At 39.9% G+C, this 72089-nt stretch overlaps 3 protein-coding genes and 1 pseudogene across 3 annotated transcripts; 1 reads left to right on the forward strand and 3 right to left on the reverse strand.

Moving 5' to 3' along the window:
* Positions 1–25790: 25790 nt before the first annotated feature.
* On the forward strand, positions 25791–27727 carry LOC145138322 (uncharacterized). The gene is made up of 4 exons (XM_079072425.1): positions 25791–26585; positions 26691–26948; positions 27023–27233; positions 27371–27727. The coding sequence occupies exons 1-4, from the start codon at positions 25867–25869 to the stop codon at positions 27725–27727; spliced, it is 1545 nt and encodes a 514-aa protein (XP_078928551.1). The 5' UTR covers positions 25791–25866.
* Positions 27728–28042: 315 nt separating this feature from the next.
* Positions 28043–28710, reverse strand: LOC145141444 (3'-5' exonuclease-like; annotated as a pseudogene).
* Positions 28711–33429: 4719 nt separating this feature from the next.
* Positions 33430–34077, reverse strand: LOC145139668 (3'-5' exonuclease-like). The gene has a single exon (XM_079073410.1). It carries the CDS (start codon positions 34075–34077, stop codon positions 33430–33432), a length of 648 nt encoding a protein of 215 aa, XP_078929536.1.
* Positions 34078–67597: 33520 nt separating this feature from the next.
* Positions 67598–68548, reverse strand: LOC145140875 (3'-5' exonuclease-like). Its single transcript, XM_079074260.1, has one exon. The coding sequence runs from the start codon at positions 68484–68486 to the stop codon at positions 67839–67841; it is 648 nt and encodes a 215-aa protein (XP_078930386.1). The 5' UTR covers positions 68487–68548; the 3' UTR covers positions 67598–67838.
* Positions 68549–72089: the final 3541 nt, after the last annotated feature.

Consider the following 72089-nt stretch of genomic DNA (forward strand, 5'->3'; position numbering starts at 1 on the left):
CAGTGGTTGGTCTTATGAGCCATTAGAGGGGCATATTGGTCTTTTGCCCTTCTTAGAGAACTTATAGAGAGGGGTTGACCTAGCCTTTAGAAGTTGTATTAATTAGAGTAATTATTTATGTGATTAGGCGAAGGCTAGCGCAGTAATTCAGAGTTCGAGATTTACCGAGTCACCCAAGGTGAGTCTTCTCGCTATACTTTACCTTGAGTGGTAATAGAGATATGTGATAGAGTATCTTGTATGTTATGTATGTGAGGTGTTGCACTGTATTATTTCTATGTGATATATGCTGTGTGTATTCCAGAGTTACAGAGTTAGAACCGGAAGGTTCACAGAGTTAGGACCAGAGGGTCCACAGAGTTAGGACCGGAGGGTCCACAGCGTTATAGCCTCGAGTGGCTAATATGTGTTACATGTGGTATTTTGGGGAACTCACTAAGCATTTATGCTTACAGTGTTGTGTTATGTGTTTCAGGTACCAGTGAGGATCGCGGGAAGACGCCGGCATGATCAGTACACACATGAGGAGCTTTTTATACTTGTGATATGTTTTCTGGAGTGTTATGTGATACAATGAGATTTTTATAATATTGTGAATGAAATTATGTTTTTAAAATGTGAAAAATTGTTTGAAAAATTTGGGCGTTACAACTTTACATGATATATGAGCCCTGAGAGTATGGATCTGGAGTTTGGGAAGGACTCCTACCTTAAAGTCGTCTGAATGCAAGTTGAGTCTGAATGGACTCACCGAGTTGTTGAACCAACTCGGCGAGGAGATTAGGGTTTGTCCCGATGAAGCTTTACCATGCGACGGCCCGACGAGTCGTGGGTTAACTCAACGAGCTGGACCTTCCTGAGGTTACTGAGAAACGATGGGAATCGACGAGTCGCACGAGTGCACTCGGCGAGTCTGGTCAATTTTGGACTGTTGACTAGAGTTTGCCTTCTGTTGACTGTTAGGTCTGGTCAAATGAGTAGTAAAAGTCAGGGAGGGGTAAAATGGTCTTTTACCCATTTAAGGGGCTAAGAGTGTAAGAAAGATCAACGAATAGTGTAATTGAGTGTGAGGGGAGTATTGATTAGAAATATTATCCATGTGATAGGCGGAGGCTAGATCGAGGATTTCGAGCACGAGATTTTACTAGCTAGCTTACGAGGTGAGTCTTCTCACTATACCTTACCCCGAGTGGTAATTATGTGTGACCGGAAGGTCTTATGTGTTTATAAGTGTTATGTGATATATGTTCTATGTGATATGTATATGTTTGCATGGTTTGGACCGGAAGGTCAACAGGGTTTGGACCGGAAGGTCAACAGGGTTTGGACTGGAAGGTCATCATCGGTAGGACCGGAAGGTCTACCAGAGTTGAGGGACCGGAAGGCCCCACTGAGACACATTGACCGGAAGGTCTCTTATAGCTATAGCCTCGAGTGGCTAATTATATGTATGTGGTATTTTGGGGAACTCACTAAGCATGCGTGCTTACCGTGTTATGTGATATGTGTTTCAGGTACTTCAGAGGATCGCGGGAAGGCACCTGTATGATTATATACACACACACACACACTCAGTGGATATGGAGTTATGATTGAGGATCCTGGATTTTGACATAATGTTTTGAAAACTTTGTTGACTGATTTGGGAGTTTTGATAATGTGGCATGTGTTTTTATGAAATTCAAAATGAAAAGTTTGGTTTGAAATTTCGTGTCGTTACATGTTGGTATCAGAGCCTTGGTTTGAGGGATTCGGATGCACCTTCGGGTACGTCTGGACTCAAACTGAGGATTTGAGAAAACGTTTTCAAAAGGAAACGATTTTTCTAAAATAAGTAAGTGATTTTAAGAAAAAGCGGAGACGAGCAGCGTGTACAATCAGCCAGCGCCCGACCGGTGATTTCCCAAAATACCCTTATTTTATGTATTATGAGATGATATGAGATATGTTATGCATGCTAGGGATAGGCTAGGTATTTCATGATTTAGGACTAGAGTGGCCTGATTTGTGATGCCTTAGCCTAGGGGTTCTGCTATTTGTGGTTTGCTTGAGTGCGAGTATGTCGCATAAGAGAGCTTACGATAGATTTACTACGAGAGTAGTTGACGTTGTCGATGTATAGGGTACTTGCGAACTGGAATCCCATGAGGAAAACTTGGGGTGAACACAGATGCGGTGTGGAAGGTAGTATTGGGCCCGTACTACTGAAAACACCGGATCGGTGAGCAGTCCAAGTAAGAATCCTTAGGATGCTAAGGAGCAAGTAGGGGCGAGTGATCGAGTGTGAGTATACTCGAGCGAGTCTCTGATGATTTTATGTTGTGTTTCAGAGACATCATGGTGGGTACGCGCCACAACCCAGGAGGCAGTGGTACCAGTGGTACTAGTGACGAGGAGATTCGCAGGATGATCCACGAGGAGGTGGCCGCAGCCATTCGAGCAGAGATACCAGAGATGTTTGGGTCTATTAAGACCACCCTGATTGAGACGTTTGATGAGAGATATGCTGCTCTTACTGAGGCGGCTGTTGCTGCAACTCGACGAGTCCAATGTTGGCTCGACGAGTCGGTGTATCAGATGCTAGATTTTTCGGGTTTTTGACCTATTTTGCTGTGGGATAATTACCAAAAACGTTTTTTATTAATAGAATCTGATTTTTATTGATATTATGTGATTATCCTTGTCAAAATAGTATATAATTGCCAATCAATTAGATAATCATTGCCTTATATGATAAATTTGATTTATTTGAATTAATTGATTTGAATTATCTTGTAAGAAATTGAATTGTCAAAATTTAGATAATCACCAATTATTTGATTAATTAAGTTATTTTTAATTTGATCTAGTATGTTTTGAAATGTTTCAAAACTTGCCCTCAAGTTTTTGAATTTGAATATTTTGATTAAAAGTTTAATTTTGAAATATTAAATTCTAAAACCCTAGTTTTTTGAAAAGTTCAAATTACAACCTTATGGTTTTATTAAGTTAATTAAGTGTATAATTAAAAGAGAGTTAATAAATCCATAATGATTTGGTTTATATTTAATTGAATTAAAAGTATAATTTATTAAATTAGACTACCTAGTATTTTAAAAGTATAAAATACACCCATATACTATATATAACATTTAAAAGTTTAACATATTATATATGTATGAGTAAAAAGTCATTCTTACCGTTAGTAGGCCTCATTCACGAAGCTGGTCTCTAAGGGGTGTTTAAGGAAATTGCCTATAAAATGGCGATTGAATGGGTATCCACCCTTACCCACCGCACTCTTGACTAGTGGAGGGTCGTTAGCCGAACGGGTAGGATAGGACACAAACTTCCATTATAAGTATAATGAAATACGAAGTAACTAAACACGCTTTTATAAATTCCCAAATCTTAGTTACTTTAGGAAAAAGTGAATTTGATTCTATTCCATGGAATTACACTGTGTACCCTTGCCGAGACAATTAGTGGAGCGTGTGTGGCTAACCGGCACACTAAGTTAGGATTGACATTGGTAGAGAAGGGTGACTCGATGTTTGTCATAGATCAATAGAGTGTGTGTGGCTAACCGGCACATTGATTAGGTGATAATGACATTGAGTGCACCACGTATATTCGCATGGTTATTCACACCTTATTTGTGATCCTCAGCATCCTAGTCACAAATGAAGAGCATAATCGAGATTAAACATGTCATTGAAAAGTTCAATGAATCTCAAAAGATCTAGGAGTTTTAATTCATTTAAAACTTAAACCTTCAATTTTCGTTTTTCATGGTGGAAATTGGTAAATCGTCATTTACCTACCTTCAAATGTTCTGCAATTTGGATTACAGCATCCCTCTTCCAAGTTGTAGAATATTGTGTTGGGTCCTAGCCTTAATATCTCATTTAGGTGTTTTATTAAGGACTCAATCAACTAACTTGAATTTCTCCCGTTTTGTAGATGTCAAAATCTAACAACTATGGTCTTCCTGAATCCATTCAAAAAAGTTTTCCACTTGAAGATGGTGTTCCACGATTGGATTGTGGAAATGGAAATCATGCTTCACTTCCTCCACCTCCTCCAATAATTCTCCCTGACCCACGTGTTCGAAGACTTGAAAAGTTCAAGGTCACTCAAGCCCTATTGGCAAACAAACACGAAGATGGAAAGTCTGTATGTGCTCATATCTTGGATATGAAGTTGCATATTGACAGATTGGGAATGTTGGGTGTCGAAGTCTCTAGGAAGCTGGCTGTTGACTTGGTTCTTCAATCACTTCCTGACTCATATAGTGAGTTCATTATAGAGTACTATATGATGGACCACGACATGACCCTCATTGATTTGACTTGTTTGCTTGTTGATGCCGAATCAGAAATGATCTGGCGGACTGGTCAAGCAAATTTGTCTGGTAAATCAATGTCTCAACCTTCTATGGACAATGGCAACATTGGAAGTCCAGAAATTTTTTCTCTACGCAAGAGAAAGGCTAAGTCTGAGATAGTCCCTTGTACCATCCCCAAAGAATCTGTGTGTTTCTACTGCCAAGAGAAGGGGCATTGGTCATGAAGCTGCCCTGACTACCTGAGAGATCTAAGAGATAGGAGAGTCAAGATGTATGACTCTACTTCAGGTAAAATCCACTATCTAACTCTATTAAGTTCTTTTTTAGATTCTTAATGCATGATGTGATAAGATTACATTTGGTGTTTTGTAGGATCGAAGAAAAAGGAAGCTTAAAAGAAAGAAGTGAGCTGAATCTGGTCATGAAGAAATGGATTTCGATCGCATGATTCAAAGATCAGATTTTTAGTTGCTACTTTAGAGTTAGGATAGATTGCTAAATAATATTTACATAGTTTTCGTTTGTAATCGCATTGTAAGGACAAGATTTGTTCCGCAATAAGATAAATTTTGTTTTTGTCTTATTTATGTTTCCTTGCGATGGATTTTATGAAAATTGGTGTTTGAATGTTTCTATTGTTAGCAATATTGTGAATGGATTTGATTCTTAGTTATGTTATTTGTGGTAATGTCAGAAATTTACCAAATAAGGAAAGATTCTCATCGCCCAAGTTTCAATTGGACAGAAACTTGGAATCATGCAACTGGTATTATGTGATGAATGAGAACCTTCGTATTTGGGAAATTAAGACTAATTCCTTGTTCACATAAGTATGTGAGTCAAGTGAAGGACTAGGAGATCTGGTACGCAATGTTGTGCACTAGTCAAGTCCACCAAAAATAACAATAATATTATTCGTCATGATTTACTAAAAGTCATTGGAAAAGTTATGCTTACAAGATTAAGTGTGATTCTGAGTCATTGAAAAAGTTTCAATGAATAGCCGAACAAATAAGAAGATTCAATTAGGCAGAAAGATATAAGTTTCTCCAATCTGAAAAGATGGGAGAGGACTTAAATATCGTGTTTTATGATTAACTTAGTGATTATATAACCGTGTCACAATTGATCCTCTAAGGACACCTTAGTACACTAGTATGGCTAAGAAGAGGAATCAGAAATTGTTGAAATGGTTAAATCAAAAAATGAATCATACTTCGTTCCAAAATCAAGTCTTAGAGTCGTACTATAAGATTTTGACTTGAGTGACATCATCTTAAGAAAAAGGTTGAACACGCTCATCAAATGTGGAATAGGAAAATGTTTTTCTCTTGCACGTTTGAAATTGGTAAGTTGTGATGTCTTGGATAAGACAAAGACCAACTAAGACCAATTGTGTGTAGATTTTGTCTTGATAAGAATCCTCACTAACTCCTGAATATTTGTTTATCAAGAAATATTTCTTGATAAGGGAATCTTATATGTCAAGAGGTCAGTGGGAGTCTAAATGATCTTGAAAAGTTTCAAGAACTAATCAAGGGTAAACCTATTGCTGAACACTAGCACGTGACTTGAGGTTTGTAACCTATCGTGTTGACAGATTTTGTTTCTATGCTATTCCAGTAAAGTTACTTATGCATATGAGTTCTACGAGTTCTCAATTGACTGCATAAAGGCTAGCACCTTGTTTAATGAAAGTGCATTGACTAGTATAGGTGAGCTGCTAAATAACTTGGAAGCAATGGTAGGACCCTTGATGGCAAGAAATTAAGAATTAACAAGTTCTGTCCATAAGAGTTTAGATTTGTCACAAACATTATCTTATGATTATGGTTATGGCAAATTCACATGGATAGGAACACATACACCATAAAATCTAAGTGTGATAAGGTTTCTCTCCTTCATGAAAATGATTGTGAGGAAACGCTTTCACTAGAAAGATTTTAAGGAGATAGCAATTGTAAGAATTGCATTCTCAAATTCGATTATGATTACGGCATCCCTCTTCATAGTTCGAATTGTGAGATTTGGCAATTAGTTTGAACATTCGAGAATTATTGTTATAACTTCTAGAATTGCTTAGACACACATGTGAGTTATCTAAGGAAAGGTGTATGAGTTTGAGAAGCATATCGTATTAAAAGATATGAACTTTGGAAGTCAATAAGTATTAAATTCTAGAAGTTCAACTGTTTTCTAAATACGTGTCAAAGCTAGTGGGAGCATAAATGTTATGCTGGTATGGATATAATCATCATGTTAGTGGGAGCATGATCATTATTTTAAGTATTACAAGTTAGCAATATTAATTATAAAAAACAAAAGGTTCCACTTTGCAAAGTTGCAGGGGTTGAAAATTTATGTTTCTATAATTAAGGGAGAGAATATTACACTTCGTTTCAAAATCTAAAAGCTTGGATCGAGAAATTTTAGTCAAATTTAGTCAAATATATATGAATGTTATGTTGAAATGGTTCAACGTAAGGAAATTCTATATATGGAAAGGATAATTGTGTTCTCAAAATTTGGTTATGATTACGACATCCCTCTTCATAATCAAAATTATGAGAATAAAAATTATTATAGCAGGAGACTGGTAAAGTATCACGTCTTTATGTAAGACATTATGAATCGCGCTTTGGGTATAGGAACGATTGCATATGCTATAATATTCGACCGTTATGATTTTCCAAATGCTTAGGGAATTAAGAGGGAAAAGGATCAGAACCGGATTTGACTAAATTAATTAAACAACTGTCAAGGACAATCTGAGGTTCGCTAAGGATTGGTCGCTTGTGTGCAGTTGGAACTTGGAAGTAAAGTATTGAATGGAACATATTGACGTCATTGTGAATAGATAAGACTCTATTAAGAATGAGTTGTCATATGGCAAATATGGAAATGTTTACATATTGGGAGTTGGACGTTAAGAATTTATGTCTAGATTAGAAACTTGTATGCAAGAAGGATGTTCAAAGAAATGTACTTTGAATAAGAGACTTCATGTCTATGGAATTGCCTTATAACAATCTCCAATAGAACACTTTGTAATTACATTGGCAAAGTCTTGGTGACTTTTGTGCAATAAGATTACAATAGGATCATTGCATAAAATGTTAGAATCTAACATATTCTAGTAGTGGCGAGAATTATGTGTTCTTACACTAACGATAAGGATTAGGAGTTGTTAAATGAGCATCATTGGAAATGTTTTTAATTGATCTATTTCACAAAGTATGAACCATAGGTAAACAGAGTGTGCATGCTTGGTGCATGGGACAACTGCTGTTATAACTCATGTAATAAGTTGATTTTCCGAAACATTATACAATGAATAATGTGTAATCAATATGAAGACTAAATAAAAGGGGTTTTATTTATACTCAAAGGTTTGGGGCCATATTGGATTCAATTATCATTGTGTTTCACTTTGCATGTTTTGACTTCCCGAATAATAAGATTATTCAAACCATCCACAGTCGGTCATACTTTGGAAGTAGGTATGAAAGAAGACTGTCATGAATTGGCTTGTAGATTGTCTAAAGTGTATTAGACATAGCAAAAGTCTGCTGCAACGTTCATGAGTACTTATGAATTAAGATTTGAGTATTGGATTAAACCCACGCTCACTTGGATCGCTTCATGGATTTTATCACGAGTGATTGGTGAGACGATAATATCTTATATTTTTGAAACCGAGACGTGTGAGTTGTAACTTATAAGTTGGTTGCACATTGATAATATGTAAACGCACCAGTAACTTGGTGTTATAAAACATATTGTTGTGTGTGATTTTATGAGTAGGTACAAGCGAACATTTGAGTCTAAGTTTATCCGTTCCTTTTACCCAATGTGGGATAAAAGCGATATATGTGGGCCCCTCGATGATTTAGTGATGACACCCTAAGCGCTTGGCCAAGCCGGGACTAAGTTGATGTGTTCAATTGTAGTTTATTGTCAGTCGTCATAAATCGGAAATCGGGAAACAACACATGAATAGAGAGTATGATTAAAATCCATGTCTCAGTTCATACGATATCTAGAATGGAGGAATATATGATCCCTTATCTAAAGGACACGTTTCTGATAAGATCAGTGTTCGACAGCGGCTTTTGAAAGCTACGATTGCTGATCAGGTTCTGAAGTCATATGCATAATAGTTATTAGACTTATCCAAGTGGGAGACTGTTGGATTAGGTGTCTAAGTCCATAACTATTTTGGTATGTACTTGACCCGATTACGAGCATGGTCCTTTTGGGTTGCCTTCACCATAGCAACTGATAGGATGAACTAAGGAGAAACAGGATTAATTATGATTTATTAATATATTATATGAATAATATATTAAAAGAGAAATCATATTGTTTAATTAATATTAGTCAAGAATTAATTAAGAATTAATTTTGTGGCTAAAAGAGATTAATTAAACAAAGGGGACTGATATTGCAATTATATGATAGTTGCAATTGGGCTGTGGATTCCTAATGGAAAGGGGATTGGACGAAATCTATGGGAAGCCCATATGGATTTCGTCCAAGGGCTTTCTAAGGGAACTCCATGGGCTGCTTAGGATCTAAGCAGTCAGATTAGGGTTTCCTAGTTAAAAACCCTAATAGCCTAAGTATAAAAGGGACCCTTAGGCCTCCAAAAACGTGTCCAACACTTTGAGAGAACCCTAGAACATTTTTGTGCCTCCTCCTTCTCCTTCTTCTTCATCCTTATTGCTTATGGTGTTTGTGACTCCATTAGAGGTGCAACATCTGAGGCACTAAGCTTTCAGAAGTCAAGATTAAGAAGGATTGTGATTGTTATTGCTACATAACAATCAAGGTAAAAATCTAAACTCTTTTATTATGATAATATCGATTATTATATGCTAGATCTAGGGTTTATGAGCTTTGGATAATTATTACATGTTCATTAGACAAACTAGATCCAAAGCTTTAGGGTTTGCATGTACACCATAGGATTGATGTAGTGCTCAAAAATCCATCAGGAACTCACTAAGCTTTGTGCTTACAGTTTTCAGTTTTGGTTTCAGGTACTTCCTCTTCGAAGGGAAAGGAGCCGGCTTGGTAGCAGCGCATCACACCATTATTTTCCGCACCATGATGTTCTTAGGATTGTAATCTGACATTATTATTCCATGACATGTTTTATGACATTTGATTTATGGGTTTATGGGTTTGATATGATATTGATGATGTTTTCAGTAAACTGTTTTATAAATTGCTTAATTAAAAACAAAATTTTTGGTCTTGAAAATTGGGATCTTACAACTTGGTATCAGAGCCTTGGTTTGAGGGATTCGGAAACACCTTCGGGGGTGTCTAGACTCAAATCAAGGGTTTGAAAGATTTTCCCAAGAATATAGTTTTTCAAAAAAATAAAAAAAAAATAAAATAAGGAGTTTTGAGAAAGAACAAGGTGTGTGATGCGTGCAACCGGCCGAGCTCAAGTAAGTTTTCCCCAAGATACCCATACATGTTATGTTATGATATGATATGATTATGAGAACTACATGCTAGATTAGGGCTAAGGATCTAGGAAGATGCCTTATGTGCCTGCTATATGCGCTTATTGAGTCACATGCTAGAACTGATTAGTCAGTAATACGATGACCTGAATAGGATACGCTTGGTATGGTTACTCAATGCTCGAACGCTGCTTGCTTTGTGCTTTAGGAATTCTAGTTATCTTTAGCTAACTAGTAAACGAATATTTTAAGTTACATACTGCGAGGACTAAATAATTTCAAAAGGTTAGGTCTAGCCCTATTTCGCAGCTCTTGTTTGAGTCCAACCGTTGTAGGGTAGGACCTCTCATTCGAAGAAATATCTGGTCTTAGTGATATATAATGGTATTCACAAGCTAGTTAGGTAAAGGTAGCAGGGATTCCCTATGCAGCTGATGGCGGAGAGTAGGTCGGAGAGTTACCCTAGGGTAAGCCTAGGATGAGATTAGTGCAGTGAGAAGTAGTAGTAGAAGGGACTTGGTGAAGTCAAGGCAATCCTTGAGAAAAGTACGGATATATGTGGAAGGTAGTATGGGCCCGTACTACTGAAAGCAGAGGATTCGTACTCGAGTCAAGGAGGGATGAGATGGAACCAAGGAACTTATAGTATGTGAGACCTCTCGAGGTTATGCATGACCCTTACGATTATGAGTTTTGTTTCAGAATGATGGTGATTATGCGACACGGTGGGGGAGGTTCAGGGTCAGGATCAGGTTCAGGATCAGGTTCGGGATCGGGTGCCGAGCCAGTCGATGAGGGACTATGTGAGTTCATTGCTTCTGAGATCACGAGAGGCATCCTTGAGTCGACCCCGGTGATTTTCGGGTCGATCAAGGAAGGGATTATCGAGCTGATGGAGGATCGCCTCAGGGCGTTTCGGAATGACATAGCGGTCACTCAGTCAGGGACATGCACACTCTCCTTCAAGGACTTCAGGGGATGTGGTGCGCCCGACTTCCACGGGGTAAAGGACCCCACTGTTTCCAGGAGGTGGATTGCAGACATGGAGTCTGCTCAGTTGACGAGCTTATGCCCTGAGGGGTCGAAGGTCCAGTATGTTGCAGGTTGTTTGAGAGACCGAGCTCGAGATTGGTGGGAGGTGGTCAGTGATTCTTTGGGAGCCCCAGCCATTGAGGCTATGACTTGGTCGGATTTTGTGACCAGGTTTAGGGCTGAGTTTGCGTCGGCTGTGGAGCTTCAGCAGCTGGCCAGGGAGTTTATGAATACGATGTAGACGACTGAGTCGGTGGCGGGGATTACCGCCAAGTTCAGGGAGAGGGCCTTGTTTGTGCCTCAGTATGCAGGGGATGAGGAGATGAGGAAGACCCGCTATCACGGCATGCTGAGAGCTGATATTCGGAAACATGTCAGCTACTCGGCCTGTCCGACATTGGATGACATGATTGCGAGGGCGAGGGAGAGAGATATTGACATTGAGCAGATCCGAAAGAGGAAGACGGAGACTGAACAGGGTACTGGGGTTTCAGGGAAGAAACCCAAGGGATCCGAATCTAGGTCGAAGGGCCAGCAGGGCCGGAGCCGCTGTGGGAAATGCGGCAGGTCACATGAGGGAGTTTGCCGGACTGGGGGATCAAGCTGCTATAAGTGCGTCAAGACTGGGCACTTTGGCAGGGATTGTACTGCCCCTATCCCCACCTTTGAGACATCGGACCTGATTTGCTATCATTACAATCAGAAGGGCCATAAAAAGGCCAACCACCCGAGATTGACAGCAGCAGCAGCGCCAGTGGTGACGCCAACTCCAGCGACCCTGCGGATTACGGATGGCCGACAGGGCAAGACAGATGCTCCAGTGGTGAGGAGGCGCGTGCCGCACCTGATGTGGTGACGGGATCGTTCCATGTGAACGGCATCCCAGTTCAGGTGTTATTTGACTCGAGGGCTACTCGATCATTTGTCTCTCTTTCTCTTAGCAAGAGGTTTTCTGAGTCTTCAGGCATGTTAGACTATCATTTAGAGGTTGAGATTGCTGACGACCGATCTGTCCGAGCATCAGAGGTCTTCAGAGACTGCGTGTTGAGGTTATATGATGAGCGTTACCTCGTAGATTTGGTTCCCATTTCGTTACGTGGGAACAAGGTTATCATAGGCATGGACTGGTTGAGCCTGAATGGGGCAGTGATCGACTGTGCGCAACAGCTGGTGCGTATCAGGACCCCAAGTGGGGGAGATTTGGTGATTCAGGGCGAGAGGCTGCAGCGAGGACCAACTTTGTGCTCAGCAACGAGGGCTAGGCGCTACCTTCAGCAGGGTTACGCAGGGTACCTCGCCTACGTTATGGATACCTAGGAAGCGGGTAAGGCGACCGTGAGTGATGTGCCAGTGGTGCGAGAGTACCCGGACGTATTTCCAAAGGAGCTGCCTGGGATACCTCCGGAGAGGCAGGTGGAGTTCCGGATCGACCTAGTCCCCGGTGCGGCTCCGATATCCAAGGCACCATATCGGTTGGCTCCTCCCGAGATGCAAGAGTTGTCTACACAGCTACAGGAGCTGTTAGACAAGGGATTTATCAGGCTCATCAGTTCGCCTTGGGGAGCCCCGATCCTGTTTGTGAAGAAGAAGGACGGCTCGCATCGGATGTGTATAGATTACCGAGAGCTGAACAAGGTAACGGTGAAGAACCGTTACCCACTCCCGAGGATTGACGATCTCTTTGACCAGCTATAGGGGCCATCTTGGTTTTCCAAGATAGATTTGCGTTCAGGCTACCACCAGATGCGATTCATGGAGTAGGATGTGCAGAAGACTGCTTTTCGGACTCGCTATGGCCATTACGATTTCGTGGTGATGCCCTTTGGTCTCACCAATTATCCTGCCGCGTTCATGGACCTCATGAACCGCGTGTGCAGACCGATGATGGATCGGTATGTGATAATTTTCATTGACGATATTTTGGTTTACTCCAAGATGCAGGAGCAGCATGAGGAGCACTTGTGGGAGGTGTTGGATACCCTTAGGAAGGAGAGATTGTACGCCAAGTTCTCAAAGTGCGAGTTTTGGTTGCGCTAGGTGCAGGTTCTGGGGCACCTTGTCAACCAAAACGAGATTTTGGTTGACACGGCCAAGGTGGAGGCCGTGATGAGATGGGAGGTTCCGAAGTCTCCATCTGAGATTCGGAGTTTCCTAGGGTTAGCAGGCTATTACCAGAGGTTCATTCAGGACTTATCCAAAATAGCAATACCCTTGACCCGACTGACGAAGAAGGCCGCCGTATTTCGCTCGGGGCCTGAGCAACATGCATCGTTTGAGACGCTGAGGCAGAGGTTGTGTGAGGCGCTGATCTTAGCCCTGCCAGAGGGCGTGAAGGATTTTGTAGTATACTGCGATGCGTCCATTTCGGGTTTGGGCGCAGTATTGATGCAGAGAGGGCATGTCATCGCCTACGCCTCGAGGCAGCTGAAGCCTCACGAGGCGAACTACCCGACGCACGATCTGGAGTTGGGGGCGGTTGTTTTCGCCCTCAAGATTTGGATACATTACCTCTATCGGGTCCGTTGTACCATTTACACAGATCACAAGAGTCTAAGGTACCTCATGGATCAGCCGAATCTGAAAATGAGGCAGCGTTGGTGGCTAGACATGGTGAAGGATTACGACTATGAGATCCTCTACCACCCGAGGAAGGCCAATGTTTTGGCCGATGCTCTTAGCCGCAAGGCAGCCCCGATCAGAGATATTTGCTTACGGATGACAGTAGTGACTCCGCTTTTGGAGCAGATTTGAGAGGCCCAAAAGGAGGCTATGAAGGAGGAACATCGGAAGAGCGAGCGTATTGTGGGTCAGGTTTCCTCCTTCGACTATGATAGTCGTGGGTTGTTGACCCTACACCGTAGGGTGTGGGTTCCATATCATGGAGGCGTGCACTAGATTTTGATGGAGGAGGCGCACAAATCAAGGTTTTCTATTCATCCCGGGGCGACGAAGATGTACAGAGATCTTTGTCCTGACTACTGGTGGCCCTGCATGAAGCGGGATGTAGCCTGGTACATCGAGAGATGCCTGACCTGCAGGAAGGTCAAGGCCGAGCACCAGAGGACTCACGACAAGACACAAACGTTAGATATCCCTATGTGGAAGTGGGAAGATATTACTATGGATTTCATCACAAAGCTTCCCAGGACTGCACGAGGGGTAGATTCGATTTGGGTCATCGTGGATCGGTTGACCAAGAGTGCTCATTTCATACCGATCCAGGAGAGCATCTCGGCCGAGAATTTGGCCGATATCTACATCAGAGAGGTAGTAGCTCGACACGGAGTGCCAGTTTTCGTGATTTCTGACCGAGACGTACGATTCAATTCCAGATTCTGGAAGAAATTCCATGACGAGTTGGGTACTCATCTGCACTTTAGCGCAGCTTTTCACCCGCATACGGATGGTCAGAACGAGCGGACCATCTAGACCTTGGAGGACATGTTTCGAGCATGCGTATTAGACTTCGGTGGTAGCTGGGATACCTACCTTCCCTTGGCAGAGTTTTCCTACAATAACAGCTACCACGCGAGTATCGACCATCCTCCTTTCGAGATGTTATACGGGAGGAAGTGCAGAACCCCAATATGTTGGGGTGAGGTTGGATAGAAGGTCATGGGGAGTACCGAAGTGGTACTCAAGACGACATAGAGGATCCAACAGGTCCGGAGCAGACTTCAGACTTCTCAGAGTCGGCAGAAGAGCAATGCCGACAAGCGCCGATCGGAACTGGAGTGCTCATTTCATACCGATCCGGGAGAGATATTACTATGGATTTCATCACAAATCTTCCCAGGACCGCACGAGGGGTAAATTTGATTTGGGTCATCGTGGATCGGTTGACCAAGAGTGCTCATTTCATACCGATCCAGTAGAGCATCTCGACCGAGAAGTTGGCCGATATCTACATCAGAGAGGTAGTAGCTCGACACAGAGTGCCAGTTTCCGTGATTTCTGACCGAGACGTGCGATTTACTTCCAGATTCTGGAAGAAATTCCATGACGAGTTGGGTACTCATCTGCACTTTAGCGCGGTTTTTCACCTGCAGACGGATGGTCAGAGCGAGCAGACCATCCAGACCTTGGAGGACATGCTTCGAGCATGCGTATTAGACTTTGGTGGTAGCTGGGATACCTACCTTCCCTTGGCAGAGTTTTCCTACAATAACAGCTACCACGCTGTCACAACTAGGAATTCTATGCTTTTGTAACAATAATGATGATAACATTTGTAACCAAAAATTTGAAAACATGCATGATGTTCATTCAATGACACCAAAATTCCATCAAACACTCTATACAAACACTTCAAATAGTCAACAAAAGATTGGAAACCCTAAAAATCCCGGTTTAAGTCCAATATGGACTAGGATTTTCTTATTGGGCCTAATGGACCAATAAGTCTCCAATTTGACTAGTTTGGGCTGAGAACTCTTAATTGGGCTCTAAATTAACCCACTTTCATGAGACTTAACATTTTGGGCCATATTGGGCCTAAAATGGAATAAAATACTCCAATAAGCCTTATTGGGCCATAATTGACTCAATTAGCTTTAATGGGCCATAAAACCCATTCTTTTATACAATTTGGGCCGTGAACTATCCTAAAGGCCCAATGGGCCGAATTTTTTTCTATAAACCTCATGATCTCGAACCAAGAATTGAAGTGGCCCAAACTAACTCATTCCTTCTTTCTTTGGCCCATTTCGGCCCAAGTTAAAAAAAAGGGGGTTTATGGAGGATTAATGGGGATTATTAAGTCTTGACACATCATTTTTATCCAAAGGATATCAAGGCATGATGTCTCATGCATCTAGGTGAACATCACATCTCCTTCTCTCCCCTCTCTTCTTATCCTCGGCCGAGAGCACCACACATCCACACCAAAATTTCACTTTCAAACAATTTCCAAATTCTCTCAAGAACATCTTCCTTCTTCCCTCAAAATCTCGAAGTTGCTTGGGTTTTTAAGGATCTTCATCAAGTTTTCTTCAACCTTTGGTAAGTTGGTATCAAACACAAACATCTACTTCCAACTTATTACTAAAACTCATTCTTACATAGCTTTGTTTCATGATCTAACTTCCTAGAACTCCTCTAAGTTCGAAAGTACCTCCAAGTTGTAGCTAGGACCAAAAATCTCTCCACATCCTCCTCAAAATCGAACCAACAAACCCCAAGGTGAGTTCATACCCCCTTGTTTTTGGTTTTTACTTGTTTTTGGGGGAGAATACAAATATTATGTGTTGATCTATGTGTGTATGCTTGTTATATGTGATTTCTTTGGTTTGTGTTGTAAAAATATGATATTACTTGCTATATCTCGAAATCTATGGCTAAAGTGTGAAGGATACATGACCAATAACAAAATAAACAACATATTTCAAAGATCTAAGAATCTTTATGTTTAAAAGGTGAAAAACAAGGCCAAGATTGTCATAAGTGTCATTTTTGCAAAAATAACAAAGATTTGGCTAAAAGATGACATTTTCGATTTAACAAGGATAATATGGTATATATCTATATAAAATATGATTTTTATGGAAATAAAACTTCTCAAAGGACCAAAAACATAACTTTTTGCTTATTGGGCTTATATTTGGGCCCCAACGGTTTTTGGGCCCAAATTTGCGAAAATATGGAAGTTGGGACTAAAATTGTAAAATTATCCAAGTACAAAGTCAAATACGTGAATGAATTAAGTTCAAGGGCTGAAAATGACCTTTTTCGCTTAATTGGACTAATAATGCAAAGTTTTTAGATTTTGGGCCAAAAATGTAAATTTTTAGCAAATAAGGGCTGAAAACGTCAAAAGTGGTATTTTGGGCTAAAATTATAATTTAAGATCTAATTTGGGCTGAAAATGCCAAGTTAAATAATCTAATGGACTAAAATGTCATTTTTCATCAAAAAGGACTAAAAGTGTCATTTTGTACCATTAAGAGCTGAAAATGTAAATTTTATATGAAAAAGGGACTGAAATGATCAAATAAACATTTTGAGCCAAATATGTAAATTCTAAAAGAATTTGATTAAAGATATAAAATTTTACAACAATAAGGTTTAAAAATGGTATTTTTATAAAAACTAAAAATATCGTTATAAACAACACTGAGTATTTTAACGTCAAAAAGTAAACACTAAGTGTATTCTAAATCCTATACTACAATTTAACGACAAAACAGATAAACCATTCAAGGATTGGGTCCAATATCAATTATTGGGCCCGATATAAACAAAACATGTATATTGGGCCTTGGTGACCCAATTACATGCCCGACGGGCCTTTATTAGCTTCGACATGCTATTGGGCCTTTGTGGCCCATTTGCATTGCTAATATGGTCCTAAACATTCATTATATGCTTAATGGGCTATAACGTGTCCGTAGCATACTCGACAACCTGTAATAAGATACAAAGTTAGTGGGCCTCCGTTGTCCTCTTTCTTGTCTGTTAGGCTTACCTTATATTCACGTAAACATAAATCGGGTTGTAAAACAATGTTTTTCAATTTCATTTGGATTTAGTGAGAAATAACGGGTGGCACCAATAAGTGTCGGTCGTAGTCTGTAGTTATAATCAGAGTCTCCTGGAGGGAGAGCGGGACTTTGTGTATAGATCTATACGGGGGTGACTCCCCCACACCTGAGCTGTTCGCTACAGTTAGACTCGGCCAGTCTAGGGTGACAAAATCTTAATTCAAAACCGACATTCGATAAAATGCCAAGACAGGAAAATTAGTCATTATTATGCATGGTTATAACGACTCACATAGAGATCCATTACCATCTAAGTAATCATGGAAATCATATTCATACGCTGTGACAATGCAAAGTGATTATACAATAATACAAAACTATCATACTATTTAAATCGGAAAACATCGGGTTTTCCGGGGAACGACATTTTTCACTCCTGCTTACAACAACTATGATACAAGGAACAATTATGAAAGGCATTTCACTTTTACATGTTTTGAAATCATATACACGTATACTTATGGATCATCACACCTTTTTCGTAAACAGTTTTTGTCACAGAAAATATCGGATTTTCTGGATTTTACAAACAATACAAAACATTTTTACATCAAACCTGCTTATGAACTCACCAACATTATATATGTTGACCGTTTTCAAAATAACTTGTGTTCTCAGGTAACCGTTAGATTGAAGAATTATCAAGCGTGTTTCTGAAATGTCTTTAGTGTAATGTCAATCGATAAACAATTTATGTTTTGGATTATGTAATGTAAGCAATGTACTTGATGTGAACAATGACGGTTGTAATGTATTAATGCATGGTGATGCTTATGTTATGTTTCATGTATATTCATTGTGATGATATTTCAATGTAAGTCACACGAGCCCTTGGACGTTTCCGCCGTCTGGTTCGGGGGTGTGACACACGCGAGTATTGACCGTCCTCCCTTCGAGATGTTATACGGGAGGAAGTGCAGAACCCCGATATGCTGGGGTGAGGTTGGACAGAAGGTCATGGGGAGTACCGAAGTGGTACTCAAGACGACATAGAGGATCCAGTAGGTCCGGAGCAGACTTCAGACTTCTCAGAGTCGGCAGAAGAGCAATGCCGACAAGCGCCGATCGGACCTGGAGTTTCAGGTGGGTGATAGGGTTCTCCTGAAGGTGTTACCTTGGAAAGGTGTCATCCGGTTTAGGAAGTAGGACAAGTTGGGCCCCAGATACATTGGACCTTTCAGGGTTGCAGCCCGGGTGGGCAAGGTGGCGTATAGGCTAGATCTGCCAGTCGAGCTTAGTCAGATCCACAGTACCTTTCATGTATCCTAGCTGCGGAAGTGCCTGGTAGACGACTCTGCGGTGGTGCCTCTAGAGGATATCCAGGTTGATGACAGCATGACCTACATCGAATGACCAGTATCCATCCTCGACAGGAAGACGAAGGATATGAGGAACAAGAAGGTCGAGTTGGTGAAGGTTTAATGGCAGCACCGCAAGGGCTCAGAATGGACTTGGGAGCCGGAGGACGAGATGCGGGAGGACTACCCCGAGCTTTTTCCGGATGCAGCAGCAGACTTCGAGGACGAAGTCTAAAATAAGTGGGGGAGATTTATAACGTCCGATTCCTGGTACGTATTTTAAATAAGAATTATGCATTTTTACAAAGGGACTCGACAAGTTGGTGGCCCCAAACTCGTCGAGTAGGAATTGGATATGTGGACGCGGGACTTAAAGTCTACTCGACGAGTCGGGGAGCCTCGACTCGACGAGTAGGCCTGCCAGAGTGAAACCCTAATTTTCAGGGTTTGCACCCTATTTAAACACCTTAACACCCCCACTATGGCCTCCCTTATCGCCTCCCTTAGTCCAGAAAACCCTAACTCGAAACCCTAACCCATTTTGAGTGTTCTTGAGCCATTTTTGTGTATTGTTGGTGGTTTTGAAGCTTGAGAAGGAAGAAGAAGCTTGGGAGTTCAAGAGGAAGCAAGTAGATCCAGAGGTTGTGCTCCATTTCCAGCTCATTTGAGGTATAAAGTTTATACCTTGACCATTCATCTATTAGATCTCTTCTTGGAGTAGTTTAGGGCTTTAAAGAGCCATTTTGGAACCATTCATGGATGTAATCATGTTTTTGGGTATTGACTTCAGATCCAGAGCCTTTGAGGGAGTCCATGTCATAAAGGTGCCAACTTTATGGCCATGGGAGTCCCATGCATCCTAGGAACCACTTTTTAGGGCTTTTTGAGCTAAATAGCCCATGCATGAACGTAAAGTTTGTAACTTTACGTGTTATATCGACCCTAAGAGGCCAGATCTATGTTTTGGACGCATTAAGACTGAATGAAATCGACTGTATAGTTTTGGGATCATGGGGGACTCGACGAGTTGTTCTTTAGACTCGGCGAGTCGGGTCTTGGTTCCCCAACCTTCTCTGTTACTTAGCAACTTGTTGAGTCTAGAAGATGACTCAGCCAGTTAGACGTGTTTTGGACTTAAAGGACAATAACTCGACGAGTCCAAGGATGAACTCGACGAGTCAGTGAGCAAATGTCCCGACTGTATAAAGGAGAACTCGACGAGTCCAAGGAAGGACTCGACGAGTTCAAATGGAAAGTCCCGATTCTGTCATAAGGAGAAACCCGGCGAGTTAGAGGGTGACTCGACGAGTCAGATCGCGAATTCGAAATTCTCTGAATTATGGAACTCGACGAGTTGATGGACCAACTCGGCGAATTGAGTCAACAAGGATGTTGACTTTGACCATTAACCAATATTGACCCTTAAAGGGGATATGAATAGAAAGGAGTAACTAAAGGAGACTGTTATGTGTAGGAGTTTGAGGAGAGTTGATCCCAACAACATGGACAGGTCAGTTACTGCACGACATTGAGGTGAGTTACCTTTGAGTAGAAGTGGTTCTAAGGCCACAATGTCGGCCCACTAGTAGGAGTTGTTTGTTAGATGATTGTCTTTATGATAATCATCTGGTATGCCATTATTTGTTATGTTTGTGTGCTAGGATGCTCTGTGAGACATGGTAGTAGTAGTAGGGGTGAAACAGTCCCCGATTACCGGTTGAAAGATACCGAAGGGGAGGTCAGCTTCCGGTTACCGGTTGAAAGATACCGAAGGGGAGGTCAGTTTCCGGCTACCGTTTGAAAGATACCGAAGGGAAGCCCAACTTCCAGTTATGCCAGTAGGATACCGGTTGGAAGATACCGAGGGATAGGCATTATGTGTCTATGGTATGTGGTATGATGGGGGAACTCACTAGCTTTGTGCTTACAGTTTTCAGTTTTGGTTTCAAGTACTTCCTCTTCGAAGGGAAAGGAGCCGGCTCGGTAGCAGCACATCACACCATTATTTTATGCATCATGATGTTCTTGGGATTGTACTCTGACATTATTATTCCATGACATGTTTTATGACATTTGATTTATGCGTTTATGGGTTTGATATGATATTGATGATGTTTTCAGTAAACTGTTTTATGAATTGCTTAACTAAAAACAAAATTTTTGGTTTTGAAAATTGGGATGTTACAAGTGGAAGCCACAAAATTAGAGAAAATATCATCGCTGAAGTCTTATAAATGTTGAAGTGCTCAACAGTAATATGAAGCTGATATATATTGAAAAGTATGTAATTTTCTAATTGTCTTTAACATTCGATTTCAAACAATCTATTTAATATCATTTGCAAAGGCTTGGTTTTCTTGCAGTAATCAATCATCCCTAATTTACATGCATAATTAAGTGTTAGATTTGTTGTTCTTGCACTAATCAATAATCTCTAATTTACATGCACACTAAATGTTCGATTAAATGTTTGCTTACGGTCTCGCTCTACATCTCTAGTCTATGATGGGGGAACTCACTAGCTCAAATGTTTGCTTGCGGTCTCGCTCTACATCTCTAGTCTTTATGTTTTGTTATTTATGTGTTAATAGCATATAGCTTCCTAACAGAGTATGACTAATTTTCCTTCCAAATATAATTTTGTAGGATCCAATGAAATGGGTGATTTGATTCATTAATGCACCCACAAATGATCAATACATATCAGATCATGGTTATAGGATCGATATGTTTCAAACATGTTTTTGTTGGTTGACGTTTTGAACCAACAACCGCGAGTTGGACTTGAAACAAAACCAGCAACGAAAAGATGCAAACATAGTAATAACATGTAAGAGCCTACAACTCAAATTCAGATGTAGCTGAAATGGGAGTTTGTACACATATTGCTGAAATTATCCGGGTCTATGATGGATTGTAGATTAAAAAAATAGAATTTATGTAATATTTTGTGTATTAAAAAATATAATTTAATTAAATTTGAAAAATAAAATAAAAATAGATAAATAGAGTGCTAGGATTGTTACCGGTTCCTATGAAATACTAAGAATTGGGTGCTAAGACAAAAATATGACGTGGTAGGCAAAAAAGTGACATGACAAGGTGCTAGGAGTGTTATCACTCCCTCTAGCCTAATCACTTGATCTTCATAATTTCTTTCATTCTATTCGTTTAATCCTTGTTTCTAAATGGCTAAATCATCTAACAACAATCAATCAAATCAGAATTAGATTAATCATTCTGATCCTTTTTATCTTCATCCATATGATCATCCTGGTATGCTTCTTGTGTCAAAATTAGGGGTAACAATTTATGACACGACACGAAACGAAATTGGGACGAAACTGAAATTTGAATTTGTGTTCATGTCGTGTTTGTGTTAACTGTAAAAAACACGATGTCGTGTTCGTGTCAAAATTCGACACGTAATTGACACGATTTAGCAGTTCTTTATCGTGTTTTTCGTGTTTGTCATGTTTGTCGTGTTATATTTGATAAAGTATTTATTAAATAAACTAGTTTTTAGTATATGTTATATTTTTCGTGTCGTGTCGTGTTTGTCGTTTTTTAATTCGTTTGTTTTCGTGTTAGTTAAAGAAAACGCGACATCGTGTCGTTTCGTGTCGTGTTACATAACCTCCCAATCCGCCGGCAACGACACCGACCGTTTTGGTACCGCTGGTACCTACCTTGACCTTTCTCCCTAAAGGATTTGGGTAAGACATGATGGGTTGACCTATACTTTATAAATAAATATCCAAGTCAAGATTTCATAATAGTCTCTCAAATACACATGAAGTGAATTCAATTCGATCATGATTTATACAATTAGAAATGTTATAAATAAGTTGTAAAAATGACTCCCACTTTATAAAACTCTTTTTACTTGAAACATGTATAATTAAATGCATATATAATAAGTAACATATAATATGTAACATGCAAACACATATAGATAGAAAATATGACGTCATAATATGACGTCATAATATGACATGTGCTCAAAGTAATTATATGGCTTGTATAGATTATTATCCCAAAAAAGTTTCCATATGATGGTCAAAGTGTCAAACTATTCATGGAAAATTAACCATGAATTTATCATTAGTCCATCTTAAATTACATAATAGGTTACTTACAATTTAATTAACACGATTGATCCCTTACACTCTGCTCCTGAGTATCACTTAACGAAAGAAGAGAACGGAAGTGAGAGGATTTGGAAGGAAAACAGAAAAGTTTGGTTGCTCCCTAGTTTTTTTTAGAAGAGAAGAGAAGAAGAGAACGGATTTGAGAGGATTTGTGTCGTTCCAAACTTTCCTCCCAAAATGGGCGGAATTGGAGAGAAAGAAACGCCTGGAAGATAAAAAGGTTGGATTATGACGAAAATACCCTTTAGCCTAATAATAAAAGGATACGTTCTCTTCTTCTATTCTACCTTCTTGATCGTCTTCTTCTCTGTTACAAACTACAAACTGGTATGCAATTTCTTCTTATTCTTCTGTTCTTTTTTTTTTTTTGTTATTCTTCTGTCTTCTATTCTACCTGATCGGCTTCTGCCTTCTGTTTGTTACAAACTGGATTTATGTTACGATTTTGTTATTGGGTGATTGTCACGAACTGAATGACGCCTTCTGCCTTGTGCCTTCTGTTACGACTTCTGCCTTCTGTATTTTTTTTTGGTTAGCCTGTGTTGTTACTCTGTTGTACAGAAGGCTGGAATTTATAGACCATAAATTGAGAAGCTTTGGAATCAAATAATCCAATCTCTTATGTATGTATTTACCTATAAACAGAAGAGTTTTTTGAAGCATGTGTTTTTTGAAGGATGTGGGGTTGTGGGGTTGTAACAACTTAATATTTACTCAATAACATAAAGGGTATAATTGTCTTTTTTTTACTTTCTTTTCTTTTCCTTTCAACTCGGGAGCACCTAAAATGAATACTTTCTTTTCCTTTCTTTCGAACTCGGGAGCACGGAATACTTTATTCTTTCCGTTCTCTTTCTTTTCTTTTCTCTCCTTGTTCTTCCTTTCTTTTCTTTTCTTTCCTTTAATGAACTCGGGAGCACGGTGTTAAATACTCTTATATGTGTGGTGACTTGTGGGAAAACATTGATATCAAGTTATTATCAACCAATCTGCTAGTCCGCTATACTTTCTAGTTCAGGCCTTATTCAGTTTTAGTCCTTCCAAGCCCAAAATCAAATCCAGTTACTTTAGCCCATGATCGGATCCAGCCCACACAAACACTTTAACTTCTTAATGCACCATTTGATCGGCTTCCATTCAGACATTCTTCACAAGTATTTAATCTACACATAAGAAACAAGCTAAATCACAATTATTTTATTAAATATAGTTGACATCCAAAGTAGACGTTGAAAATAATTATAAATAAGACATATATTTCAATAATATCATGTAAATATCAATTTTCTGTATTGCAAATATTAGACTTTTATTTGTCTTCATATTTTGAATTTTTTTTAGGAATAACACTCTACAATAATGACCTAAAAGGCTAAAACTAAAAGTTACTTTATTTAAACAACCCAACAAAATAAAATTATTAATAGTTATATGCAAATGGTTTGTAATTCTGTTAAGACAAAATTACATAAATTGTCCTTGTGGTTGACACAATTGACCAACTTTGGTCCTTATGACAAATTTTGTGCGTAGATTGTCCCTGTGGTTTCAAAATCTTACAAAGACAGTCCTTTTGACTAACGGTGTTAACTTTTTCTGTTAAGTCCCTTGTGAAATGACCCATTTGCCCTTCATGCCATAAGGACCATTTATGCAATTTGTTCCAGCCACAGGGACCATATATATAACTTTGTCTATTATAAATTATTTATTATTTAATTATGTTTCTATGATTTAGATTTTTTTTGACGTTTTGTTCGAAGATATTATTGATGTTTTTTTAAATATTTTTTCGCTTGCATTTTTTAATATATTGTTCGTATAATTTTTTCTAATTTTTTTTTGACATTTTATTCAAATACATTTATTAATATTTCTTTTGACTTTTTGCTTTAATAATTTCCTTTATTTTTTTTTTTTGACGTTTTGTTGAAATATATTTTTAATCATTTTTTTACATTTTGTTTGTTTATATTTAATAAAGATTTCATACTCACTATAGTCATAATTCGTAACTTAATTCACTTACAAGCATTTTTTTAAAATTTTTTGTTCTTTTAATATATATAAGGTTATATAATTATTATTATTTTTAATTCAGATAAATAACTATATAACACATATAAGGTTGTATAATTATTATTTTTGTAAAATTTTTTATAAATATATATATTTTTTAAATATGTTAAATATGAATATGATTAATATAGATAGGCTAATCGGAACATATAGGCTAATCGAAAAAAAATGTCGAAAAGAATTAAATAACTCAAAAATACTCCAATGTAAAATGACATGGGTGCTCTCGTCAAGACTACAAGACTCTCGTCAAAATATTAAATAATATATTCGAACAAAACTTCAAAAAAAATCTAAATCACAGTAATATAAATAAATTAAATAAATATAATAATAAATAATAGATGACGTTACATAAATGGTCCATGTGGCTGGAACAAAGTACATAAATGATCTCTAAGGTAGAAAGGGCAAATGTGTCATTTAATATGGGACTTAACTGAAAAAGTTAACACTGTTAGTCAAAAAGACTGTTTTTGTAAGATTTTGAAACCATAGGGACCATCTATGCACAAAATTTGTCATAAGGACGAGAGTTTGTCAACTGTGTCAACCACAAGGACCATTTATGTAATTTTGTCTTCTGTTAAGTTACATGTTGACGAAAATACTTCAAAACTCAACGTTTTAACAACATTAAATAAAAATTACACACACTTTAAATGTAATTTACGTTGTATTTAAAAATTAAAACTCGTATTTCGTAAACGATGAAGGGACTCCTTTTTCCTCTTTAAGAAGGTTCAATTTTCAGACACCTATGTTTTTTTCCCTTCTCAAACACCTTTTTGATTCCTCCATACTCTTCAATGCGTGATTCCAATTCAATCTTTCCGCATATAACCCTCTGATTCGCTGATTGCAGTTCAGTCAAGCAACATTCAGTTTTGCAAAATCAGATAACCATATAAGACAGTTATTGTTTGCTTCTTCGAGATTTCAACTCTGATTTTGAAGCAAATTATGGAAAAGATGCAGCGAGTGAGTTCGATTTTTGCATCCGGGTCCAGAGGAATTCACAGACATTTCTCCGAGACAATTTGGCAGCCATTAATGGCTACTCCTACATCCTCTGTTCGAATTCTTTTCTTTTCATTTTGCTTGTTCATCGGTTTGTTCATTTCCACTCACGTCTTTGATACCACAATGCACAGTTCACCTTCTTTGCTTTCTCCATTTCCAGAAAAACTCAGCAACAAAATCGAATTCCCACTCAATTGCACTCTCGGAAATCTCACTCAGACTTGCCCTAATGATTATTACCCAAAACGATTTCAGAATTTGAAAAATGTATCAGAATCCACACACACATGCCCTGAATTCTTCCGTTGGATTCACGAAGATCTAAGGCCATGGGCAGAAACAGGGATAACGAAAGAGATGGTGGAAAAGGGTAGAGAAACAGCAACTTTCCGTTTAGTGATAGTTAACGGAAGAGCTTACGTTGAGAAATATAAGCAGCCATATCAAACAAGAGACGTTTTCACTATTTGGGGCTTTTTACAGTTGCTAAGAAGGTACCCCGGGCAGCTGCCCGATTTGGATCTCATGTTTGACTGCTTTGACTGGCCTCTCATTCACAAGAAAGACTATCATGAAGTTGCTCCACCACCATTGTTTCGTTATTGTGGTGACGATGACACTTTGGACATTGTTTTTCCCGATTGGTCTTTTTGGGGTTGGTAAGTTTTTAAGTTGTGACATTACATTTGAATCATTAGGACCATTTATTAAGGATTAATTGAAAAGGGTATTGCTAAATTTGATTATAAATCTTTTTCTTGTAGGGCCGAAATTAATATAAAACCATGGGAGTCATTGTTGAAGGATCTTGATGAGGGAAACAAAAGGACAAAGTGGGTCGATAGAGACCCATATGCTTATTGGAAGGGAAATCCGTGGGTTGCAGAACACCGAAAAGATCTTCTTAAATGTAATGTTTCGGACACGGAGGATTGGAATGCGCGTATTTATATCCAAGATTGGATACATGAAGAACAACATGGTTTTAAGCAATCGAATTTGGCCAACCAATGTATCCATAGGTAAGAATCAATGTTTTTGTTCTTGGTGTTGTTTAATTTTCAAGAACTTGCTAATAAAAACTTGTTTTGTGTAGATTTAAGATATATATCGAGGGATCTGCATGGTCAGTTAGTGAGAAATACATTCTTGCATGTGACTCGATGACTTTAATGGTGAAACCCCATTACTATGATTTCTTCACAAGATGGTTGATGCCCGTTCAACATTATTGGCCCGTTAGCATGGATGATAAGTGTAAATCGATCAAGTTTGCAGTAGATTGGGGGAACAATCACACAAAAAAGGTATTATACTTGTTCGAGCAGTAAGAATGTGAGAATACATAAATGAAGTGTCGAGTTTAAGATTGGACATTATATTTCTTTGATATGAGGCATTGTAATTTACGATTTGTTGGCTATTGTTTGTGCATACATGATAGGTGCAAAAAATTGGAAGGGCAGCTAGTAGTTTTATTCAAGAAGATTTGAAGATGGATCATGTATACGATTACATTTTTCATCTTTTGACTGGGTATTCAAAGCTTCTGAAGTATAAACCAACTGTCCCCGAGAATGCAGTTGAATTTTGTTCGGAGACAATGGCGTGCACTTCGGAAGGGTTTGCTAAGCAATTCATGGAGGAGTCTATTGTGAAAGGCCCAACGGACGTGGGCCCATGCACCATGCAGACTCCGTACGATCCTCAAACGCTTAATTCTATACTAGAAAGAAAAGATAATTTAGTTAAACAAGTTGAGAAGTGGGAAAAAGAGTACTTTGAAAAACAAACTAATTAAGGGTAGAATTAAAGAGTAGAGTGAATATTTATATTTTGGAACAACTTTTTTTTTTTTTTTTAATGATTTAGTCCATAATAGAATAGAATACTTGTTATTGTTGTTAAACATATAATGCTATAAGTTATTTACACTTTAGAGCATCTCGATAACACACCATTTTTGTTAAGGAACTTTCAACTAGATTTTATACAAAACTAAACGATGAATAATAATTCATCAAACAGTCAACATCCATCTGCACATCAAACATAGAAATATTAAGAATCCTAATCTGTTCTTGCGAAAACATCACCTTAACCCATAGATTGCGAAATCGAATTCAAATCAGTTATGATTCCCAGAAATCAAGATGCTTCCGATCTTATAACTCAAGAAAGCATCGATGCACGCATACTGTACCTGATCCAGAATCAGCCGTTCATTATCCCAATCACTCATCGTAACACTCTTCGGCTTGTTCAACTCCTTCCCCAGAACCCTTCTCGTCAACCCTTTCAACCCTGCATTCCGAAGATTCCTCATACCATACTCCTCCGCTGCCAATGCTCCAATGTCAGCCGTATTCGCAACCTATAGGTTCCAATTTTCCTTAAGCTTCTCTACATCGTTCTTGATCCCGATGCCGACGAATGTGTAGGAGGGATTGTGGAGGAAGTTTCTGAGCGATTGAGGCATTGTCGGCGAGAAGAGGAGTTGAAAAATCATACAGCGGCGCCCTACACACAGTTGGAGGGTGGCGACAGGGTTTTCGTAGTTTTGATTGCGGTTAGGACGCCACTCAACATCGAGGCCGACGATTAGGGAGTGGCGACGGAGGCGGTGTTTGCGTTCGATTTCGGATATCCACATGTCGACGGAGTGTGGTGTTTCGGTTAGTAAAGTTAAAATGTTGTCTTCGAAGAATGTGATCTCGTAATGGTCATGCTCGTGGGTATCGTCGGGGATGACATGCTCGTAATGGATAATAGACATCGCCATGGCTATGGCTTCTGTGAGGGAGCGTGATTTTGGGAGAGATTGAGAGACGGTTTATAGGAATTGGAACTGGAAGAGGATTTGATTTTATGTTGAAAATGGCAGTTTGTGGTTTTCTTATAAGAATTTGATACATTTCTTTTTTTGCTAAATGGTCCATTAAAACTCTACAATTTATAATTTAAAAAAAAAAGACAATGAAATATTGATTTATTTGTATCATTTAACATTTGTGTTAATTGTTAACATGTATATAGAAATCTTCATGTAATTAGCTTTTCTTAGTTTAGCATTTAATCTTATCTAAAGAATTTGATTGTTCAAAAACTTGTTTTTCATTGAACTATGGAACGGTATAAAATATACATATACAAGAGAGTTTCCTTAGGAACCAAAGAAAGAACTAGATAGCAACTAGATGGATAACACCTAAAGAAGATATATACTAAAAATAAAGGAACCGCTAAGGATTTCCTTTATGATATCAAATAAAACTTATAAAAGATTATGATATCAAATAAAAGATTATGATATCAAAGCTCATGTTTAAATTAAGATGACAAAAAATAACTCGTATTCTAGAAAGAATCCAATATAGGCAACGTCACCCTTTTACCATGAGTATTGTTTGTATTTACACATGCGTAAAAATTTGGATGGCCTGCGAGAAGAAGATCTGAAGATGGTCAAATATGTATATGACTACACAACAGAAAGTTCAAAACTATGGTTTTGATGTGTTTTGTTTTTTATGTATGTTTGGTGGTTTTTTTGTTGTTATGTTCTTCTCATTTGGGTTTTTTTAACTACATGGTGGATGGTTTGGAATCTACACATTATTGCCTTAATTATTGCTTCAAAGTTCTCAAATTACAATCTTTATGTTCCTAGTCCTCCTAGATTCGAAGATCTCAACACCGTATTGCAAGTTGCGTCTTACAAGTTGTTGAAGCGCCAAGAGCTGATCACTATATATCAATCCTTCTTGCATATTGAAATATTCAAACTGTTGTTGTAGATGTGTTGATCTTTTACTTCTCATATGTGCCTGAACCTCTAAGGATTTAGTTGTTTGACCATATAATTGGAACATTCTTGATTCTAGCGTGAGCATTTGGACCGGACCGCACCGAACCGGATCGGACCGACTCTTAGACCGGACCGGTTTCGGAGAAGATTGTGGACCGTGGACTGGACCAGATGAGGCTTATCGGGTCTAAGTCCATGTCTGGGTTTTCCAGTTCTTGGACCCATTTGGACCGGTACAACTTACATGCATAAGATACAACTTGTTAAAACGAATTTTGGGGTTTGTTAAAACGAATATGTTGTTGGGTTTGATATGTTACAACTCGTTAAAATGAATACCTTTTTGGGTTTGATACGGTACAACTCGTAAAAATGAATACGTTTCCATTTCTTGTGCCATTTGGACCGGTCATTTTTGATTGTTTATACTTTATACCATTTATTTGAAGAATTGTAACTCATTGAATATAACACCAAAAACAATAAAATTATAGTCTAAAATCATCTACAAACTCTAAATTATACGTTGAAAAAAAACCGTTTGTCAATCCGACTTAAAACACATGAGATATGTTTGTTTAAAGAATTTCATAGATTTAAATTTCTTAATGAAAAGCTGACATATTTCAACTTTGATATTTCATCTTTGAATGATTGTAACTCATCGAATATAACACTAAAAACAACAAAAATATAGTCTAAAATCATCTACAAACTCTAAATTAAGCGTTGGAAAAAACCGCATGTCAATCCGATTTAAAACGAATGAGATATGATTGTTTAAAGAATTTTACAGAAGTCAAAAGTTTAAATTTCTTGATGAAAAATTGAAATATTTCAGTTTTGATATATTTCATCTTTGAAGGATTGTAACCCATCTAATATAACACAAAAAACAACAAAATTATAGTCTAAAATCATCTACAAATTCTAACTTACACGTTGGAGAAAACCTCATATCAATCTGACTTAAAACAAATGAGATATATTTGTTTTAAGAATTTCACAGAATATAATTTTTTTTTAAATAAGCCGGTCCAAGCCAATTTTTACCCAGAATCGGCCGGACCGGACCAGTAAAAAACCGGACCGGTTTTGCTCAAATCCTAGAACCGAGAACTGGTCCGGGGGTCCAAAAACACGGTCCAGTTCGGTCCGATCCACAGGTCCAAATACTCATCCGTACTTGATTCTATCGGGCCTAATTAAAGTAAGACAAAACTTCATAAATGGTCCCTGTGGTATCCCAAAATCTGAAGTTTAGTCCCTAAACTCAAAAAACCTCATAGATGGTTCCTATGGTTTCAAAACTTTTAATAAACAGTCCCTTTGCCACATAAAAAGACTAATATGCCCTTTCTATTTCTATTTAGAATTAATTTTACCTAATCCTATTTAAAAAAATAGAAAAACAAATAAATAATTCATTGGGCCCACCTCCCTTCTCTCTCTCTCTCGTGAAAGTCTTTGTAATCTTCTTCTACTCAATCCCCAACACCCTTTGACTGGTAAAAAACAGGCACTTCATTTACATCAGTTCATAGCCCAAGCCTCTTGATTTTGAAACACCACCACTGCTCCACCGCTACTCCGCCATAGAACAACCGGTATCCAATGTAAATCACCACCGTTGGCCACCGTTTGTCAACCAACAACCCCCTTTTCCTTCTCCTGCTCCGACAATCAATCCTAACAGCAATAACACCAGCAGAAATCGAGCGAAGGCAGAAATCGAGGGAGGTTCTTCGATCCTCGTCTAATCGAGAATGGAGAAGCAAGAATGGAAAACAACAGCAGGTGGGGGTGTTCGTGAGGAAAGAATCCGGCGAACCAAGGCTACCGCCCCTGTTTCAGTTTCTCTCCTTCCTCCCTTATTCTTCCCTATCGATCAACAACTCAAAACATCCCCTGTTTCAGTTTCTCTCCTTTCCCCCCCTTGTGACTGCTTAACTACTGCAGAACCACACTCCACCATCGGAGCTTCCTGATCGCAGCCTTCTATTCGTGATTTCAGCTTCTCCGAACAAACGAAGACGGAGACTTGTTCCCTTAGCTCTTAACCGGAGATGATGCAAGTTAAAGCCGGAGATCGACCACTCTGTCCTTCCTCGCGATTTGAATGACCACCATCGGAACTTCTCATCGCTTCCGATTCGTTCGTTCCTCCAAATCCCCAAACAGATGAAGAAGACGATGTGCGTTTTTTATGTTCAGAGAGAGAGAGAGAGAGAGAGAGAGAGAGAGAGAGAGAGAGAGAGAGAGAGAGAGAGCCTAATGAATTATTTATTTTGTCTTTCTATTTTTTTTAAAAATAGGATTAGGTAAAATTAATTCTAAAAAGACATAGAAAGGGCATCTTAGTCTTTTTATGTGGCTAAAAGAGTGTTTGTTAAAAGTTTTGAAAACACATGAACCATCTATGAGGTTTTGAGTTTAGGGACTAAACTTCAGATTTTAGGACACCAAAGTAATGCCACATGAAAGGTTCTGTCTTCCCCTGTGGCTTATCGTGCTTACTACTTAAAGTTTGGCTAGATGCAACCATGCAGGTCTAGATGTTGCTTCTCTTGTCGTATTTGCACTTCTTGTTGGGCAATTTTTTTTATATACAATTTTCCGTTTAAAAAAAACTGGATTTTAATTAAACAAGTTGAGAAATAGGAAAAAGAGTATTTCTAAAAACAAATTAATTAAGGATAGAGTGATTTTTTCTACTTTCAAACACATCTTTTATTAAGATTTCGTCAGAATACAATACGTATTGAATATACATATGTAAACAAAGTTTTTGATGATTGAAAAATCGAGTATTATATAAAATATGCAAATCGATAAAGACAATGAAATATTGATTTATTTGTATCATTAACATTTGTTAACATGTATATAGAAATCTTCCATGTAATTAGCTTTTCTCAGTTTAGCATCTAATCTTATCTAAAGAATTTGATTGTTTTTTCATTGAACTATGGAAGGGTATAAAATATACATATACAAGAGAGTTTCCTTAGGCACCAAAGAAAGAACTAGATAGCAACTACATGGATAACACCTAAAGAAGATATATACTAAAAATAAAGGAACGGCTAAGGATTTCCTTTATGTTCTATTCCATCTCAAATAAAAGATTATGATAGATATCAAAGCTCCTGTTTAAAGATGACAAAAAATAACTTGTATTCTACAAAGAATCCAATATAGGCAACGTCACCCTTTTACCATGAGTATTGTTTTTATTTACATATGCCTAAAATTTGGATGGCCTGCGAGAAGAAGATCTGAAGATGGTCATATATGTATATGACTACACAACCGAATGTTCGAAACTATGGTTTTATGTGTTTTGTTTTTGATGTATGTTTGGTGTTTTTTTGTTGTTATGTTTTTCTCCTTTGGGTTACTAACATAGATAACATCATAGCGAGTGCCCACGTAAGACGTGACAATAAAATAAATTACCATACAATTGAATGACTACGAACAAGTGTCCAAGAATCCATCAAATTGATCTTAAATTCAAAAGCAAACAGGTAATGTAATTCATCTGCACCAAAGTTTTTGACATTCATTCAACCACACACTGAATTATCAAACACTCAACATCCACCAAAAAATAAAACAAAAAATATATGAACAACCGTAATCTTTTCCTGTGAAACAGTACCTTAGATCATAGATTGTGAATCAAATTCCATTCAGTTCGCATTCCCAGAAATCAAGATCCTTCCGATCTTGTAACTCAAGAAAGCATCGATGCATGCATATTGTATCTGCTCCGAAGTCAACCTTTCATCATCCCATCTGCTCATCGTCACATCCTCGGGCTTCATCAACTCCTTCCCGAGGACCCTTCTCGTCAACCCTTTCAACCCTGCATTCCGAAGATTCCTCATACCATACTCCTCCGCCGCCAAAGCCCCGATGTCAACCGTATTCGCAACCTCCAGGTTCCAGTGCTCCATAAGCTTCTCGACGTCTTTATCGATCCCAACGCCGGTAAATGTGTAGGAGGGATTACGGAGGAAGTTTCTGAGCGACTGAGGCATTGTAGGAGAGAAGAGGATCTGAAAAATCAGGCAGTGGCCTCCTACGCACGGTTGGAGGGTGGCCACCGGGTTTTCGTGATTCCGAATGAGGTTAGGTCGCCACTCAACATCGAGGCCGACGATGAGGCAGTGGAGACGACGGCGGTGTATGTGTTCGATTCGGGATATCCATGTGTCGACGAAGGATGGTGTTTTTGTGACTATAGTTAAAACGGTGTCTGTGAAGAATGTCACCTCGTAGTGTTCGTGGGTATCAGTGGGGATATCATGCTGGAAATATCTAATCGATATCGCCATGGCTATGTCTTATTGTCTTATGTTGAGGAGCGTGATTTTGGGGGAGATATATAGAGTTGAATTGGAAGCGGATTTTACATTTTTTTTCTTTTTTTTTAAAAGGAAACTTTACTTAATCAACGCACAATCTTCCGTGCGTTTATGGCGGTTTGTTGTTTTCTTGTCAATATATTCACTTTATACCCATATAGATACAGTTGTTTTGCATTAAGGTCCATTAACGTCGACGTTTCATAAACAGAATCTAACTATCCTTGGTTAACTTTATGTTCATTTGAATTTAACTATCCTTGGTTAACGTTATGTTGTTCGTTTTGTATGAAATGAGGGAAAGGTCATGTTTGGTTGCAATCGCATGTGTACGGGTTTTAAAAGTCCCGTTTGATAGTTGTTGTCGAAAATGATAGATTGGTATTTCCCATAAGGTAATCTTCATTACTCAAAAGAATATATACAAATACAAGTATTGGGCTACAACAAATACATGGGCTAAACTAATACAAATGGGCTACACATAATAATACATATACACTAATACACCCCCACAGTTTGAGCAGGTGGTCGAGGGCAAATGCTCAAACTGGATCTGAAATCCGTGAAGAGAGATGATGGCAGTTCCTTGGTGAAGACGCCGACGTACTGCAGAGATGATGTAACATCCCAAAATTCAAGACCAAAAATTCCGTTTTAATTAAGTTATTACGTAAAACCATCAGTATAAAAACATTCAAAATAATATCTCATGTCAAGAACCAAAGTAGAAATGATCAAAACATGTTATCATAAAACAATACCAGAGTGTAATCCCCAAAGATCTCATGTGTGGAAAACCATAGTGTGATGCGCTGCGATCAAGCCGGCTCCTTTCCTTTGAAAACGAGTACCTGAAACCAAAACTGTAAACCGTAAGCACGAAGCTTAGTGAGTTCCCCCATCATACACATACCACATAATGCCTATCCCTCGGTATCTGTCAACCGGTATCTGTCTGACATAACTGGGAGCTGGGCTCCCCTTCGGTATCTTTCAACCGGTAACCGAGAACTAACCTCCCCTTCGGTATCTTTCAACCGGTAACCGGGAGCTAACCTCCCCTTCGGTATCTTTCAACTGGTATGTAACATCCAGGAATTTGGGTATATCTGTTTAACCCTTCCTCTTCTCCAAATTGTCAAGAGAAACCCCTTTATGGAAATGTTGCAAAGGAGTACGCTGGGCGTACTGAAGAGTACGCTGCGCGTACTCATTCGCTTTTAATAAACGCGGACTCCATGAAGTACGTTGGGCGTACTAAAGTTACGTTGGGCGTAACCGGCCCAGATGCAAAACCCTAATTTAGACTTGAGCCCTATATAAAGAAGGTTATGGCTTTATCCTCAGCCACCATTTGAGTGAGTGAAACCCTAAAAGAGAGCCAACCTTCGTTCTAAGCTTGTGTGAGTGTTTTTGGAGCTAAAGTGCCTTTGTGTGTTAGTAAAGAAGAAGAGGAGATTCTTGTGAAGGCTAGAAGTTGGAGTGCAAGCTTGGATTTGAGTTGTACAGAGGGAGAAGCTTCACTTGGAGGTAAAAAGCTCAGAACTTTCCTTGTTGTTATGGTTGTGTGCTTCTTGGACTAATTTTAGGGTTTTTGGTCCCAAGCTTGAGGCTTTATGAGTTGATGCACTCCAGAGCTTAATAACCTGTCCTTTTAAGTGTTTCTTGTGGTGGAGAACCATAAAAATAAGGCCTTGATCGTGTGAATCTACCCATGCATGAGTTATGAGCACTTTGGGTTAAGAAAGCAAGAGTTTTCATGTGTTGTAGCCTTATCAGCCATGCAAAGGCTTAAAGTTGTTAACTTTATGGAGTAAGAGATGTTAAGAAGTCCAGATCCAAGAGTTGAGCTAAGGTCTTAACGAGTTAAGACCCAGAAAATGGATTAAGCAAGCCTGATGGTACGCGCCGCGTAATTCCAGTACGCCCCGCGTACTGGGTTGAGGTCCCCGATCAGTTCCTTGAGTGTTTGGGTACGCTGAGCGTACCAGGGGGGTACGCCCTGTGTAACTCCTTCTGGGGGTTTTTGGGCTAAGCATTTTGTTGGGCCTTGAGTGTTGGGCCGGGAGTTTGGACCTCATGTAATAGAGTCTTGGACTAGAGAAGTGTATGTATGTGATTTGGGCCTTTAGTTTGGACTTGCCTTTTTGGTTGGGATTTGGGCCGTGTGAGGGCCCATTTATTATTGGGCCTTGGTGGGCCCAATGGACTTAGGGCATTAATGGGCGGATAGGTGGTCTATCTTTAGACCCAATAAGTGAGAGGTTGGACTTAGCTCCTAATTGAGATTATTGTGGGTTTGGCACAGAGTTAGAGTCTGGTGCGTAGCAGCAGTGATTATAGGAGCTGTTCTTCATCCGAGGTGAGTCTTCTCACTATACATTACCTAGAGTGGTATCTATGTGTAGGCCGGAGGGTCTTGTGTGCTATGTGTATGTATGAGATTATGTGCATTCTGATATATGTATGCTATGTGTTGTATAGACCGGACCGGAGGGTCCAACGATATAGACCGGACCGAAGGGTCCAACGATACAGATCGGACCGAAGGGTCCAACGAGCTATGACCGGACCAGAGGGTCCAACGAGCTACGGGACTGGAGGGTTCCGCTGAAACACATCAACCGGGGGTCGTACTGTAGCCTCGAGTGGCGTATGTGTTGTATGTGGTATTTTGGGGAACTCACTAAGCTTTGTGCTTACCGTGTTATGTGTTTTGAGTTTCAGGTTTTCTCGAGATCGCGGGACGGCACCGGCTTGATTTTACACACCAGAGAAAGAGTTATATTTTGAGGATCCTGGATTATTAATGGAGTTGTGCTCTGTAATTTGAATAAACGAGATTTTATACAATTTGTTATGAAAAGTATGCGGTTTTAAAATGAAAAATCTGTTTGAAAATTTACGGCGTTACAAGTTGGTATCAGAGCCTTGGTTTGAGGGATTCGGATGCACCTTCGGGTATATCTGGACTCAAACTGAGGAATTGAGGAAAATTTTCAAAATAAATGATTTTTTCTAAAACGAGCAAGAGTTCCTAAGAGAAAACGAGAAAGAGCAGTGTGTACAATCAGCCAGAGCCCGAACGGTGATTTCCCAAAATACCCTTACCTTATGTGTTTATGAGATATTATGAGATATTATGCATGCTAGAGATAGGCTAGGTATTTCATATTTTAGGACTAGAGTGGTCTGATTTGTGATGCCTTAGCCTAGGAGTTGCTGTTATCTGTGATGCGTTTTCGAGTATGTGCTGAGTAAGAGTATCCAACAGGAATCCTTGTGGAGAAGGATTGAGTAGAGGAGTAATCTAGGAAAGATACCTAGATGAGCATTTGTGGAGCCTACCGAGAGAGTAGCTAGATACCCGCGGGGGTAGAGTTTCAGAGTTCGGTGATGTCTTTTGAGTATGAGTAGAGCAAGTGGAGTTATCACCTAGAGCGGGTTTTACGTGTTATTTCGATGCCCGAATGCTGCTTGCTTCGTGCTTTGTGGAATTCCCGATGATGGGAGTCGGCTACCAAGTGAATGTGACGATATTCAGGAGGTAGATAACTGGCATCATAAGGAGTTTCTCAGCAGCTGATGGCGGAGAAGTGTGAGAACCTAGGAAGAGCCTAGGAAGTGACCTTAGTCAGATGAGTACGCGGACAGAGTAGAGCATTTCGCTGGGGAGCGAGCACGCGAGTTGGGATTGGTGATTGAGAATGTTGAGCAGCTACTTAGGGAATCGAGAATGGTCCGTGTAAAGAGTATGGGTAGATGTGGCAGGTAGTATGGGCCCGTACTACTGAAAGTAGAGGACCCATACTCGATGCAGGGAGTATTCCAGACGTTCTGAGTAGCAGATCGAGAGGTGATGTCATGGTTCGAGTACCATGATTGGTAGCAGATCGAGAGGTGATGTCATGGTTCGAGTACCATGATTGGTAGCAGATCGAGAGGTGATGGCATGGTTCGAGTACCATGATTGGTAGCAGATCGAGAGGTGATGTCATGGTTCGAGTACCATGATTGGTAGCAGATCGAGAGGTGATGGCATGGTTCGAGTGCCATGATTGGTAGCAGATCGAGAGGTGATTTCATGGTTCGAGTACCATGATTTGTAGCAGATCGAGAGGTGGCCGCATGGTTCGAGTACCATGACCCGTGGCAGTTAGTGTTATTGGTTCTACCAGTTATTCTGTGGTGATTGGCTAGACCGAGATCAGATGTGAAAGAGTATGGTGCCAGAGGTCCATGATGAGCGAGTTTTAATGGAGCATACCTTAAAAGGGGAAATCGAGTTAGCTCCGAGGGATTGTTGGTGACATGCCAATTGGAGTCGCAAGACTCAGGAATGAGTAGAGATGGCGGTTATGGAGGATTATGGCATGAGTTGAGCAATCAGCTGATAGGTGAGATGTCATTTTCTGTGACCTGAGCGGTGCTATTTTTGTTCCTATGGGAAACAGGAGAGGTATTGAGATTTCCGGTTTCCATGGTTGGGGGTGAGCCCTGTGGGGTAGCTTTGGTTACGATCTTTCATCAGAGTATTTGGGCAGTAGGTCTGCCGAGAGGTAATGTTAGAGCATGAGCAGGTTGTCATCGGGGACTGAGATGGTTAAGGACAAGGATACACCCTATTGAGCATAGTAGGGCATGTATTAGTTGTAGCGACAGATGATCAAGAAGAGGATATTGGGGCGGTGGCTCTTATTGTCATGATGAGAAGTTTCTGAGGATTTCATCGGAGATTTGGGGTATTTGGAATTGCTTGACCTCCATCGGGGAGATCATCGAGCATTGCGTATCACCTTCCAAGAGTAGGTGCGATGTTGTTAGTAAAAATAGTCTGTGGGTTATATTGTTGGCGGACCAATTGGTGATGGTTCGAACCCTGAATGGGGGAGAACCGGGTACTTTTGAGGAGATTAGAGATTTGTTCAAGGGTGGTTAGAGAACTGGATAGAGAGGCCTGCGGTGTGGATTCCTGAGACCAGAGTTATTGGTGGTCAAGGGGAGGTGCAGAGTGAGATAGTGCATGTGGTACGTGTTTGATAAAGAATGAGTGTCTCCATGGCAAGTGGCCATTGGTCGGAGACCTTGTGGTGGTTAGGAATCCTTCAAGGTTAAAAAGGTGAATTCGAGGTGGTTGGCTTGTGAGGTTAGTTCGGCGGTTGAGAGTTTCTGGTTCAGAGTATGGGCTATTATATGCAGTATGGTAAGGAAAGAAGTTGATTGAGCAATCAACTTCAGGGTTGTTATGAGTATTCTTGCATGAGTTTTGAGCAATAGAGGAGGAAGTCTCGGATTGTCATCTTCGTGTTCTCAAGTCGTCGGCAATTTCTCCGTGTTTTAATTTGGAAGATGGAATATTCCGGGGTATCCGAGTTTAATGTCCTAAATCTCGGATTATTTTGAGTTTGAGTTTGATATGACAAGTGGTGCATCGGGTGTCTATGGTTTCGGTGGGGGCCCTTCAGCTAATTGACATCAAATGGATTTATTTGAGAGTGTGAATTGTAGCGAGAAAAAGAGGTTTTTGTCACGACGGTGGTCGTCCGAAGTAGTGATTCTTAGCCTGGATGGGTGTGTGTGTGTACCTATTTATGCTGGGCCGCAAAGCATGAGTTAATGATCACAGTGTGATGTCAACCTGAGGATGAGATTGTGAAGTGGTAAGAGTTAGTGGGGTGGGACTGCTAAGAGCTGCAGTTCAACGAGTTAGTGCAAAAGGGTGTTGTGATGCTACGGGGAGCCGTAGTACTCACTAGTCAGAGGAGGGTGTTGTGATGCTACGGGGAGCCGTAGTACTCACTAGTCAGAGAGAGGGTGTTGTGATGCTACGGGGAGCCGTAGTACTCACTAGTCAGAAGAGGGTGTTGTGATGCTACGGGGAGCCGTAGTACTCACTAGTCAGAAGAGGGTGTGGTGATGCTACGGGGAGCCGTAGTACTCACTAGTCAGAGAGAGGGTGTTGTGATGCTACGGGGAGCCGTAGTACTCACTAGTCAGAGGAGGGTGTTGTGATGCTACGGGGAGCCGTAGTACTCACTAGTCAGAGAGAGGGTGTTGTGATGCTACGGGGAGCCGTAGTACTCACTAGTCAGAAGAGGGTGTTGTGATGCTACAGGGAGCCGTAGTACTCACTAGTCAGAGAGGGGGTGTTGTGATGCTACGGGGAGCCGTAGTACTCACTAGTCAGTAGGAGGTTGTTGTGATGCTATGGGGAACCGTAGTACGCACTAGTTAGCGAGAGGTTGTTATGATGAAGCATTCTTGATCAGAGCATGACACAGAAGAGTTTTAGGCATGAGTAGCCCTAATCTATGAGTTTTTGGGAGCCTGGTGGTCGGACCAGGGGCGAGACCGGGGTCTCCTTAATGATCGGGAATCATTATATTCTGAGTAAGGTGTGGACATCGCAATCCGAAGGGATTGGATAAGTGAAGTACGCATGGGTTGCGGGTCACGAGTCATGAGTTGAGTGGGTCTTGGGGACGAGTGGTTACAACTACGGGTCGGACCAAACTCTCGAGTTGAGTTGAGTCCTGGTGGTGTGTTGGATAGGTGAGATGAGATTCTGGAATCGAAGGTGGGATTCCATATGAGGGGTATTGTTCGTCATCTGATGTCTTAGACCTGAGTAGGTCAGGGCCTTGGTTCGGGAGGTGCAGCGGGATGCATGAAACTATTGAGCAGTAATCGACAGAGTTCAGGGGTGATCCGATCTTCAATAGAGTGTAGTGCTCGCTTGAGGGAAGCGAACTGCGTGACTTGTGCGTCACTAAGAGTCGAGACAGTTATTATAAGATGGGAATCGGTGAAACCTTTTTGGTTATGGGATGGGTGAGCATGAGGTTCATCTATTGGGTTATTAAAGTAAGAGAATATTCCCAGGCGAGCATGATCAATTTCTGGTGTCCAAGATTAGAGTTTTGGGTTCATCCCCTCTGATGAATCCTGATGTTGGTGCTTGCAGTAGGTCCTGGAGAAAGGGGGGAGATTATGATCTTTCTGTCCTTTTGAGTTGAGATCGGGTTTGATCGGGGAATCAGGGTTGGTAGAGTGTTCTTAGAGTCTGTTAGTCGGCGGGCGGTTAACAGGATGATGATTCGAGTGTGATCTGGCCAGGAGATAGACCGCAAGAGTTTTCAAGCTCTGAAGATTCAGATTGAGTACCGCAGTGACAGTTGGGTCTGCCCTTTTGGGTCAGGAGACCCTGGTAGGATCGAGTATCTGTGGAAGCGATTGTTGTATGGTTTAAGGACCTTCGCTAGTTCATCTCGGGTAGTTGGGTTCGATCTATGTATGGTAAGGAGCGATTTCGAGGGCGAAATCTAATTCAAGTGGGGGAGAATTGTAACATCCGGGAATTTGGGTATATCTGTTTAACCCTTCCTCTTCTCCAAATTGTCAAGAGAAGCCCCTTTATGGAAATGTTGCAAATGAGTACGCTGCGCGTACTCATTCGCTTTTAATAAACGCGGACTCCATGAAGTACGCTGGGCGTAACCGGCCCAGATGCAAAATCCTAATTTAGACTTGAGCCCTATATAAAGAAGGTTATGGCCTTATCATCAGCCACCATTTGAGTGAGTGAAACCCTAAAAGAGAGCCAACCTTCGTTCTAAGCTTGTATGAGTGTTTTTGGAGCTAAAGTGCCTTTGTGTGTTAGTAAAGAAGAAGAGGAGATTCTTGTGAAGGCTAGAAGTTGGAGTGCAAGCTTGGATTTGAGTTGTACAGAGGGAGAAGCTTCACTTGGAGGTAAAAAGCTCAGAACTTTCCTTGTTGTTATGGTTGTGTGCTTCTTGGACCAATTTTAGGGTTTTTGGTCCCAAGCTTGAGGCTTTATGAGTTGATGCACTCCAGAGCTTAATAACCTGTCCTTTTAAGTGTTTCTTGTGGTGGAGAACCATAAAAATAAGGCCTTGATCGTGTGAATCTACCCATGCATGAGTTATGAGCACTTTGGGTTAAGAAAGCAAGAGTTTTCATGTGTTGTGGCCTTATCAGCCATGCAAAGGCTTAAAGTTGTTAACTTTATGGAGCAAGAGATGTTAGGAAGTCCAGATCCAAGAGTTGAGCTAAGGTCTTAACGGGTTAAGACCCAGAAAATGGATTAAGCAAGCCTGATGGTACGCGCCGCGTAATTCCAGTACGCCCCGCGTACTGGGTTGAGGTCCCCGATCAGTTCCTTGAGTGTTTGGGTACGCTGAGCGTACCAGGGGGTACGCCCTGTGTAACTCCTTCTGGGGGTTTTTGGGCTAAGCATTTTGTTGGGCCTTGAGTGTTGGGCCGGGAGTTTGGACCTCATGTAATAGAGTCTTGGACTAGAGAAGTGTATGTATGTGATTTGGGCCTTTAGTTTGGACTTGCCTTTTTGGTTGGGATTTGGGCCGTGTGAGGGCCCATTTATTATTGGGCCTTGGTGGGCCCAATGGACTTAGGGCATTAATGGGCGGAGAGGTGGTCTATCTTTAGACCCAATAAGTGAGAGGTTGGACTTAGCTCCTAATTGAGATTATTGTGGGTTTGGCACAGAGTTAGAGTCCGGTGCGTAGCAGCAGTGATTATAGGAGCTGTTCTTCATCCGAGGTGAGTCTTCTCACTATACATTACCTAGAGTGGTATCCATGTGTAGACCGGAGGGTCTTGTGTGCTATGTGTATGTATGAGATTATGTGCATTCTGATATATGTATGCTATGTGTTGTATAGACCGGACCGGAGGGTCCAACGATATAGACCGGACCGAAGGGTCCAACGATACAGATCGGACCGAAGGGTCCAACGAGCTATGACCGGACCAGAGGGTCCAACGAGCTACGGGACTGGAGGGTTCCGCTGAGACACATCGACCGGGGGGTCGTACTGTAGCCTCGAGTGGCGTATATGTTGTATGTGGTATTTTGGGGAACTCACTAAGCTTTGTGCTTACCGTGTTATGTGTTTTGTGTTTCAGGTTTTCTCGAGATCGCGGGACGACACCGGCTTGATTTTACACACCAGAGAAAGAGTTATATTTTGAGGATCCTGGATTATTAATGGAGTTGTGCTCTGTAATTTGAATAAACAAGATTTTATACAATTTGTTATGAAAAGTATGCGGTTTTAAAATGAAAAATCTGTTTGAAAATTTACGGCGTTACAAGTTGGTATCAGAGCCTTGGTTTGAGGGATTCGGATGCACCTTCGGGTATATCTGGACTCAAACTGAGGAATTGAGGAAAATTTTCAAAATAAATGATTTTTTCTAAAACGAGCAAGAGTTCCGAAGAGAAAACGAGAAAGAGCAGTGTGTACAATCAGCCAGAGCCCGAACGGTGATTTCCCAAAATACTCTTACCTTATGTGTTTATGAGATATTATGAGATATTATGCATGCTAGAGATAGGCTAGGTATTTCATATTTTAGGACTAGAGTGGCCTGATTTGTGATGCCTTAGCCTAGGAGTTGCTGTTATCTGTGATGCGTTTTCGAGTATGTGCTGAGTAAGAGTATCCAGCGGGAATCCTTGTGGAGAGGGATTGGGTAGAGGAGTAATCTAGGAAAGATACCTAGATGAGCATTTGTGGAGCCTACCGAGAGAGTAGCTAGATACCCGTGGGGGAAGAGTTTCAGAGTTCGGTGATGTATTTTGAGTATGAGTAGAGCAAGTGGAGTTATCACCTAGAGCGGGTTTTACGTGTTATTTCGATGTCCGAATGCTGCTTGCTTCGTGCTTTGTGGAATTCCCGATGATGGGAGTCGGCTACCAAGTGAATGTGACGATATTCAGGAGGTAGATGACTGGCATCATAAGGAGTTTCTCAGCAGCTGATGGCGGAGAAGTGTGAGAACCTAGGAAGAGCCTAGGAAGTGACCTTAGTCAGATGAGTACGCGGACAGAGTAGAGCATTTCACTGGGGAGCGAGCACGCGTGTTGGGATTGGTGATTGAGAATGTTGAGCAGCTACTTAGGGAATCGGGAATGGTCCGTGTAAAGAGTATGGGTAGATGTGGCAGGTAGTATGGGCCCGTACTACTGAAAGCAGAGGACCCATACTCGATGCAGGGAGTATTCCAGACGTTCTAAGTAGCAGATCGAGAGGTGATGTCATGGTTCGAGTACCATGATTGGTAGCAGATCGAGAGGTGATGTCATGGTTCGAGTACCATGATTGGTAGCAGATCGAGAGGTGATGGCATGGTTCGAGTACCATGATTGGTAGCAGATCGAGAGGTGATGTCATGGTTCGAGTACCATGATTGGTAGCAGATCGAGAGGTGATGGCATGGTTCGAGTGCCATGATTGGTAGCAGATCGAGAGGTGATTTCATGGTTCGAGTACCATGATTTGTAGCAGATCGAGAGGTGGCCGCATGGTTCGAGTACCATGACCTGTGGCAGTTAGTGTTATTGGTTCTACCATGATTGGCCGCATGGTTCGAGTACCATGACCTGTGGCCGCATGGTTCGAGTACCATGATTGGCTAGACCGAGATCAGATGTGAAAGAGTATGGGGCCAGAGGCAGCGACGTTTTGACGGCGACATCTTACGGTGGCATGTCGCGGCTGACGACGAGACTAAAGAGGAGGTGAAAGGGTGGCGACAGGCGCAACCCTTGACGGAAAGGACTAGCAGCGAGGCGGCGACGACGACATAACCCCCCGACGATAGCAGCAGCGGCAGGGTGGAGAGAAGACTCTTGCTTGCGCCCTTGACGGCCATTGGAATAGCAACGGTGCTGGGAGGCCGTCGGCACACTCCGACAACAACGTCGTTAGCTGGGAAAGAAAGCCACACCTGCCCTGACGTCGGTCTTCCGCTTCCTCGGTTCACCAGCGACGACTTGTGGTGGCATTGGACCGGAGATAGAGGCAACAACAGATTTGTGGAGGTGGCTTCGGTGGTTCACGGTCTCAACAGTGGCGGTGCGACGACGGAAGTGGAGGAAGGAGGTGACGCCGGAGATGGGAGGTATAAGGTGGTAGAGAGTTGGCAGCTGCAATGGGTCTCTAGGGTTAGGGTTTCATAACCTTTATATACCGGCTCCTTATACGAGTTTGCCATAATGACCAAAATGGTCCCTCCAGCTCCCATTTATTTCGAAATAGACCCTATATTTACCATATAAACCCTTAGCATTAAGTCCTTTACAATTCAGGTCCGGATTTTACTAAAACAGCCCCTCCTCTACAAATTCTTTTCAAATGAAGTCCCAATAATTACCATTTAGTCCCTGCCTTCACAAATATTTACAAAGTCAATCCGAAACTCACACTTTTAACCCCCAATATCTTAGAGTGTGACAATTAGCTCTACGAGACCATCATTTGATATATAATTATTTATTTTAGGGCTTCTATTCGTTCATTAATTTGTTTATTTATTTAATAAATAAACAGGGTGTTACAACTCTCCCCCACTTAAATTAGATTTCGTCCTCGAAATCATTTCTTACCATTCCTTACTCGCCCAACCACTCTAGTAGCATGATCACCAACCTGGACACACCCTAGCCTCCCCAGGGTAGCCATGACCAATGTTGTAAAACTCCCCGAGTTGGCCGATTACTCCTCCGAGTACTCGCTACTCGGCCCCTTACCGAGGCGAGTTACAGAATCCCGAGTACTCCCCGATCGACCCTTACTGACCTGAGCAGTGTTGTAAAACTCGGTCAACTCAATAATTAATATGTATAATATACTTAATGATTTATTACTTAACACACACTCATGTGATTATTACTACATATATATCTTAAATTTTCAGTAATTATTCACGAAGTGAGACCATTATATGTTTTTCAGTTTTTGTGTATTCACATGTATCTAATTTTGTTATATATTTCAAACAACTGATGATTTTGACATATATAATTTCCCTAAAAATATTTCTACATGAATTTCCAAATCCGAGTACTCCCCGAGTACTCCCGAGTACTCGCTACTCGGTAGTCGGCCGAGCAGGTACCGAGCAACGAGTTCTACAACTTTGGCCATGACCAATCCTCGTAAAGCCCTAAAATCCGCAGGTGAACGAATTCCTCGCAACAAGATCTCATCTACTCTGTCTGAAGTCTGCTGTCTCGAGATGATCTGAATCCCTAACAGACCACTCATACTGAATCATTATCGTTGAATCTAGTCTATTTATCCCTCAACATGCTACTCAACTTCTGATAACTCGAGGTTCCCACTATAAAACAGGGTCACAGACCCAATTATCCTTGCAGATCACTAATACTTGGCCAAGGTTCAGATACTCCCGATGTGAGTGACTTGTCACTCCCCAAATCATCTAGCTATTTTGTCCGTACTCGCAACCTGAAACACAAATGCTAACACTGCCCAATGCTGAAACTGCTTGAACACTGAACTGCCTGAAGCAGTATGCTACTACATGGCTGCTTCCCAAAATCTACCGAGACCTTCCTGGTCTCAATTCATCCGTCCGTCATCTGAATTTACCGGGTCCCAACCCGGCTGCGGAACCAATGGACTCCCACTTAGTCGCCTCACACGACTTCTGAACGAAATCCTTCTCTGGAACTAGTTGCCACTAGTTATCATGTCACTGTGGTTCTAACAACCTCCTGATCTAACTGATCGGGTCCATGCGTCGAATCCTGTCATCATCCAATCCACGACTAAAAGTGATTGCTACCTAACCAATGGTAGCCTTATATCACAAACGACCTTAAGCAGTCCATTGCTTCCTTGATCTCATAACTGTAGTGGCGCTCCTACAGTCTTATCAGTGGCTCAACCAGATCTAATCCATCTGGGTAATACCAAAATCCAATCTGTGGATTTCCATATCCTCACTGCTGCACCCGAACTGGTGGGTACTACTGTTCCTTCCGCTTTCTAACAACATGCTCATGCCATCTACCAACCTAGTGAATGCTACGACTACACCCGCAGTCTCACGACACTCTATCGCTATCTGACCGCTAGTGAATGCTACGGCTACCCCCGTAGTCTTACAACACTTTCCATGCTAACTGACTGCTAGTGAATACTACAGCTATCCCCGCAGTCTTACAACACTTCCCATGCTAACTGGCCACTAGTGAAGGCTACGACTACCCCCGTAGTTTTACAACACTTTCCATACTAACCGACCACTAGTGAATGCTACGGCTATCCCCGTAGTCTTACAACACTTTCGATACTGGGTCGAACACGCACTCGACCTAACACACTACTGAACTTTAGTCATAATCGAAACTCTAACCTGGGTTCCGAAATCTGCTATCACGTGACCCCACTGTATCCGTACCATACCTATGCCCGTGATAAAAGCATCACAGTAAACCACGAAATCATCTACACTCTCTGGCAGGGTGAGAATTGGTGCCTCGCACAACCGCGGTCTGAGAGTCTCGAAGGCTGCCTGCTGCTCAGGCCCTCAACGAAAGGCCACCGACTTCTTGGTCAGTCGGGTCAAAGGAACCGCAATCTCGGAGAAGTCCCGAATAAATCTCCGGTAATAACCCGCTAGACCCAGGGAACTCCGAATCTCAGTTGGAGACCTCGGAATCTCCCACTGTATCACGACCTCTATCTTGGCCGGATCGACCAGAATACCCTTCTGGTTGACATGGTGCCCAATAGATTGCACCTCGCACAACCAGAACTCTCATTTGGAGAACTATATAAAAAGTCACTCCCCCACTTAGATTTGACTAAGTCTTCACGGCACGCGAGAATTGAAGGATTCCCAATCCTTCTCGCTTCCTAATATCCCACTGATGACAACCTGTGCTTACCAATGCTAGCGATTAATCACCGGTTAAACCTTGAGATCTCCCATCCTCGGAAATCTTGATGACGACTCTGGAAATCTGGTCCAGTCTGACACCTCAATCCATCTCACATGCTGTCAATTGAAGGCCTAAATCTTCACTCTGGCTGACGAATCCTCGTTCCCACTCCCAATCTTGTAGTACCACTGAACTCTAACCGAACACAACCCATACAAAAATACAATTCTCTTGAACATGTGATAACCAACCACTTATGCGTCTAACACCCGCGACTGACACTACCCTTTTTATGTCGCCAGCTCTGTCCTAGCAACGGTAGTGCCTTGAACTCCAAAGTTCATCCATAGACAATTACTGACCATACCTGAACAATGATAGGACCCCTGAACGCTGAATTCACTGGCGAACTATCACTCTAACCCTGACCGAGTATCCTCTAAATAATAATCTTGCATAGATCCCAACAAAGATCTGAAATGATAACGGTGCACGTAGAACCCACTCCGCAAGATGCATCCCTTTGTGGGTTCATCAAGGACCTTTCGGCATGCAGGATGGCATATATGATCCTTGATAACCCAACCGCTAGCAGGAAACCGACCCGAGATCTAACTTATCCAAACTCACTCGCAATCCTAAAGCGATACGTATTCCCAACATCCATTTAGCAGCAGTAGAAGATGACATACCCGCAACATCTGGTGGAATACTGATCACCTTCAACTGTCATGATCAACCCTGCCACACCCATAGCAGTCTAAACCCTTGGAGTGACAAGCTCCCTCGTGCACTTTCTCGTACGCGTTGCACTGACTCTGGCCCTGCTGGCCTTTCACCCGATGATCAGAAGTCATGGGTCTCTTCCCGGGACCCTCTATTATACGCACCTTGCACGAACCTCTCTTTCCAGGGTGCTCCAAATCGATCTCGCATCTGCAACCTCTTGGAAATCATATCTTTCAGGGTCTGACACCCTGTCACGCTCACTAGCTCACTTGCCCAAGGCTAAGCTGCAACAACTGGAACATCCTCTGTCCCTAAACTGGGTCACAAACTCTTGCCTAAAGCTTCTCAGATTCTCCAAGACTCTCACCGATTCGAGTATGGATCCTGTACTTTCAGTAGTACGGGCCTAATACTACCTTCCACACCTATCCACACTTTCCTCAGTAATCCTCCCGAATCCTCCAAGTCACTTCCACAAACTGGTACACCCAAGTCTCACTGAGCCTCACTACTAACCCACTGAATCATATCCTAGGTTTCCCTAGGTTCCCGTACCCACCCACTCCTCATCTGCTGGAAGATTCCCAGTAATGTCAACTAGCTACCTTATGAATATAGCCACATGCAACAGAGATCAGATAATCCTTCGAGTAAAAGACCCATCCCTAGAACGGTTGGACTCAGACAAGAGCTGCACAATAGGGTCAAGCCCATCACTCTGAGATTATCCGGCCTGTGTCCTATGTGACTTAGCATATTCACTTAGTAGCTAACTCACATCACAAAGAGTCCCACAAAGCACAAAGAAATCAGCATTCAGACAATAGAAACTCTAACCATCATATTCCAATCAAATCATTCTATCCTCTAATCAGGAATCTGTACATGCAATTCAAAGGCTCATACAATCAGGCATAACCTAAACAGGCTATCCTATCACTGACTGATCAGTACTAGCATGCAAGTCTACAAGCACATACAATAGGCATATAAGGCATCCTTCCTAGATCCTTAGCCCTAATCTAGCATGCAGTTCTCATAATCATATCATATCATATCGTGACATAACATGTATGGGTATCTTGGGGAAAACTTACTTGAGCTCGGCTGATTGCACGCATCACACACCTTGTTCTTTTCAAAGTTCTTTTCTCTTTCAAATTCTTTTCAAGCTTTTTTTATAAAATGATTTTACTTTTGAAAATTTTCATACCAAGTCCTTAGTTTGAGTTCAGACACACCCGGGAGTGTGCCCGAATCCCTCAAACCAAGGCTCTGATACCAACTTGTAACATCCCAAAATTCAAGACCAAAAATTCCGTTTTAATTAAGTTATTACGTAAAACCATCAGTATAAAAACATTCAAAATAATATCTCATGTCAAGAACCAAAGTAGAAATAATCAAAACATGTTATCATAAAACAATATGAGAGTGTAATCCCCAAAGATCTCATTTGCGGAAAACCATAGTGTGATGCGCTGCGATCAAGCTGGCTCCTTTCCTTTGAAAACGAGTACCTGAAACCAAAACTGTAAACCGTAAGCACGAAGCTTAGTGAGTTCCCCCATCATACCACATACCACATAATGCCTATCCCTCGGTATCTTTCAACCGGTATCTGTCTGGCATAACTGGGAGCTGGGCTCCCCTTCAGTATCTATCAACCGGTAACCGGGAGCTAACCTCCCCTTCGATATCTTTCAATCGGTAACCGGGAGCTAACCTCCCCTTCGGTATCTTTCAACCGGTAACCAGGAACTAACCTCCCCTTCGGTATCTTTCAACCGGTAACCGGGAGCTAACCTCCCCTTCGGTATCTTTCAACCGGTAAACGGGGACTATTTCACCCCTACCACTATCACATAATAACATATCATAAGCATACTGATCACTTTATAACATATCATGCATGGGTTCTGTCTACCCCTTCGGTATCTTTCAACCGGTAACCGGGGACTATTTCACCTCCTACCACTATCACATAATAACATATCATAATCATACTGCTAGGCATGCATGGGTACTATCTATCCCTTCGGTATCTTTCAGCCGGTAACTAGGGGTTATATCACCCCTACCACTACTAACACATATACCATAGCATCCTAGCACATAAACCATATCAGATAGCAGCACATCAGATAATTATCACAAAGACAATCATCTAACAAACAATTCCTACTAGTGGGTCGGCATTGTGGCCGTAGACCCACTCCTACTGGAAGGTAACTCACCTCACACTGCTGAAGTCCCGTAGACACAATCCCACACTGGTGAAGTCCCGCAGACTCAACCCCAGCTGCTGGATGACAGATTCCCGAACTGTCAACACCAAAATAACACCCAATTAATAATTGGGTTCCACTACATAACCATGAGTACATACTTTGGATAATTACTACATTACCCCAAGCTTGGCTTTATGCAAGCCCAAGGCCCAATCCATAAGCCCAAAGTCAATTAGAAATCAAAGCCCAACATATGGCCCAATTTTCCAAATTGGGCCCAAGCCTATACATGGTCTTATTCTAAGGCCCAACATCATGTAATCATTAAGGCCCAACTATGGCCCATCGAAAATTGGGCCCAAATCCCTTACATAGGCCTTACCCTAGGCCCATTAAATTATTCTAGTCTAATTGCTTGACTTTGGATGGCACATTAATAACCCAATCATCAAGGTCCAATAGAGAGGCCCAACAATAAAACCCAAGTGAAATTAGGGTTTCTCATAAAATGATGATTAGGGTTAAGTTTCCTACTTAACCCGTTAAGGACTTAATCCATTTAGTCCCACATAACCTTAGGTTAAAAATAAAAAACAAAACAAAAAAAGTTATATTAAAAAAATAAACGTTAACTATAGTGAAGATTTTTGTGAGTTATGGATATTGTTTTTTATTTTTTATTTTTTTATTCATGTCAATCGTGTGAAAGAAAGAAAAGGAACATGACACCTTTTCTAAAATATTGATAAATAACCTATTTTGGTAAATAAGTTTAAAAATCCTTATGAATAAATAAAAAACTGTTTTGCTATATAGCATGCTTTCTTTCAATTTGACAAATATTAATTTGTGGTAATTTTAAATTAATTTTTTTTCCACATGTCATTTTATGAGTGTTTCTATTTTATTAAATTCTATATAATATTTTAATGTAATAATTGCAATAAATATAATAATAAATGGATATCAATTTCATTAATGAATTTTCATATTTAACTTTTTTTAATTAACCCATATAATACATAGATCACACAACTAATATACCTATTATATAAATAACTTTTTTCAAAAACACCAATTTTGTTAAAAACTCAAAACTCAGTTTTAGAGCATCTGTCTTTGTCATGGAACTTTCAACAAGATTTGTTTAAATGGTTAAAACTTATTCCATTAAAATATCCTCAATCCTAATAAAAGACTCCTAAACCTTCCACTTGTCATTTTTTTAGACCTCAATTTGCCACGTGGCTTCTTAATATTCACCCTCTACTTTCTTTACCCGCTCAAATTCATTATCACGTTTACAGTTCCTCCTCTCTACCTTATAAAATTCAAAATTTAAATCCCGATTTCGTAAATCTCGACACACCCCTCTTCGTATATAACTTATCGACTCCTAAATCATCGCATCAATTTGCAGAATACCTAAAAATCCACCCTAGCCATCGCACTACTTAATATATGTTTTTTTCTGAACACACCCATATCTAAATTTCTCGATACATAATTTCATATTTGCGATGCTCCTATCTATCTCCCCTTTCATCTCAATCGGCTATCATGGAGGTCAGTTTTTCTCACTAATCGTGTTTTATGTACATGACATGTATTTGGGTATCCGTGTGCCTTTTATGTACTCAAACAACTGAGACTTCTTGTAACATCCCATTTAAAATATAATAATTAAATGATAAACCCGAAACCCCGAGAAGTAATTATTATTATTATTTAATATTATTATAATCCAAAACCAAATAATGATTAGTTGGGAGTTGGTTTTCGGGAAGCCAAATGACAAGATTTGAATCTCCATGGGTTAAAGTGTAATTTTGGGATCTAGTTTGAAAAGGATTTCAGAATTCGGTGTGTGTTTGGTATCATTTGGACTTCTATTGAATAGATTCTTTGGGGGGGGGGGGGTAGGGGCTAAATGGTAAATTTTGGACTCAAATTGAAAAAGGTTTTGTATAGGAGGGGCTGTTTGGTAAGTTTGAGGGGTTGAGATGAAAAAGAATTTATGGGGAGGAACTGAAAATGGAAAAATGGACCAAAGTTGTATGAGGACATGGGATATACCCGATGACCCCTTCCCCATTGTTTCCTGGAAACAAACCCTAAGCCTCACTCGTTAGATCAGTCGCCGCTACCCTTGGTACACCTCCAGCCGTCGCTGCTCGCTGAGGATCTCCGTCATCATAGTTCCACCACCGAAACCGTCGTGTACAACCGGGAAGGCCGCCAAAGACCGACAACTGAGCTAAGATTGTTGCTGCGGGAGTCGTGTGCGACCGGAAAGTTGTTGGTAAGGGCCGTCTGCCACCTCTCCCTCTCCTCTCTTTCTCCATTCTCGGTGAGTCGACGTCGTGTACGTCAATTGCTGCAATCGGTGGCCCTATGGTCGCCGTTTCCGCTGTTCCAGCCTCCTCAGCCACCTAGTCGGTGGTTGGGAGTTGGTATATCGTATCTGGAAGAGTTGGAGCTTCTATTAGAACCTGGAATGGTTGTGGGAGCATGTTTGGCCAGAGAAGAGAAACCCACCATGGCTGGCAACCATGGTGGCTGCCGCCATGTCGTTCTTTTCTGCCGCCACCAGCCACCATGCGAAGGTGGTTGTGTACGCGATTGGTTGTGTGTATGCCAGTTTTCGTAAGGTTACTAATGTGTAGGTTTTTCTTGGCCAGGAACCGGAAGGAAAACTCATCATCACCGCTTGTTGCCGCCGTTCCGCCGCTTGCTGCCATTTTTCCGTCGCCACCAGCCACCGTGGGAGGTGGCTGTGTGTGTGTTTTACCATGTATTTAGGTGTGTGCTGCTGCTGTATTGCATGGAGCGTGTATGTTTGTGTTTATTTTGGTATAAAGCACTGTAACATGTAATTAGAAAGTAGAATAATGAAAAGAAACTCATAACCACCACCGTAAGGTGGTGGCTGCCGCCTCCTGCCGCCTCGTTTGCGTTTTGGACTCGTTTGGGATGTTTGGACAAGGGGACTAAAACCCTAGTGGGCCCAATGAAGCCCTAATTGACCTAAAAGCCCAAACATGTGACTAATGGGCCTAATAAACCCTAATTGATCAAAAGACCTAGCTATTGGGCCTATTGGGCTAAGATGGGGTTGGAAACCCTAATTAGGGTTTAGAAAACCCTAACATTAGATTTATGGGCCTTGGACTTATTGGGACCCACTTTTGGCCATTGGAATGAAGTTGTGAATTACACCCAATCACACCATATGACTTATCTAGTAGAATGAGGGACTTAATGGATTAAGTCCTTAATGGGTTAAGTGAGAAACACTTAACCCTAATTGTCATTTTATGTGAAACCCTAAATTCACTTGGGTTTATTGTTGGGCTTTCTATTGGGTCTTGATGTTTGGGTTATTGGTGGGCCATCCAAGAATAATCATATGGACTAGAATATTTAGATGGGCTTTAGGGTAAGGCCTATATGTGAGGGTTTGGGCCCAATTTGGAAAATTGGGCCACATGTTGGGCTTTAGTCCATTGGTTGACTATTGGGCCTTTGGAGTGTGATTTGGACCTTGGGCTTGGAACCCAATTATTAATTGGGTGTTGTTTGATGTTGACAGCTCGGGAATCTGTCAACCAGCAGCTGGAGTTTTATCCGCGGGACTTCAGCAGTGTGAGGTGAGTTTTCCTCACTATACTCAAGGGTCTAAGGCACCAAGGACGGCCCTTTTGGATTGCTATCCTGATATGTTGAATGCTCGAGTATTGTTATGATTCGTTAGATCAGTATCCTGGTAGATGGGATGTTATATGTTGTTATGATCCGTTAGATCAGTATCCTGGTAGATGGGTGTTATATGCTGTTATGATCCGCTAGATCAGTATCCTGGTAGATGGGATATTATATGCTGTTATGATCCCTTAGATCAGTATCCTGGTAGATGAGATGTTATATGCTGTTATGATCCGTTAGATCAGTATCCTGATAGATGGGATGTTATATGTTGTTATGATCCGTTAGATCAGTATCTTGGTAGATAGGATGTTATATGTTGCTATGATCCGTTAGATCAGTATTCTGGTAGATAGGATGTTGCTATGTTGTTATGATCTGTTAGATCGGTTTGTCTGTCTATAGACTGTTATGTAGTTATCTGTTATATGTACACATGTTTGTTTGGCGGTTGAGACTTATCTGCTTTGTGCGACAGCCAATAGACCTGGGCATTCCAACCTGTTGGTTGTGGGCCGTGAGTATTCCATCCCGAGGATGATTGAACTCATAGTATGTGGGCATTCCAACTTGTTGGTTGTGGGCCTAGGGTATTCCATCCCGAGGATGATTGGACCTATAGTATGTCGGCATCCCAACCGGATGGTTGAGGGCCTGGGGTATTCCAACCCGATGGTTGACTGGACCCATAGTATGTTGTTTGTGATTATATGTGTATCGTTGTGTGTATGGGTATGGGGGAACTCACTAAGCTTTGCGCTTACAATTTCAATTTATTATTTCAGGTACATCAGATGATCGCGGAAAGGCAAAGGCGTGATCGTACAGCTCCTCACATTTATGTTTATGTTTCTGGGATACTCTGATATTATACCATTTTGAAAACAAACTTTGTAAGGTTAAATGGTTTGAAACGTTTTTAAAAGTTTTAAATTGGCCTGATTTTTATGGGTGTTACAAGTTGGTATCAGAGCCTTGGTTTGAGTGAATTGGAGGAGCACTCGTGTGAATCCAGTCTCAAATCAAGGAAAGATTTTCAAAATGATTTCTAAATGGTTTCCAAAATAAGTAAAGGAGGATGCAGAGTGTACGATCAGCCGGAGCCAGTAAGTAGACCCCAAAATACCATACGGTTATTTAATATTGTGATATGATAGAACAACATGCTAGTACTAGGCTAGGGATCTTTAGGAATTGCATGATAGAATTGCCTGATTACATGATGTCTGCTAGCCTAGAGTTTTCCTTATATGAAATTGACATCATTACTATAGTTGCTTAGTGTATGCATCATAAGTTATACATAATTAAGATCTTATAGCATGAGAATATTTGGTTTAGCTTTATTTCTTGTTCCTTGTTTGGGTGTGGGCTTAGAGTAGGACCGAGTATTCGGATGTCTATGGGGTCCAGCGTTATGTATGGCTAGCATACACTAGTGCTGCAGGGTTGGTGGAAGTTTCATAGATGGGTGAGTTGTGGGAGGTCGGTAGGTCAGTTGTTAGACAGTTAGCCTACCTCTAGGAGTGAGGATTGAGCGCTCGTCATGATCATGTATATTGTTAGGGCGTTGTGATGATACTTGAGACAAATATGGGTAGGTGTGGAAGGTAGTATGGGCCCGTACAACATAGCAAGGAAGTCACAACCCCTAGGGTTGGGTTGGGAGTTGGTCCCCTGTCATTATATGGATTATCAAAGATCTGTATGGTGTCTTACCAGAATGGTGGTTACGAGACGTCTTGAGACCGGATCCAGGTTATGATCGGGAGCTGGCAGCCAGGATAGGTCAGCATTGTCAGAGGACCGTGTCAGTGAGATCATCCGGGTGGAGGTGATCGGGGTTGTCCGAGGACAGTTTGCGGAGATGTTTGGGTCTATTAAGACCGCCATAGTTGAGTATTTCGACGATCGATATGCAACCATTGCCGAGACGGTTGTCGCGGCAGCTATAGCAGCTGTAACGACGACAAGGGGAGGAGCTGGTCGACCTTTTCAGTACCTGGACTTGTTACTGGGACATATTCTGATGAGCAGAGGGCTGCAGTTACTTGGGACCAGGGAGATATTCTGTACTCATTACATTCTGCGGGCTGAGCGGGAGTGGCTATCACAGAAGTTTCTGGAACTGAGGCTTTGGGGGTTTGCTAGAGGCCGGAATGCGAGTCGCGAGGACTTCGGAGGGGAGTAATGATTATGTTCAGCTGGAGTTTTGCAGCTGGAAGTAGAATGGTTAATTGATGGATTGGAATGTCGTTTTATAGGGCAAGGTTTGTGCCCTTTCAGTCTTCGAGCTCGAAGGAGTGAGCATGATTATGACCCTATGATTAGGTTGTATTCCAGCTCGGGGTCAGCTAGTCGCAGGGGTTGGCGACAGTATTTCAACGCTGGTGAGTGCGGGTGATTCGATGTGGCATGAGTATCTTGTAAGGTGCACACGATTACCGCCCCTGCTCATAGGAGTTAAGATTCGTTTCGCCTTGGATCTCTTGTATCGGGCGGTAAGGATTGATTGTGCGATTTATTGCACTTTTAGGATTGGAGACTATGTCATGGGAGTAGTTGTAGCCGGTTTAGAGCAAAGGTTGTTTTAGCTACTGCAGTTCAGCTGTGGATGATTGAGGTGGTAAGTGAGTCAAGGTGCGAGGCCCTGAATGATATGATTTCTAGAGCCGAGAACGGGAGAATTATGGGAACACTTTGGGAAGAAGGGTATTATGTGGGAGGTCTACGGACAGGGTCCCATAGGATGGTTATTCAGCATTTTCAGGATTCAGTGGTTTTAATAACCGTTATTGATTGGCGGATGAAAGCGCCAAGGGAAATAGCTCGTTGCTAAGGTATTATTTGGAGCATCTATCTTTTGGACTTCAATATTTGAGTGTGGGAGCATTCAAGCATTAGGAACTGTCGGTTTCCCTGGGATTCAGGAAGTGTTCATCTAGCTGTAAGAAGAGTGTGATCATTTAGGATTAGCTATCAATGGAGCACTAGTTGGAAAGAGTTGGTTATCATCGGATCGATCGTTGGAAAGCGAGGACGATTGGGAATTCTCCAACTTTCATGTATTGTGAAGACTTAGTCGAATCTAAGTGAGGGAGAATTATCCCGGGATTCAGAAGCAGGAGCAGTTTTGAAAATGGGATAAGTTTCGCATCGTTGTCAAGAAGGAAGACAACCCAAGTGGCTGTTTGGTTTGAGGGTTGTGTGGGTTGGGAGTTCGGTAAAACTCCCCAGCATGGGAATCGCGTCTTGTCGGTGCTTGATAACAGAATTTGAGGAATTAGGTTGGGATTCTAGCCATGAACTAGGTTCAGTTATGTGTTAGGTCGAGTGCGTGTTCGACCGGTATGGAAAGTGTTGTAAGACTGTGGTGGTAGCTGTAGCATTCACTAGCGATCAGGTAGTATGGAAAGTGTTGTAAGACTGCGGGGGTAGCCGTAGCATTCACTAGCGATCAGGTAGTATGGAAAGTGTTGTAAGACTGCGGGGGGTAGCCGTAGCATTCACTAGCGATCAGGTAGTATGGAAAGTATTGTAAGATTGTGGGGGTAGCCATAGCATTCACTAGCAGCTGATAGTGCTAGAAGTGTTGTAAGTCTGCGGGTGTAGCCATAACATTCACCAACTTGGCAGATAGTGTGAGGAGTGTTGTAAGTCTGCGGGTGTAGCCGTAGCAGTCACAAGAATAGCAGATAAGTGCTAGAGTGATGTAAGTCTGTGGGTGTAGACGCCGCATTCACTAGGTTGGTAGATAGCATGAGCGCGTTGTTAGGACGCGGAAGGGATAGTAGTACCCACCAGTTCTGGTGTAGCAGTGAGGATGTGAAAATCCATAGATTGGTTTATGGGTTTCCCCAGAGAGGATTAGACCTGGTTAAGCCATTGATAAGACTGTAGGAACGTCACTACAGTTATGAGATCAAGGAAGCAATGGATTGCTTAAGGTTGCTTGTGATGTAAGGCTACCATTGGTCATGTAGCAATCGCTTTTATCCGTGGATTTGGTAACGACAAGATTCGACGCATGGATCCGATCGGTTGAATCAGGAGGTTGTTAGAGTTGCAATGGCATGATAACTAGTGGCAACTAGTTCCAGGGATGGATTTCGTTCGGAAGTCGTGTGAGGCAACTATGTGGGAGTCCTTTAGCTCCGCGACCGGGTCGGAACCCGGTATGTCAGATGATTGGTGAACGAATTGAGACCAGGGAGGTCTCGGTAGATTTTGGAAAGCAGCCAGGTGGCAGCATACTGCTTTAGGCAGATCAGTGTTTAAACAGTTTTAGTGTTTAGGGCGGTATTGACAAATTGGGTCTTCAGGTGTATGAGAAGTATCTAGATGTTGGAACCCCCAGATATCAGAAGTTGAATAGTTAGATGAGAGACAACCAGACTGGGCTCAACAATCATGATTTTGTATGAGAGGTCTGTCAGGGAGCCAGTCTATCTCGGGACATCAGGTTTCGGATCGAGTAAATGTGATCATATTGCAAGGGATTCGTTTATTTTCAGGTTTTAGAACCCTGCGAGGGTCGGTTACGGTTGCCTTGGAAAGGCCAGGGTTATGCTCGGGATTGTAGTTCAAGTCGTTTGGCGTGTAAGGAATGAGAAGAAACGATTTCGAGGACGAAATCAAATTTAAGTGGGGGAGAGTTGTAACATCCCATTTAAAATATAATAATTAAATGATAAACCCGAAACCCCGAGAAGAAATTATTATTATTATTTAATATTATTATAATCCAAAACCAAATAATAATTAGCTGGGAATTGGTTTCGGGAATCCATATGACAAGATTTGAATCTCCAGGGGTTAAAGTGTAATTTTGGGATCTAGTTTGAAAAGGATTTTAGAAGTCGGGGTGTGTTTGGTATCATTTGGATTCTATTGAATAGATTCTTGGGGGGGGGGGGGCAGGGGCTAAATGGTAAATTCTGGACTCAAATTGAAAAGGGTTTTGTATAGGAGGGGCTGTTTGGTAAGTTTGAGGGTTGAGATGAAAAAGAATTTACGGGGAAGGACTAAAAATGGAAAAATGGACCAAAGTTGTATGAGGACACGGGGTATACCCGATGACCCCTTCCCCATCATTTCCTAGAAACAAACCCTAAGCCTCACTCGTTAGATCAGTCGCCGCTACCCTTGGTACACCTCCAGCTGTCGCTGCTCGCTGAGGATCTCTGCCATCACAACTCCGCCACCGGAACCGTAGTGTACAACCGAGATGGCCGCCATAGACTGACAACTAAGCTAAGATTGTTGCTGCGGGAGTTGTGTGCGACTGGAAAATTGCTGGTAAGGGTCATCTGCCACCTCTCCCTCTCCTCTCCTTCGCCATTCTTGGTGAGTCGACGTCGTGTACGTCAATTGCTGCCATCGGTGGCCCAATGGTCGCCGTTTCCGCTGTTCCAACCTCCTCAGCCACCTAGTCGGTGGTTGAGAGCTGTTATATCGTATCTGGAAGAGTTGGAGCTGCTATTAGAACCTGGAATGATTATGGGATCATGTTTGGCCAGAGAAAACTCAAGAGAAATCCACCATGGCTGGCAACCATAGTGGTTGCCGCCATGTCGTTATTTTCTGCCGCCACCAGCCACCATGCAAAGGTGGTTGTGTGCGCGATTGGTTGTGTGTATGCCCGTTTTTGTAAGGTTACTGATGTGTAGGTTTTTCTTGGCCAGGAACCGGAAGGAAAACTCATCACCGCCGCTTGTTGTCGCTGTTCCGCCGCTTGCTGCCATTTTTCCGTCGCCACCAGCCACCGTGGGAGGTGGTTGTGTGTGTGTTTTACCATGTATTTAGGTGTGTGTGCTGCTGCTGTATTGCGTGGAGCGTGTGTGTGTGTGTGTTTATTTTGGTATAAAGCACTGTAATATGTAATTAGAAAGTAGAATAATGAAAAGAAACTCAAAAACCAACGCCGTAAGGTGGTGTGCCTCATTTGCTTTTTGGACTCGTTTGGGATGTTTGTACAAGGGGACTAAAACCCTAGTGGGCCCAATGAAGCAATAATTGACCTAAAAGCCCAAACATGTGACTAATGGGCCTAATGAACCCTAATTGATCAAAAGACCTAGCTGTTTGTGAGGGCCTGGGGTATTCCAACCCGATGGTTGACTGGACCCATAGTATGCTGTTTGTGATTATATGTGTATCGTTGTGTGTATGGGTATTTTGGGGGAACTCACTAAGCTTTGTGCTTACAGTTTCAGTTTATTGTTTCAGGTACATCAGATGATCGCGGAAAGGCAAATGCATGATCGTACAGCTCCTCACATTTTTGTTTATGTTTCTGGGATACTCTGATATTATACCATTTTGAAAACAAACTTTGTAAGGTTAAATGGTTTGAAACGTTTTTAAAAGTTTTAAATTGGCTTGATTTTTATGGGTGTTACACTTCTATATGAGAATTGAAGAATATTTAGAGGCCATTGAGGCATTTTGCTTGGATGTAATGATGATCGAAAGAAGTATTTTCACAATTTCGGTAGTGAATGGGTCTTTCAAAGGCCTTGCTATCTTTTAGGCAACACTAGGTATTTTTATTGAATTTTGAACTTATGGTTTGTACATCTGGGTGAAAAGTTTTGTGCTTATGGACGGTCAAGTGCTATTCAAATCTTAACACCAACGATACTTAACTTTTTTCAACCTATAAATGTCACGGTACTTAAATAATCCATTAAAGACACTGCCAAAGCAAGTGATGATGTGTTGGATTTTGAAATTGACATTCTTTAAGTTTTATAATTGGCAGGATAGAGATTGAACCCTGCAAAATCTGCATTGCAAAGTCTGTCCACCAGGTGTTCGAGGAAATGTCACTCTCAAGAATCAATCTGTGATTGTTCTTTCTTACCTCAAGGCTGATGATAATGGTTAAGGAGGCACATTTGCTTTGTATTCATTACTTCGTAGACATGCTTCTATTTGTTTACTAAGGTATATCATATGTCTTCGCAATGCACTCCTTTTTTGGAAACTAAAAATGAACACATGTATGTATAATTATTTGGAGGCCCTATTTTGTTCGGTGGTTGTATGATGTATGACAGGCAGACATTAGAAGGAAAGTAAATTGTGGCCATGGATTTGACTGGAGCTCTATCGTAATAATGTGATTGCATATTCAAAATATGGCTATAAAACTTGATAGAAAATGACTGAAGTTTAGTTTCTCATATTTCTTAAGTAACACTTCAAATGCTACTTGATGGTTCTAATCTATCTATATATTAAATGCTACTAGGAAATTGTTGATAAGTATAAAGTGAAAGTATCTTAAATCGCTTGATTAAATGATATTTTTCCCTCTTTCTTTTTCCATGATCCCTAATTTTAGTTTCAATTGTTGCAATAGTTACAATATTTGATGTATTTCTTTGTGCAAGTTAACTTCTTGGTTATCAAACTTAGTTATGTCAAGGTCAGTTGTTCATAATTTCATTACAAAAATGTTGAATCTTAGATGTTTTTAAGAATCTTTAAGTTCATATGGTGGCAAATTAGACCTCGACATTAATTCTTTAGTGTTTTATGTGATATCTAGCTCTTTTGGCTAACTTTGGTTTGATAACTCGATAACAATTTTCCAAAGTTTGAGTTTACTTGTTTTTATGAAGAAGATCAACACTCATTGACTAGAAATCTTGACATGCATATTTATGTAGGTATGTGTTCTTCTGTTTCTATGTTTGATTTTCCAAAGTCCATATGGTGGCAGTTTAGTTGTTTTTATGAAGTGTTCTTCTGCGAACAAAGTCATATATGTTTCCGTTTCTATGTTTGATTTTCATTACAAGTCGATTTTGTTACCTTATTTGGTCATCTTTTTTGCATTTTTTTTTCCATTTCGTGTGAGCAAGGTTGATAAGTTGTGATATTTGTTCATTCATAGTTACTCTTTTTCTTATTAATAATTTGAGTTTTAACTATGTGTGTACTTTTACGAGGTAATGATTGGGATTTTGAGGTAATGATTGGGATTTTGATATTTTTATATTAATGTGATAAAATGAAAGAGATTGAATATGAAAGTAGTGGTATTTGCTTAACTTTGTGATATATTTTGTTATTTTTACAAAATGACAGCAACATATACTACATTGATCAGGGACTATAATTTGTGTGTTTGTGTTAATGTATTCCTGTACTACAATGGCTTAATAAGAACAAAAACAAAAATGAAAAGTTTTTTTTTTTTGGAAAAAATTCAATATATACCAATTATAGTAATGTACTTTCAAAGCACATTGTTATAGTTTGTGTGTTTGTCTTAATATTCATATACTACAATTCCTTAATAAGAAAAAAAATTGAAAAGTTATTTAACGAGTTTATAAATTTTCAAAATTTTATTTAAAACCCATAATTCAATTTTTATTTTATCTTTAATGCTTAAGCCCTTAATATAAAAAAAATAAAGCATTAATATAAATACAATGCTTAAAAACAAATAGTAACTTACTTTCAAAAACTCATTTCTCTGTACACTTTGATCCTCCTTTAATAGATGCAAAATTGAATAAGGGGAGGGATACTAATGTAATTATAATTATCATTAAAAAATCTCGAGTACATGGCCAAATATGGTTGTTTGCATTTTAAATTCTCTTTATTTTTTCTTACTCTTTCTATTGCTTTACAAGATTATATTATCATTAATTGTGCATGTGTGTGTATTACTGTGTGTTAATGTACCTGTGTGTGTTTGTGTAAGTTTTTTTTACACTGACCACCTATGTAATTTATTATATTAGGACCTGTTATTTTTTAAATTTTTAAATGTAATATTCTAATTTTATTTTACTGTGTATGTGTACTGTAAGTATGTATTAATATATGATTTTTGTTTCTATTTTATTATAGCATCACTTTTAAAGTTTTTTTTAACTATAAATTCAAAAACTCTTATTACCTCAGTTTAATGCAAGTAATAGCAATTTACTTTCATTTGAAATAACCACTATACATTTACGGTTAACACATCAAACTTTTTTATAAAAATTAATCTATGTAAATCTAATATTAATTATTTTTATTTTTATACTTATGCTATTATAATTCATCAACCGTGGATTACTCAGGTTATAACCTAGTCTAATGATATACGTACACATGCAAATGGATAAAAATCAGAAATTATACATAAAGTCACCTTTATGTCAAGTTCCATTTTAACAGTGGATAACATAACTGAAGCAACTTTGTTAAAATGACGAATTTGTACAATATAAATCAATTCCGATCGACGATCGTATTTGAATTGTCTTTTGTTATGATAAAAGATAGGATCATAAGATCAATCGATAAAAATGATTTTTAGTTAAAAAAAAACAAATAGGTATTATATTTACACTTAAATCTAGGGAGTCTTATCTACAGTGACTTCTTTGCTTTCCTATTTTCGCCACCAAACTTTTACACTTTCAGACCTTTGCTACTTTAGCCTCTTATTACTTCCTCTCCACCGCCTTTGAGTCCACCGCCTTTGACTTCGCCCCTTTCTTCTTATCTCAGTTTGTTCCAATTTCATCCACAAAGCCTTTCTTCCTTTGATGACTTCCCGTAGATTTGTGTCTGTTTCCCACCGACTGCAAGAGGCCGTGAAGGCAGCAGATGTGTCGTTGCCGCTACTGCTGCTGCTTAGTGACGGCCTCGCCGACGGGCAGGAATAGCCACTGTCGGCCAATCCATCTTCATCTGGTATGCTTTCATCTCAATTATTTTTCTTCTATCTCAAAGCGAAGGCATCATTTTTACCCTCTTCCAATAAACGTTTTTCTCCCTCTTTCTCTTTTCGATTTCGACTCTTTCAGTGCGCCTCTTTGACGTTCCACCGCCTTCATCTCAATTTGTGTTTTAATCTCTATCTTTGTTCGTCTCTGATATTTTTATCTGCGTCTTACCCGCTCTCTAATTTCCATCGACCGTTCTCTAATTTCTATCCACCTACGTGTTGTTATCTAGGGTTTGATGATGATGTGAATGATCACTTCATCGACCTAACACTGCTCCGGCGAGGAGAAAGCCTCCGGCAAAAGCCCCTGTTAAGGTATTACCAGAGATGATGAACCCGATCCAGGTAGGTTTGAGCCCTAATTTTTTCTAATTTGTGCTTTGTTGTTTTTAATTGTGGGATTAATCCCTCACTGGGTTGCGGTCCTGCCCTAGAAAATGATTTCCAGCTGGGTGTACGTTATCCGGTTCTACTCGGTGCGATCACATACATTTATGCTCTGAGGTATTGGAAACTTTGAAAAGCATATCAAATTTCATTTTATTACACTTTCTTAATAAGTTTTGAAAGTGATATTTTGTGGTTACCTACCTTATTGATTACATGCTTCTATAGGTGGCTATTTGTTTCTCTTTGACAGCAAGGTCCTAAGGTTTGTTTTTTTTTTTTGTAAAGATGGTCATAGTTGGAGGAGAAAGAAAGACGGAAAAGCCCTTGGAGAAGCACATGAGGATGTAAAAGTTTTACCTCTTCTCATGTTCCTTTTTTATTACTTTCGATATTCTTGCTTATGTTAAAATCCTTTTGTGTAGGTTGGAATTGTTGAAGGTTTGAATTGTTACTATGCACATGGTGAACATAATCACATCAGTTTTTTGAGTTCAGTAACATAATTATGAGCAATGGTGCAAACAAAGCTTTCATGCTTTAAAAAACTGCCTCTAGATTCATTTAATTTTGTGATTAGGATTCGAATCACATGCAAAAATTAGAGTTATTTTTATTGCTCTTCTCTTTGCTCATAAACACCCTGTATAGCTAATTTCGCAGTTATGTTGAGACCATAGAACTTTGATTCAGGTTCTTAACTTATTTATCCTCTCTAATCTCTCACTCATTTACATTGTTATGTAATTTGACTAATTAGAAATCATAATTAGAGGGGTGAAGCTAAATTATTGCAAAAGATTGGGAGGGAGTTGTTGCTAATCCATTTGATGTTTTCACACTCAAGAATTATCTCTTAAAACAATTTCTTACCATAGCTTTAATTCATAAATTGATCCTTATGTTATGTGATACTACTTGATCAGGCAACTCCAATATTGACATCCACGTCAACAGAGACCAGGTTCACAGATATTTTAGTCAGGAAGCCATCAAGTTCATCTGATTCAGGTATTTGTGTTACAATCATTTATAAATCCACTTAACAATGAAAACCTTTACAGTTAACATCATAAAACAATAAACTGTATTGACCTTCTTTGTTGTGCTTGAAATAGAATCAAAAACTTCCATTAATGGTGCTAGATCCTGCAGCGTTGGCATAAATTTACTTTGTGCAACACCCCCAGAGGTAACCTCAATTATTCCAGATTTTTCTATCTAGCCTTTTTTTGATATTTACAATGTTTCTAAGAGTATCAATGAATGTTTTTAGGATGCAAAGAAATTTAAATTAGGATATCTGAGATCGTTTCGTTTGGATCCAACTAATTGCTATGAGGTAGCAAATATTGATGATGGAAGAGAAGAGTTGGAAACACGAAGTCGTGTAGACGTTGTGGGAATCGATAAAGATGAGCAGGTATATTTCTTTTTCGCTCACTAAGTTTTTCTTTTTGACCTTTCCTCCTCTACATTAAATGCCATTTGAACCTTAACAATTAACCCTATTGTTTCTTTGTATAGTTCCTATATATTTTTACATGGTAATTGCATTTACTTATCTTAATTACTCCATTTTATGGAGTGAAAAATGTGATTATTAACGAATATGGATTATACTAACACGAGGTATCAGTATATTTTAGTAACCCTTTCATTTGGGTAATTGACCAAGTGACTTCATTTTATAAAAAACGTTTTCTACTTTATATTTAATATTTTTTGAATTTACTACATATTACATTGATGTTTATGAACGTGGCAGTTAAATGTTTTAATGGTTTGATAGGTAGTAAATTGTGTACTGTTACATACTTACGTGTTCGGTTAATGTATTCTTTTACATGATTTATAAAAAGTAAATTCATATATGGTTCATGTGTTCAAAATAAAAAAATTTAGCCAGGTTCCTTTGACTCTTTCATTGGTTAGTTAATTTGTAAGATAACAAAGTTTTTTTTTGATATATTTAGTCATTTATAATTTTTTATACAATATATCATTTTTCAAAAAACATTATTATATGTTTTTATATTTTTTTAAAATATTTACCAAATTTTTTTTTAACTCCTTTTATATAATTACTCTACCCTTACCTATTTTTTGATATGTAGTATTTTCATTGATTTGCAGGTGGATTATGTTTCCCGGGTGTGTGATCAATCTAAAATATATCAGCTTTGGTAGATTAACGTAAAGGATTTTTTGTTAACAAGGTTCGCTTTTCCATCTTTTTTTATCTAATTTTAAAATAAATTACAAAAGTTTTCCTTTTTTGTAATGTTTTTGGTCATGTTCCAAGTAAAATGCCTACATTACCCTTTTCTGTTTTTTTCTTGTTTATACATCAAAGGGTAACATTGTCAATTGCTTAAAACATGACAAAAGCATCACAAATATCTCAAATAAGCTACTCAAATATCTCGAACCAAATTGTTAAATTGTTGCTCTTCTACACGAAAAGCAAATAGACCTGCAGAAAATAAATACAAATAACTCTTCCGTTTTTCTTATTAAGCCATTGTATTTTAAAAATCTACCAAATATAGCATTATACTTTCGAATTTTGCAAATAATCTTGATTAAGCCAGCCAATTTTCTTTTGTATTTAAATGACCTATTTGGGTAGATTATTGTGTTTCAGGGGTTCAAAGTTCCTCCACTTTGGAATGAAGGTTTCATTATACATATAATTCCTTGGATAATAAACCTTATGGGCTTATAATTTTTATGATATTCCACTACTCTTTTGTTAGCATCACTAAACGTTATGATGTTAGTATGTAATTATTCCTGATCTTAAATAAGTTGGTATGTCTATTTTGTTTGTCGTTTACACTGTTACAAAAATGCTTATTTGATCAACAAAAATGTTAAAACCTCATAAAAAAAATTTAGCAACGGTTGACTAATACTTAAAGAGTAAAAAAGAATTCATGGATAATTCACTAACATCAAATATGGTTATAAAGATTCACAAAAACAAACTTTCGTAATACCAAATAACCCCCGCAACGCGGCGGTAACACTTTCCTAATTGTAATTAATCTGCACCAAATTATCCGAAATTCATTCATTCAATTAAAGCATCATATCCCTAAATCATCAAACAACATTCACTACTAAAATCATTAAGAACCCTAACCTGTTCTTGTCAAACAATACCTTAGATCATAGATTGCGAATTCAATCAGTTATAATTCCCAGAAATCAAAATGTTCCCAATCTTATAACTCAAGAAAGAATCGATGCACGCATACTGCACTTGCGCCAGAGTCAGCCGTTCATCATCCCAATCGCTCATCGTAACATTCTGGGGTTTGATCAACTCCTTCCCGAGGACCCTTCTTGTCAACCCTTTCAACCCTGCATTCCGAAGATTCCTCATGCCATACTCCTCTGCTGCCAAATCCCCAATGTCAGCCGTATTCGCAACCTCCAGGTTCCAATTCTGCATAAGCTTCTCTACGTCGTTATTGATCCCGACGCCGACGAATGTGTAGGATGGATTGCGGAGGAAGTTTTTGAGCGACTGAGGCATTGTAGGCGAGAAGAGGAGTTGAAAAATCAGACAGCGGCGTCCCACGCACAGCTGGAGGGTAGCAACAGGGTTTTCGTAGTTCCGAATGAGGTTAGGACGCCACTCAACATCGAGGCCGACGACGAGGGAGTGGGGACGGCGGCAGTATTTGTGTTCGATGCGGGATACCCACATATCGACGGTGGATGGTGTTTTTGTGACTATAGGTAGAACAGTGTCTTCAAAGAAGGTGACCTCGAAAGTGTCGTCGGTATTGTTGGGGATCTCATGCTCCAAACGTCTGATGGACATCGCCATTGCTATGGCTTCTGTGAAAGTGAAGGAGCTTGATTTTGGGAGAGAGTGATCGACGGGTTTAAAGGAATTGGAAGCGGATTTAAAATTTTATAGAAAATGGCAGTAAAACCTGTAAGAAAGCATAACAATGCTTGCGTTGATGGTGGTTTTTTTACAATTTTACTTTTAGCCCTCATAGATACATTTCTTTTTACTTAATGGTCCATTAAACTCAAAGTTTCATCAAACAAAATCCAAAATTTTGTTTTGTATGGCACGAGGGTCGTGAGGTCTTGTACATTTTTCTGCGGGTGTACACACTCTGTAGTTTTTACTTTTTAAGGCTTTTGACATAAAATATTTTATATCTAATAAAATATGATTGTTTTGTCACTGTCGATTTTTGAAGTGTTAATGTCTAATGTTTCGCAGAGTTATTATTTTTTTTCCCTGTTTACAAATTTACAAAATAAATAAAAATCTCTCAAATATGAAATCAAATTTGCAAAAATAAAAAATAATAATAATAATAAAGAAAAAAAATGAAGTTTATAATTTTTTCTATAAATTTGACATGAAAGTTCTTATATTTGTCCATTTTTTTTTTGGTTTTTCCTCTAAAAGTTTGCTATTACAAGTAATAATAGCAAAAAAAATTTTGGCAATTTTAGGCATTTACGAACAAAACCAAGGATTTTCATATCAAAAACCATAATTTTTATTACGGGGCTTTATAAGTTATAAAAAAATAAAAGACAATAAAATATTAGGCCATTTGTTTACTTGTCATGTTTTATCATTAACACTTGTTAATAAAGGAGTTTGAATTATTCCTAGTATACGGATAATATCATTTGTATTTATCCTTTATAAGTGGTGTTTATCTTTTATCCTTTAGTTTAGTTTGTTATAGGACGGATGTTAGACTATATATATCTGATTCGTATTCTTTGTAATCAGAGTGTGAAGAACGAATGAAACAGTGCACCTTTATCAGATTCTTTATGGTATCAGAGCCTATCGATCTGTTAGGTTAATACAATCATGACGGGTGAAAAGTCAGAGGCAAGCAAGAAAGGTGAAGATGTCGTCGATGCTGATTCACCTTACTACGTTCATCCGTCCGATTACCCAAAACAGATGCAAGTTAATGACATACTGAACGACAAAAATTTCAGTGAATGGAAGCAGGAGATGACGAATTTCCTTTACGCCAAAAACAAGATTGGATTGGTCAATGGATCAGTTCAGAAACCATAATCAACATCACCCATGTACATGGCCTGGATGAGAGCCGATGTCATGGTCAAAGGATGGCTAACAACAGCCATAGAGAAGGACATTCGAACCAGTGTCAGATATGAAAACACTTCGGTTGAGATCTGGAAGGATCTTGAAGAAAGATTCGAGAAAGAGGGGACACCACGTGCCTATGAATTGAAGCAATCGTTGAATGCTACCAGGCAGGATGTGACTTCCATCCCGTCTTACTACACGAAACTAAAAGGTGTATGGGATGAGCTACAACTGGTTCTACCCATGCCTTGTTGCACCTGCAGTGGGTGTAGTTGTGCTCTGGGAAAAAGATTGAGCGAGCTTAAGGAGAAAGAAAAGATCTATGAATTTCTCATGGGTCTAGATAGCGAGTTTTCTGTCATTCGTACTCAGATCCTAACTATGAAACTTGTTGGATTAGGTGTCTAAGCTCATAACTATAATTGGTATGTACTTGACCCGAGAGTAGCATGGTCCATTTGGGTTTCATATCATCAGGACAATTTGTTAGGATGGACTTTTGAGAAGAGGTTATTTATGGTTTATTAATATATTATAAGTTCTAATATATTAATATGAAATCATATGATTTAATTAGTATTGATCAAGAATTAGGTTGGAATTAATTTAGTGATCAAAAGAGACTAATTAAATCTATGGTGACTAATTATGGTAATTAGTTATATTTATATGTGTTGGGCTTATGATCCATGTTGGACCAAGTTTATGTATTGATACATAAAGAGTTGGGCCACATGAACCATCGATCATAAAACCCATGGGTATGGATTTGGGTTATACCCATGACCCTTAGAATCCTACATATAAATAGGTCACTCCATAGCCAAAATCGCCACTTGTAGTTCTTGGAGCTCATGGAGTTGATTTTGGTGTGGAAGGAATTCTCTCTCAAGAGCCACCTTTGTCCTAGGTGTGTTATGAGATATTTGAGGCATTTCATACTATTGGTGTTAAGCTCTTAAGGCCAAATACAACAAGGTTAAAAGCTACATAAAAGGTATGTCATCCTAACTAGTATTTTATATTGTTTATGTCAATTGCATGCTAGTTATAGGCTAAATGCTTTGGAAACACAATTACATGTATAATTAGAGAAAACATAGATCCAAAGCTTTTAGGGTTGTATGTGCACCATAGGATGTTGTAGTATACCAAAACCCAACAGTGGTATCAGAGCCATGAGTTGTTTTCTATTATATTTGATGTTATTATTGGTTTTCGGAGCAAAAAATCGATTTTCTGCTGTTCTGGACAGTGGACTCGCCGAGTCCACTGGGGGACTCGCCGAGTCCAAGAACAAATTCATCTAACTCTTCGAGTTTGTTCTTGCACTCGACGAGTTGGAGCCCATGACAGCAGATTTTCGAGTTTTTTTGGCCTGTTTTGGATTTGGATCATTACCACAAAGTGTTTTTGTTCATAAAATTTGATTTTGGTGCTATGGTAATGTTTATTCTCATCCAAATAAAGGATAATTGTCAAAGTTTCAAGATTTGTGTTAGTTAATGTGATTAGTTAAGTTCTTGAAAATTGTTGATATGAATTATCTCAACTTATGAGTTTAATCTTGTTCATAGAAAATTATTTGATTATTGTGTTAATTGAAATAATTGATCTTAATGTTTTTTATGAACTCCATAACTTGTCCTCAAGTTATGGAAAATGAAGATTTTTTCATTTAAAAGCACATTAAGTTTCATAGGTTATGAAAATGGAAGAGTCTCTATTTTTAATGTCATCATAAAATGTTTTTTATGTCTTCCATAATTTGTCCTCAAGTTATGGAACTTGAAAAGTCTTCCATAAAAACCATATTAAACTCATAAGTTATGGAAACCAAGAGTTTTTGAATTGTTCAAAACTTACCCTCAAGTTTTGGAATTTATAAAGTTACCCCCCCCCCCCAATGCATACTTTAATTCCAACCCTTAGAATTTTAAAAGTTTAAAATTCAACCCTTATACTATTATAATATTATAGATTTAATATTTATATATATGTATAAGAGTAAGCCAGTCTTACCGTTAGTAGGCCTCATTCACGAAGTCGGTCTATAAGGGGAGTATAAGGTTACTGCCTATAAAATGGCAGTTTAATGGGTGTCCACTCTCACCCACCGCTTCCTTGACTGGTGGAGGGTCGTTAGCCGAACGCGTAGGACAAGACATTAATTCTCCCTTCATTAAAAGTATAATGATAAAAATAAACTAACTAAACTTTATTAAATTCCTAATCTTAGTTACTTTAGGAAAATGTGAATTTGGTGATAACCCATGAAATTGCACTTTGCACCTTGTTAAGTCGTTAGTGGAGCGTGTATGGTTAACC

The sequence above is a fragment of the Lactuca virosa genome, chromosome 9 (assembly GCF_052849685.1).
Source record: "Lactuca virosa cultivar CGN04683 chromosome 9, Lactuca_virosa_CGN04683_v6, whole genome shotgun sequence".
In the NCBI taxonomy this organism is placed as follows: domain Eukaryota; kingdom Viridiplantae; phylum Streptophyta; class Magnoliopsida; order Asterales; family Asteraceae; genus Lactuca; species Lactuca virosa.

Excerpts from the sequence above, each read along its gene's own strand:
- LOC145140875 (XM_079074260.1), bottom strand. The coding sequence starts at position 68,486 with ATGGCGATGTCCATCAGACGTTTGGAGCATGAGATCCCCAACAATACC.
- LOC145139668 (XM_079073410.1), bottom strand. The coding sequence starts at position 34,077 with ATGGCGATATCGATTAGATATTTCCAGCATGATATCCCCACTGATACC.
- LOC145138322 (XM_079072425.1), top strand. The coding sequence starts at position 25,867 with ATGGAAAAGATGCAGCGAGTGAGTTCGATTTTTGCATCCGGGTCCAGA. Across the intron at positions 26,949-27,022 it reads GCCAACCAATGTATCCATAG|ATTTAAGATATATATCGAGG; the intron begins GTAAGAATCAAT and ends TGTTTTGTGTAG. Across the intron at positions 27,234-27,370 it reads GGAACAATCACACAAAAAAG|GTGCAAAAAATTGGAAGGGC; the intron begins GTATTATACTTG and ends CATACATGATAG.